The sequence below is a fragment of the Oncorhynchus keta genome, chromosome 22, assembly GCF_023373465.1.
Source record: "Oncorhynchus keta strain PuntledgeMale-10-30-2019 chromosome 22, Oket_V2, whole genome shotgun sequence".
In the NCBI taxonomy this organism is placed as follows: domain Eukaryota; kingdom Metazoa; phylum Chordata; class Actinopteri; order Salmoniformes; family Salmonidae; genus Oncorhynchus; species Oncorhynchus keta.
Window position 1 is genome coordinate 44,590,448 of NC_068442.1, and position 61,386 is coordinate 44,651,833.

Consider the following 61,386-nt stretch of genomic DNA (forward strand, 5'->3'; position numbering starts at 1 on the left):
ATGAGTTTGTGAGGGTAGGAGAGAAATGTTTTGAGAAAGTGGACCCTTGCCTTTTGGCTGATCCATATGTGGTGGGTTCAGGGTGGGTGAAAATTGAGTTGGGAGCTCTGGAATCTGTGAAGGTAACCCAAAGTGATCTTGTGATAATTGTTTGTGTTTCTATTGGTCAGAGGGAGCAGGCGCTTTGCACCACACAAATGGGGAGAAGAACTGTGACTTGTTTTGCTCTCAATAAAAGGGCGTCATTGAAAGGAGTGATTATTGGGGTAGCGGTAAATGTGAAAGTGGGCCAACTAAATGGGAAGATTTCCGGTGTTTGTGATGCTCATCGTTTGGTGCGACGCAGACAAGGTGGCATGTGTGGTGAAACAGAACTGTTCTTTTGAGTTTTGATGTTGAGTCTGCCAGAGAAATTGATGTTAGGATATTTCAGTTATCCCGTACAAGATTTTGTGCCGAATCCATTACGTTGTTACAGGTGTCAAGCTTATGGGCATGTGGCAGCAGTGTGTAGGAGGGAGGTTCCTAGGTGTGAGAAGTGTGCAGAAGGGCATGAGACAAAGGAATGTGTAATATTGGGGAAAGAAGCAATCAGAAGTGTTTCCGGAGCTGGGTCAAGGGGAAAGGATCATGTGAGGATTTGTGTGAGTAGTAGAGTGATAGGCCAACAAGTGATATATGCTTCAGTAAGATTGGCTTTTTAGTGTTCATAGCAATGGTTAGAAAATAGAGGATGTGGTAACGGCAGAGAAGTATTTGGGTGTATGAGATTTGATGTCAGAAGATTTACAGGGTGTGTTGAGTGGTGGTGTCCAGTCCTTCCTGACCGTTGACCTGAGGTAGGACTAGATATGTTTAAATAGTGGAATAGGGAAGTGGGTTATTAATGAGTGTGGGGTTAGATGGTAGGATATTTGTTTATTTTTTCCCCACTACAAAGTAAAGGGGATTTACACCCCAGTCTAGTTGATGGCGGTAATGCAACGTTTACTGTATGTCAACCGCCGTTAAACCTCATCGAAGAACAAGGGCGCAAAATACAACTTCCTGGTTTGATAAACTGTGAGTGACATCTTTCGCGATACAGGCAATTTCGTACGTTGTATTGACGACGGCCTTGTCTTGGAATGTTACATAATCGCTTTATCCATCAAGAGTGAAATACATATTCGTCTGCCACTTTCGGAAAATATCACATTTACGTGCTTTCTCTTAAACGTTATAATGGTCCATGACAAGAGTGAGTAAGCTCATGGTAAGTCGAAGTAGCCTAGCAAGCTATGGTGTCCGCCTTGACTTGGTTTCGATGTAATAGTCAGCTAGAATGCTAATGGTAGCCATATCACTTCTGTAGTTAGCTTAAATCTATCTGTACAGTAGCTAATTATTTAATATATAAAGAAAGGAACCGTAGCCAGCTATCTGGCTAACGTTATTAGCTAGCTTCTATGTCAGCGTGCTTGTTGTTGTGTGCTTTTATGGTCAGCATACCCCCTTAAAAAGAAAGTTGGCCTCTATCTTACGTTAGCTAGCTAACGTTACTCTTTAGCTCGATACTTTATGGTTGCTAGTTAGTTACTCGTAGCCATCATCAATGCGCATAATGATTGTTCATATATAACGAGTTTATCAAAAACCACTAAATTGGCTAGCTTACAGTACGGTAGGTAGCTAAGGCTTTCACGTGAGTCAGCTAGCTAGATGGCTTAAATGTTGTCGATTATTCTAACCCTTTGCTAGTTACCACGTTAGTGTTCAGTATGAGCTAGCTAACGTTAGGTAACACTTGCCAACATTGTCATGTTAGCTGTCTTGGATTTCAGGTCGTTGCTTGGTGCAGTGAGATGACTAAACAAACAACAAGAGACAGATAGATCCATGCCATGCTTCTGTTACAGCCAAATCCGCCTGTTATGTGAATTGTCCCGATAGGGTTTCTCGACCAGTTTTAGCCCGGTTAAACTATCTTTGCTGCTTTATCGTAATTTCGGTTTGTCCGTCTGGTCTTTAGGGCCGATACCTGTGTGTAACATGTTGCCTAATTGTTGTTATTGTTGCAGAGGAGCCGCTGAACAAAGCTGCCAAAAAGCCTCCTTCCTTTCGAATGTAAGCTCAATGACTGATTAGTGCTTCTATTTAAAGTACTGATTTGGAGACAGACTTTTAATGCTGTCTGTGTGGATGGGCTGATGTGACACGATAATGATTGGAGATTGATGCAAGCTTTCCATGATGACACTGACTGTGTGTGTGTGTGTAGGGGATGAGAGAAGCACAGGTGCAGCAGCAGCATTTACGGCTGTGGGGTCAGTGACTCTCTGTGAGCTCAGGATGGCGCAGGGAGGCCCTCCGCTAGACTATCACGTCCTGCAGGACCTCAAGCAGCGCTTCCCCGAGATCCCAGAGGGAGTAGTGTCCCAGTGCCTTCTGCAGGTAGGATACAGCAGCCAGACAGCTATGAGCACATACCTTACGTCCCAAATGGCACCCAATTGTGTTACTTTTGACCAGAGCCATATAGGCCCTGGTCAAAAGTAGTGTACTGCATAGGGAATTACATGCAGACCACTCTGCAAAATACATTTTATTCAATAATTTAATCTAAACTGCGTAGTCAGGCGCTAAAGTCCCGCCTCTCCCATCTCCTCATTGGTTTTTAAGAGCATTTACCCATGTGGGTGATTGAAAGATGAACTGGGGTCCACACTCCAGTCCAGTTGGTGGTGGTAATGCACCTTAAATTTGGTTGCCAACTTACAGTCAGAAGAAGAAGACTACTGATAGAGGAGAGATTGCTATTTTATTTTAAAAAAAATATTATTTAACCAGGCAAGTCAGTTAAGAACACATTTTTATTTACAATGATGGCCTAGGAGCAGTTGGTTAACTGCCTTGTTCAGGGGCAAAACAACATATTTTTACCTTGTCAGATCGGGGATTCGATCTCGCAACCTTTCGGTTACTGGTCCTCTAACCACTAGGCTAACTATGGCCCCTACTAGAAACTATTAGTTTCCCCTTCTATCTTTTTGCTGTGGATTAAATGTATGACTAGAGAACACACTATTTTGTGTGCCATGAAATGGGTAAAAATTCTACAAAGATCCAAGGAAAAATGGACGGTGTGCATTTAACAACCCAATGTTTATATCCCAGAACAAATTAGATAGCAACAGCATGTTCGTGAATGTTTCATGTGTTTTCGACCTGTCCCCAAATGAATATAAACTCAGCAAAAAATAAGCGTCCTCTCAATGTTTATTTTCAGCAAACTCAACATGTGTAAATATTTGTATGAACATAGCAAGATTCAACAACACAAACATAGACATAAACTGAACAAGTTCCACAGACATGTGACTAACAGAAATGGAATAATGTATCCTTGAAAAAAGGGGGGTCAAAATCAAAATTAACAGTCCAGTTTCTGTTGTGGCCACCAGCTGCATTAAGTACTGCAGTGCATCTGTTCCTCATGGACTGCACCAGATTTGCCAGTTCTTGCTGTGAGATGTTACCACACTCTTCCACCAAGGCACTTGCAAGTTCCTGGACATTTCTAGGGGGAATGGCCCTAGCCCTCACCCTCCGATCCAACAGGTCCCAGACGTGCTCAATGGGATTAAGATCCGGGCTCTTTACTGGCCATGGCAGAACACTGACATTCCTGTCTTGCAGTGAATCATGCACAGAACGAGCAGTATGGCTGGTGGCATTGTCATGCTGGAGGGTCATGTCAGGATGAGCCTGCAGGAAGGGTACCACATGAGGGAGGAGGATGTCTTCTCTGTAACGCACAGTGTTGAGATTGCCTGCAATGACAAGTTCAGTCCAAAGATGCTGTGACACACCGCCCCAGACCATGAGGGACCCTCTACCTCCAAATCGATCCCGCTCCAGAGTACAGGCCTTGGTGTAACGCTCATTCCTTCGATGATGAACGCGAATCCGACCATCACCCCTTGTGAGACAAAACCGCGACTCGTCAGTGAAGAGCACTTTTTGCCTGTCCTGTCTTGTTCAGCGACTGTGGGTTTGTGCCTATAGGCGGTGTTGTTGCCGGTGATGTCTGGTGAGGACCTGCCTTACAGCAGGCCTACAAGCCCTCAGTCCAGCCTCTCTCAGCCTATTGCGGACAGTCTGAGCACTGATGGAGGGATTGTGCGTTCCTGGTGTAACTCGGGCAGTTGTTGTTGCCATCCTGTACCTGTCCCGCAAGTGTGATGTTCGGATGTACCAATCCTGTGTAGGTGTTGTTACACGTGGTCTGCTACTGCGAGGATGATCAGCTGTCCGTCCGGTCTCCCTGTAGTGATGTCTTAGGTGTCTCACAGTACGGACATTGCAATTTATTGCCCTGGCCACATCTGCAGTCCTCATGCCTCCTTGCAGCATGCCTAAGGCACATTCACGCAGATGAACAGGGACCCAGGGCATCTTTCTTTTTTAGTTTTTCAGTCTGTAGAAAGGCCTCTTTTTAGTGTCCTAAGTTTTCATAACTGTGACCTTAATTGCCAACTGTCTGTAAGCTGTTAAACAGAACCCAAACTGGCTGCGCGCGTGCTCCATCATGCATACATTTATTTTGTCTCGCCACACCAAACGCGATCACGACACGACACAGGTTAAAATATCAAAACAAACTCTGAAACAATTACATTAATTCGGGGACAAGTCGAAGAGCATTAACCCTTTATGGCAATTTAGCTAGCTAAATCAAATCAAATCAAATTTATTTATATAGCCCTTCGTACATCAGCTGATATCTCAAAGTGCTGTACAGAAACCCAGCCTAAAACCCCAAACAGCAAACAATGCAGGTGTAAAAGCACGGTGGCTAGGAAAAACTCCCTAGAAAGGCCAAAACCTAGGAAGAAACCTAGAGAGGAACCGGGCTATGTGGGGTGGCCAGTCCTCTTCTGGCTGTGCCGGGTAGAGATTATAACAGAACATGACCAAGATGTTCAAATGTTCATAAATGACCAGCATGGTCGAATAATAATAAGTCAGAACAGTTTAAACTGGAGCAGCAGCACAGTCAGGTGGACTGGGGACAAGGAGCCATCATGTCAGGTAGTCCTGGGGCACGGTCCTAGGGCTCAGGTCCTCCGAGACAGAGAAAGAAAGAGAGAATTAGAGAGAGCATATGTGGGGTGGCCAGTCCTCTTCTGGCTGTGCCGGGTGGAGATTATAACAGAACGTGGCCAAGATGTTCAAATGTTCATAAATGACCAGCATGGTTGAATAATAGTAAGGCAGAACAGTTGAAACTGGAGCAGCAGCATGGCCAGGTGGACTGGGGACAGCAAGGAGTCATCATGTCAGGTAGTCCTGGGACATGGTCCTAGGGCCCAGGCCAGTTGAAACTGGAGCAGCAGCATGGCCAGGTGGACTGGGGACAGCAAGGAGTCATCATGTCAGGTAGTCCTGGGGCATGGTCCTAGGGCTCAGGTCCTCCGAAAGAGAGGAGAGAATTAGAGAACGCACACTTAGATTCACACAGGACACCGAATAGGACAGGAGAAGTACTCCAGATATAACAAACTGACCCTAGCCCCCCGACACATAAACTACTGCAGCATAAATACTGGAGGCTGAGACAGGAGGGGTCAGGAGACACTGCACTTGCTAGCTAATTTGTCCTATTTAGCTAGCTTGCTGTTGCTAGCTAATCTTTCCTGGGATATAAACATTAAGTTGTTATTTTACCTGAAATGCACAAGGTCCTCTACTATTAATCCACAAACGGTTAACCGAATCGTTTCTAGTATTCTCTCCTCCTAGGTTTTTTCTTCTCTTGAACTTATATTGCGATTGGCAACTTTCATAAATTAGGTGCATTACCGCCACCGACCTCGTTCGTCTTTCAGTCACCCACGTGGGTATAACCAATGAGGAGATGACACGTGGGTACCTACTTCTATAAACCAATGAGGCGATGGGAGAGGCAGGACTTGCAGCGCGATCTGCGTCAGAAATATAACTTCTATTTTAGCCCTTTTAGCCCTCAGCCTGTTAGTGTCTTAACGACCGTTCCACAGGTGCATGTTCATTAATTGTTTATGGTTCATTGAACAAGCATGGGAAACAGTGTTTAAACCCTTTACAATGAACATCTGTGAAGTTATTTGGATTTTTACAAATTTTCTTTGAAAGAAAGGGTCCTGAAAAGGGACATTTCTTTTTTTTTTGCTGTGTTTAGTTGGTTCAGAGTTCGTTTTGACATTTCAACCTGTGTGTCTGGATCGCGTCTGGTGTGGATGTGCAAAATCAACATTTGCGCAATGGTGCTCACGCATGCTCAGTCTACACAAAATGTTAAGGTGCCATTTTGGAAGCATAGATACACTAATTTTCTTGTTGAAGTTCCTGTATGCTGTTACACATGAAGTTGAATATTGACAGCTGTTTGTGGGGTTTGATCGATGATTTAGTCAGGGTTAGTGACCCCCTGTTTTCTACAGTTAATAGACAGAGAGCAGTGACCGCTATAGAATTCCAGTCTGGCCTCCATCACTGAGCTTGCTGTTTTCCTGTCTGCTGTTTCCTCTCTTCCAGAACAACAACAACCTGGATATATGCTGCCGCCTACTGGCTCAGGAGAGTAACAGATACCTCTATGGGGAGTTCCACAGTCCGGAGGAGGTTCGCCTGAGCCGGAACCACATGCTGCACATCCAGTTGGGCTACCCCCCCCCGGAGGCGGGCAAGTCCAACGGGGGTGGGCGCTCCCTGGTGCACAGCTCCAGCGACGGTCACATCGAGCTTCCGCGGGCTGGCTTCCAGGAACCCCTCTCGGCCCCCGCCACCATGGCACCCTCGCCGGGGTACAACCCCTTCTTCATGAAGGAGCACGGGGGGCGCTCAGCCAGCACCCCCACCCCTCCTCCCATGCAGGGCATGTCCCCTACCTACTCCCCCGTTCCCCGCTACACCATGAACCCCATCACGGTCACCCTCTCCCAGAACCTTCCCAATGCCCCCCAGGCCCTGCATATCCCCGTCGGTCACTATGGCAACAGTGGCGGCAATGCCCTCTACCTCCGTCCCTCCCCCTCCCAGAGCCCCCAGCCCTCTCCTTGGCCTTCGCCCGGGCAGCCTGTGTATCAGCCCTCGCCCTACGCCACTCCCAGCTACCAGTCCCCCTATAGCTCACCCCAGCACCAGCCCCACCAAGTGCAACCGCAACAGCAGGTACAGCACCAAGTCCAACACCAGCACCAGCACCAGCCCCACCCCCAGCACCAGCAGACCCATGTCTTCTTGCCAATCAGCCCTCCCACCCTGGCCAGCATGCCCTACCACCAGCACCACCAACAGCAGCAGCCCATCTACCGGCCCTACCTGCCCAAGAGCTCCCTGAAGAACCAGATCGAGATCACCTTGGAGGGCACACGGCCCCGCAGCAACTCCCCCGTCCACTGTCCCCCGGGCCAGACGCTCTACATGGCCACAAGCCCCTCACCCAGCTCACCCCAGCGAGGCCTTAGTGGCGGGGGCCCCGCCGCATTCCACCCTGGGGTCTACCTGCACCAGGGCCCCACGCGGCCCAGACCTGCCTCCTCGCCCCAGCCGGGCAGCCAGGCGGGCTACACCTTTAAGATCAAAGTGTCCCCAGGCCAGGCCCAGCAGAGGCCCCCCTCAGGCTCCCCTCCCGTGTCCTCCCCTCCTGAGTCTCTGCTCAACATGGTGGACCAGGGGGAGCACCATGCGCTGGCCCCGGCGCCTATCCTGCCCATCTCAGCTCTGCCTGGTAACATCGCCAGCCACATCGCCAACCGCATGCCCCGCCGGTCCAGCTCAGGCTCCGATGACTACGCTTACACCCAGGGTAGGCATGGCTTATGGATGGATAAGAGTGTGTGTGTGTGCGTGCGCATTTGTGTGTTTATCAGTGCGCTTATTTGCTGTTTATACAATGGGTGGGTCTAATCCTAAATGTTTATTGGTTAAAACCACATTCCCAGCCAGTGTCTATTCCACAAGATACCTCAGGCTAAATCTATGACGTTAAAATGCCTGTTTACTCTGTTTCATCTGACTGTGCAATCCTCTGTCTCATCAGCCCAGTCAGGCAATTTATAAACTTGATATCCTCCATAAAAAGCATCTAGACATGATCTCCCATTTCTTTTAGACTAACATTGTTTCCTTATTCAAATTCGATCTCCAGCTGTCCCATAATTATGAACGTGTTGGGAGTCGGGATGAGACAGACAGGTGGGCAGCTTTTCTCAGCAGGCTGAAATCATGAATCTGCATAATTTTTACAGATAGTTCTTTGTATATATCAATAGAAAACAGGTCAAACGAAATGAAGTGCAGCTAGTTTGCAGTCTTTCCAGCTTCAGTTTGAAGTGATTGTTGTGTTAGCTGTGTTGTTGGCTAGCTCTCAAACAACAGATTCCTGATGAGAGAGCACATGTTCTATGCCTGGTGAAATTGCATCATTAGTTCATTGTTATGGATGTATCCAAATAAATGTCACTAGAAAACAGCTTAAACAAATGCAGCTACTGTTGTTATTTTGTCTGCACGGTTTGACATGACTGTAACTTAGCCGCAGTTGGCTGGCTAGCAAGCAAGGGATAAGAACGTTGCCAGCCAGTATGGCAATGGAACATTTAGAACTGGGTCGCATCCATAGATACAGAACAAAAAGACTGAACGACTGGTCGCTTCTCTGGCAATTGAACCGATAGAACGAACTACCAGCCGGCATTGGTAGCAACCCTAGATTTGTGTCTGGAGTGGACTATAATCTTGTGGAAGGAGGAAATGGTATGAATAAATTCATCCATTTAAAAAAATATATATAATATCTCAAAGCACTCATCAAGGCAAAGGGTGGCTATTTGAAGAATCTCAAATATAAAATATATTTAGAATTATTTGACTTTTTTGGGGGGAGGTTACTAAATGATTCCATTTGTGTTATTTCATAGTTTTGATGTCTTCACTATTCGACAATGTAGAACATAGTAAAAAATAAAGCAAGCTTTTGACCGGTAGTGTATATATGGGTGTGAAATTAAAGAATTTACATACGTTCAGTGCATTCAGACCCCTTCCCTGGGGTATTCAGACCCCCCCCATTCAGACCCGCCAGCTGATAAAATACTAAATTTAAATATATATTTATTGCGGGGAACTGTGGTTATCCGAACCGATACAGGACTCTATAGTATTTACGTGATGGTGTGTTCCTGTGTGTATGTATTTGGTGTGCTTGCTCGTTTGCGTTTGTTCATCTGTGCACAGAACCATTCCTGCACATCCACCTGTGTATTCCCTCGTCCCATCTGAAGCGCTGTGTTCCACTGTTTCCCCCAGCTCTCCTGCTGCACCAGAGGGCCCGGATGGAGCGTCTACTGAAGGAGCTGCTCATGGAGAGGAAGAAAGTGGAGCAGCTGAAGGCAGATGTCAACGACATGGAGTACGACGCCCTCCAGAGACGCTTCAGACGAGTCAACAGCAGCAGCCTCATCCCCCGGGTAAGATGTGAAGGGACATAACGTGGCGTGCACACACACGAACACACAACTGTGAAGTGTAAAGGCATAGGCACACACGGTGATCACACACACGAACACACAACTGTGAAGTGTAAAGGCATAGGCACACACGGTGATCACACACACGAACACACAACTGTGAAGTGTAAAGGCATAGGCACACACGGTGATCACACACACGAACACACACACCTTTTGAAGACAGTACGTAACGTGGCATGTGTGTGTGCTCACACATACCTTTGAATGCAATGGCGCACACACACTCACTAGCTACAGACATATAGTGCCTTCGGAAAGTATTCCGACCCCTTTACTTTCCCCATATTTTGTTAGGTTATAGCCTAATAGTAATGTTTTTTAAATATTTTTTTTATTCCCTCGTCAATCTACACACAATGCCCCATAATGACAAAACAAAAACAGGTTTTTAAGACATTTTGGCTAATTTATAAACAACAAAAACTGATATCCATCCTGCCCTGCCTATCTAAGGTCTTCGAAAGCCAAGTCAACAAACAGGTCACTGACCATCTCGAATCCCACCGTGCCTTCTCCGCTGTGCAATCTGGTTTCCGAGCCGGTCACGGGTGCACCTCAGCCACGCTCAAGGTACTAAACGATATCATAACCGGTACTAAACGATATCATAACCGCCATCGATAAAAGACAGTACTGTGCAGCCGTCTTCACCGACCTTGCCAAGGCTTTCGACTCTGTCAATCACCATATTCTTATCGGCAGACTCAGTAGCCTCGGTTTTTTGGATGACTGCCTTGCCTGGTTCACCAATTACTTTGCAGACAGAGTTCAGTGTGTCAAATCGGAGGGCATGCTGTCCGGTCCTCTGGCAGTCTCTATGGGGGTGCCACAGGGTTCAATTCTCGGGCCGACTCTTTTCTCTGTGTATATCAATGATGTTGCTCTTGCTGCGGGCGATTCCCTGATCCACCTCTACGCAGACGACATCATTCTATATACTTCCGGCCCGTCCTTGGACACTGTGCTATCTAACTTCAATGCCATACAGCACTCCTTCCGTGTCCTCCAACTGCTCTTAAACGCTAGTAAAACCAAATGCATGCTTTTCAACCATTCGCTGCCTGCACCCGCACGCCTGACTAGCATCACCACCCTGGATGGTTCCGACCTTGAATATGTGGACATCTATAAGTACCTAGGTGTCTGGCTAGAATGTAAACTCTCCTTCCAGACTCATATCAAACATCTCCAATCGAAAATCAAATCAAGAGTCGGCTTTCTATTGCGCAACAAAGCCTCCTTCACTCACGCCGCCAAACTTACCCTAGTAAAACTGACTATCCAACCGATCCTCGACTTCGGCGGTGTCATCTACAAAATTGCTTCCAACACTCTACTCAGCAAACTGGATGCAGTTTATCACAGTGCCATCCGTTTTGTCACTAAAGCACCTTATACCACCCACCACTGCGACTTGTATGCTCTAATTGGCTGGCCCTCGCTACATATTCGTCGCCAGACCCACTGGCTCCAGGTCATCTACAAGTCCATGCTAGGTAAAGCTCCGCCTTATCTCAGTTCACTGGTCACGATGGCAACACCCATCCGTAGCACGCGCTCCAGCAGGTGCATCTCACTGATCATCCCTAAAGCCAACACCTCATTTGGCCGCCTTTCGTTCCAGTTCTCTGGTGCCTGTGACTGGAACGAATTGCAAAAATCGCTGAAGTTGGAGACTTATCTCCCTCACCAACTTCAAACATCTGCTATCTGAGCAGCTAACCGATCGCTGCAGCTGTACATAGTCTATCGGTAAATAGCCCACCCATTTTTACCTACCTCATTCTCCATACTGTTTTTATTTATTTACTTTTCTGCTCTTTTGCACACCAATGTCTCTACCTGTACATGACCATCTGATCATTTATCACTCCAGTGTTAATCTGCAAAATTGTAATTATTCGCCTACCTCCTCATGCCTTTTGCACACAATGTATATAGACTCCCCTTTTTTTTCTGTGTTATTGACTTGTTTATTGTTTACTCCATGTGCTAACTCTGTGTTGTCTGTTCACACTGCTATGCTTTATCTTGGCCAGGTCGCAGTTGCAAATGAGAACTTGTTCTCAACTAGCCTACCTGGTTAAATAAAGGTGAAATAAATAAATAAAAAATCAGAATGGTGTGAAAACGGAAAGTATACTATTTTTTTTTAAATATCTCAGCAGCCTTAGATGTTGTTGCGGACAGAAATTATTTAAAGGAACGAAAATGGTATAACTTGAGAAGTCAAGAAAGAGATTTACAGCGCATTCGGAAAGTATATTTAAAACATTTAGAAAATAATACATTTTACATAAGTATTCAGACCCTTTATTCAGTACTTTGTTGAAGCACCTTTGGCAGCGATTACAGCCTTGAGTCTTCTTGGGTATGAAGCTACAAGCTTGGCACACCTGTATTTGGTTAGTTTCTCCCATTCTTCTCTGCAGATGCTCTCAAGTTCTGTCAGGTTGGATGGGGAGCCTTGCTGCACAGCTACAGTACCAGTCAAAACACCTACTCATTCAAGGGTTTTTCTTTATCTTTACTATTTTCTACATTGTAGAATAATATTGAAGACATCAAAACTATGAAATAACACATGGAATTATGTAGTAACCAAAAAAGTGTTATCCGAATCCAAATATATTTGAGATTCTTCAAAGTAGCCACCCTTTGTCTTGATGGCAGCTTTGCACACTCTTGGCATTCTCTCAACCAGCTTCGAGGTAGTCACCTGGAATGCATTTCAATTAACAGGTGTGCCTTGTTAATTTGTGGAATTTCTTTCCTTCTTATTGCGTTGTGTTGTGACAAGGTAGGCGTGGTATACAGAAGAAGCCCTATTTGGTAAAAAACCAAGTCCATATTATGGCAAGAACAGGTCAAATAAGCAAATAGAAATTACAGTCCATCATTACTTTAAGACATGAAGGTCTTAAAATGAACCTGGATTTCATGAGAACCGCCACAGGAAAGGAAGACCCAGAGTTACCTCTGCTCCAGAAGATAAAGTTAATTAGCCTCAGAAATTTCAGCCCAAATAAATTATTTGGACATCAAGTAACAGATACATCTCAACATCAACTGTTCAGAGGAGACTGTGTGAATCAGGCCTTCATGGTCGAATTGCTGCAAAGAAACCACTACTAAAGGACACCAATAAGAAGAAGAGACTTGCTTGGGCCAAGAAACCTGAGCAATGGAAATTAGACCGGTGGAAATCTGTCCTTTGATGTGATGAGTCCAAATTGGAGATTTTTGGTTCAAACCGCTGTGTCTTTATGAGACACAGAGTAGGTGAATGGATGATCTCTGCATAAGTGGTTTCCACTGTGAAGCATGGAGGAGGAGGTGTGATGGTGCTTTGCTCGTGACACTGTCAGTGATTTATTTAGAATTCCAGGCACACTTAACCAGCATGGCTACCACAGCATTCTGCAGCGATACGCCATCCCATCTGATTTGCGCTTAGTGGGACTATCATTTGTTTTTCAACAGGACCCAACACACCTCCAGGCTGTAGAAGGGCTATTTGATCAAGAAGAGTGATTGAGTGCTGCGTCAGATGACCCGGCCTTCACAATCACTAGACCTTCCATGTGTTATTTCATAGTTCTGATGTCTTCACTATTATTCTACAATGTAGAAAATAGTTTAAAAAAATAAAGAAACCCTTAAATAAGAGAAAATCCCTGGTCATCCCTACTACCTCTGATCTGGCGGACTCACTAATCACATGTTTTGCTTGTAAATTATGTCTTAATGTTGTGTGCCCCTGGCTATCCTTACATTTTTAAAACATGAAAATGAGGCCATTTGATTTGCTTAATATAAGGAATGATTTTTTTTATACTTTTGATACTTAATTAAGTATATTTAAAACCAAATACTTTTTAGGCTTTTACTCAAGTAGTATTTTACAGGGTGAGTTTCACTTTTACTTGAGTCATTTTCTATTAAATGATCCTTACTGTTACTCAAGTATGACAATTGGGTACTTTTTCCACCACTGGGCAGGCATAAGCTACAGACAATGAACACAATTAGCATTTTATTGATGGCAACTTGAATGCACAGAGATACCTTGACGAGATCCTGAGGCCCATTGACGTGCCATTCATCCACCGTCATCACCTCATGTTTCAGCGTGATAATGCATAGCCCCATGTTGCAAGGATCTGTACACAATTCCTGGAAGCTGAAAATGACCCAGTTCTTCCATGGCCTGCATACTCACTGACATGTCACCCGTAGAGCATGTTTGGGATGCTCTGGATCAATGTGTATGTCAGCATTTTCCAGTTCCCGCCAATATCCAGCAAGTTTGCACATCCATTGAAGAGGAGTGGGACAACATTCCACAGGCCACAATCAACAGCCTGATCAATTCTATATGACGGGGATGTGTTGCGCTGCATGAGACAAATAATGTTCACACCAGATACTGACTGGTGTTCTGATCCACAGCTTATTTTAAAGGTATCTGTGACCAATAGATGCATATCTGTATTCCCAGTCATGAGATACACATAGATTAGGGCCTAATTTATTTATTTATTTCAATTGACTGATTTCCTTAAATAAACTGGAACTCAGTAAAATCTTTGAAATTTTTGCATGTTGTGTTTTTATATTTTTGTTCAGTGTAAATAACCATATACTGTAAAAGTACAGGTAATAGCCAAGATAATGGAAACACTTGAGTAAATGAGTGATGTGAAGTATATTTAAAGCAGGTGCTTCCACACAGGTGTGGTTCTAGAGTTAATTAAGCAATGAATGTCCCATCGTGCTTAAGGTCATGTATAAACAATTCTGGGATGGCCATTTATTTTGGCTACCATGACTATGCCCTCAGGATGACAATGGCCCCATCCACAGGGCACGAGTGGTCCCTGAATGGTTTGATGAGCATGAAAACAATGTAAACCCTATGCCATGGCCGTCTTAGACACCAGATCCCAACCCAATTGAACACTTAATGGAAATTCTGGACAGCGTTTTCCACCACCATCAACAAAACACCAAGTGATGGAAGAATGGTGTCATCTCCACCAATAGAGTTCCAGACACTTGTAGAATTTGAGCCAAGGTGCATTGCAGCTGTTCTGGCTCAACGCCCTATTAAGACACTTGATGGTGTTTCCTTTATTTTGGCGGTTACCCTTATATGTGCATGCAAAACAGCTTTGATCTGATTCTTATCACATAGATAGGTATTTGTAAGTCTTTGCAGAGTATTAGATTTGGTGGGAAACCTTCTGTTATCTCTATTTTTGTATCTCATCTCTCACCCAATTCACTGGTGTTTGCCTGTTCCAGCCTGAAGAGATGACCCGATTACGCAGTCTGAACAGACAGCTTCAGATTGATATCGACTGCACCCTGAAGGAGACGGATCTGCTGCAGTCTAGAGGTGTATATACACACACACACACACACACACACAAACAGGCTTTTGAAGATGCAGTGTACAGGAGCACCCATTCAGGAGTCAAACTACCAATGCTGTACTAATTGTATCATTTCCACAGGGAAGTTTGATCCGAAAGCCGAGAACAACTTTTATAAGAACATACAGACCGGTCCGGTGGTACCACCCAAGCCAGGAAGGAAAGGTGAGAACCATGTTGTCCACCTATCGTACCATTGTTAACATTGGTAACACTTTACTTAAAGGGGCAATCTGCAATTGATACATCCATTTTATTTTTATCCTTTTCAATTAATGATATATACCAAATTAAATTATTGAAGAATAGAACCTATATAAATGCTTCATGAGCTTAGTTCAGCTGTCGTACCCTGTCAGAACCCAACATGTAAGCTCCTTCTTTTACATAATTGTAGACAAACCCTGCATAACCTCAAAACATGGTTCAAACTAATGTTGGTATCATGGATGGTCAGTCCTTGCATCCATAGCCCTTTCTATGAATTTGAGTGTTTTACATTTTCTTCAGCCCTATCCTTCAGCGTTTTACCAAAACAGTGGAGTGTCCACTTCTTTATTGTTTATACAATTTGTTTTACTAAGACTATATATGCTGTGTTTATCTGTGACGCTAAGACTGTTTTATATGCTGTGTTTGTCTGTGTGATGCTAAGACTCTTGTCTTTCTCCCAGAGGTGGAGCGGAAAGCCAAGCCTGTAGCTGCCGGGCCCCCTCAGAGGGACGAGGACTTTGAGGGAGCCCAGTGGAGCTGTGAAGAATGCACCTTCCTCAACCACCCTGCACTCAACCGCTGTGAACAGTGTGAGATGCCGCGCTACACCTGAACCTTGCCCAGCCCACTCCAGCCCTATCCCGGATAGTAGTCACCCCCCCCACCCTTACTTCCTCCATCCCTGTAAACTCCTCCTCCAATTGGTCCCTGCCCATGGCTTTGTGTGATAACCCTCCCCCCTGCACTTTGACCCTTGCTTCCATTGGAGGAAAGCATTTTTACAGGAGAGGATAGCAGGAGACTGTTCTCATGGCAACCTAAAAAGGAGGGACTAGCTGTCAGTGGGTGTGGCTACAACTACTGGAGCGTTGTTTTTAAAATACGCAGGAAGAGGAGGCGTGGTTTACAGAGTGAACATTCCGTTGCAGAATGAATGACTGCCCTGTTTACACGACTGAGCCCATTCCCAAACCCCGTGGACGAACGCAGGCGCTTCTTACAGTGGGACATTCCTCTACAAATGGCCAGGGCTGCACTCTGACAGTGGGACAATGCAATGGCTAAAAGAAAGGGTCTGGTGAACTCATCCTAAAGTAGATTATACACTGTATCAGCTCTGTACCAAGAGCTCCTCCTTTCATCAAATGAAGAACACTAAAGAGACTTGCATATGAATATAGTCCTGGTACTTGTATGCATATTATGCCCAACACTGTATTCCGTGTTAAAAAGATGTCCATTTTCCTGTGCAAATGCCTCAAGTTGCTGTACTTAATAAAGGAGCTGATTCTATGTGACTGTTGCTTTACACCTGGAATATTTCCTGTAGTCTTGTTTTTTCTTCTATTTCCTGTTTGTGGCATTTTAGTTTAATGGTCCAATATAGCTGTTTTTAGCTTAATATCAAATCATTTCTGGGTAACAATTGAAGTACCTTATTGTGATTTTGTTTTTACATTTAAATGGTCAAAAGAAACCGCAATTTTGCAAGTGCTATCTAGGATTGGTCTGAGTAGAGGGGAAAGCTGAACTCGTTTTAATTGGCAGAAAGGTTTGAGGGCATTATCATTTTCACAAGTTCAGAGTATTATTCCAACCTTGTGTGGAAATGTATGTAAAACACAGAATCTAGATTTAGACTGCACTGGGCCTTGAATGCGCTACTGCTCGCTTTGACTGGGTTGTCCCCTAATGCAAATTAAACACGTCTTTTTCATGACCAGTTTTATTGTATTAGTAAACAAAGCAGTAGGCATCAGACACACATCGGCAATCAAATGGATTTATAAAGCAGCTGATGTCACAAAGTGCTGTACAGAAACCCAGCCTGAAACCCCAAACAGCAGGCAATGCAGATGTAGAGTCACTCAGCACACACACCTCGTTACTCCTTTACACTCCCACATTTCTACCTCAAGCGTTCCTCCTCTCTTCATTGACATGTATTTTTAATGTAAAGACTTTCATTTTAAGTTATGGATGAGAGTATATTCAAAACATTTTCTATAATAGTGCAGTATTAAGAGGACTTTGTATGTAAACTCTGTCCCAAATGGCACCCTATTCCTCACACAGTGCACTACTTTTGACCAGGGCCCCTTGTCAGTAGTGAACTATATAGGGAATAGGGTGCCATTTGGGAGACATCTAGTGTGGCCCAAGAGGCATCACTTGGGAAGTGAGTGCAAACGTGGTTGGTGGCACCTTAATTGGGGAGGACGGGGTAACGGCAGGAGTGGAGTGATATCAGATATGTCAAAAACACGGTTTGACGCCGTTCCAGCCATGAGCCGTCCTTCCCTGGCTGTTTGATATCACTTCAGGCCCCACACACTACAACACTGGTCAATTGCCTTCTTCATACACCTTATCTACTACACTATATTAAAGCATTTAACACAAAACCAACTCAAACTACTGTACATAGTTACATATCAACTGCTGTTATCTGAACCTGGCACAGCTGGGGTTAAGCCGCACAGTCTTAGATGATGCCTTACAGCTACTTAAGTCGCTCTGGATAAGAGCGTCTGCTAAATGACTTAAATGTAAATGTAAATGTACTTAATGGTTGTGTGTAGCCTGAGCTAATGTTTAACCAGTAATACTTTGCCTGGAATGTGTCGTGGCCTCTGGCCTAACCAATTATACCATCTCTTGTTTGTGGCATTGGGGCGTGTACCAATAGTCTATAGTGGCTTCCTTTCCTTGTCACCTTCCCTTCATGTGAAAGAAAACCACTAGTTAAACTCCTATGTTGCCTGCCTGAACCCATCCAGTCCTCTTTTAGATTACCACAGATTAAATAAAGACAAAGATAATCACAAATACACTGAACAAAAATATAAACGCGACATGTTAAGTGTTGGTCCCATGTTTCATGAGCTGAAATAAAAGATCTCAGTAATTTTTCATGCACATTTGTGCACAAATGTGTTTACATCCCTGTTAGTGAGCATTTCTCCTTTGCCAAGATACACCTGACAGGTGTGGCATATCAAGAAGCTGATTAAACGGCATGATCATTACACAGGTGCACCTTGTGCTGGGGACTTTAAAAAGGCCACTCTAAAATGTGCAGTTTTGTCGCACAATACACACAGATCTCTCAAGTTGAGGGAGCGTGTAATTGGCTTGCGGACTGCAGGAATTTCTACTAGAGCGGTTGCCAGATAATTTTATGTTAATTCCTCTACCATAAGCAACCTACAATTTAATTTTAGAGAATTTGGCAGTACGCCCAAATCGCAGACCATATGTAACCACGCCAGCCCAGGACCTCCACATTCGGCTTCTTCACCTGCAAGATCATCTGAGACCAGCCACCTGGACAGCTGATGAAACTGAGGAGTATTTCCATCTGTAATAAAGCCCTTTTGTGGAGAAAAACTCATTCAGATTGGCTGGGCCTGGCTCCACAGTGGGTGGGCCTATGCCCTCCCAGCCCACGCATGGCTGCTCCCCTGCCACCAGATGAAATCCATATATTAGGGCCTAATTCATTCATTAAAGTTTACATATTTCCTTATACGAACTGTAACTCAGTAAAATCCTTGAAACTGTTGAGTTTGTATTTTTGTTCAGTATGTTAGTGGGGGTGAAGGTATGCATCCTTGATTCCTTTCCTTAGGTGAGTCTCGTATTCTACTTCTTTCCTCCTCAAGATCAATCTGTCCACCTGGACTATCCTTCTGCTCTCTGATTGGTCTATGTCCATCACTCTCACCGGTCCCTTCTTTGATTGGTCATTAATAACAAAGCATTGTGCCTGCCAACTCCTGCTGAAGTTCCTATCATAAAGGGGACCTGACATTGTTTCACTGATGTATCTTATTGGACATTAGGATTCCATTGAACTGTCTGATTGGCTCTTCAGCCTTACCACTTAGCCTATAGCAGACATCAGTCACAACAGAGGCAGAGATTCCCTTGGAGAACACAACATCATAATGTGAGCAAGAGTGTCCCTTTAAGCCTGTGAGCCAACCATCTGGTACAGTACATTTGTATGATGGTCTGAATGGAGCCTATAGACACTACTGTAGTTAATTCTCCAACATTTTTTCTGTGAATATTTATTTTCTCTACCAGTTACATAAAACAGACTAAGTTCAGAGCATAGCCCGGGGGGCGGGGGCATGAAGTTGTGTAGAGGGCTCTCTTCTCCTCTTGCAGGGTTTAGTAGTAGTCTTCATAGTTCTTGGGGTTGAGGCAATAGAGAATGGCCCCTCCGAAGGAGAAGATGGTGGCCCCCCAGGCCAGGCCATAGCCCCAGTTAAACTCGTGGTTTATCCTCAAGCTGACCGTCTCAATGAACTTAATGGTGTAGAGGACCAGACTGCAGACCTGAAGCACCACTGTTACAGAGTAAGGGAGTGAAACAGAGAGAAGAAACAGAGCACATGAAATGACAAGATCAGAGAAAAATGAAGATTCTCTAGTTATAACAAACTGTGTGTGTGCTGTGTACAGTATGCATGTACTGCGTCTGTCTGTCTGAAGATGTGTGTGCATGTATTCATGCCATACTGTACCTGCAGTGGACAGCAAGACAGCGACAGGCCTGTAGCAGCGGCTCCTGGAGCCGACACACACTGACACCAGGGCAACCAGGAAGGAGAACAGGATGAGGGCAGCACCACCCAGCAACAGGGCCAACGTGGCAATCTGCCAGTCTGAGAGGGAGAGAGACAGGAGGGGGGGAGAGAGGGGGGCAGAGAGATCTAATATAATAATAATAATAATAATAATAATAATAATAAAGAGCGCTTTTAGAAAACCCTGCTCAGTTATGTATTATGGATCTGTACTGAACACACTGTAGCACCTCTATTTGAAAGAGAGAAATTGGTAAAAATGAGTCTGAACGCACTCAAAGCACCTCCCTATTTTATTGGCTAGAGTGAGAGCAAGAGAGTGAGAGAGAGGGTCTGTAACATTGCAATGCGAAATCTCACAGACATGCCCAAGTACACAGCCACAGTGAAAAATGACACAGACATCAACATGAAAGTCTGACATTCCACAAACACCATCTGGTAACCGAAGGCTTCTTATTCCTCATGGGAAGAGTATTCTGAGGATCTGACAGAGGTTTGCCAGGAAAATCTTTTCATGGGGGTTATTAGCCTAGTGATCCATGTCAACAGTGTGGCATATGGTCCAAAAATGTTAAACCTGCACTAAAATCACATTTGTACCCAACACAGCAAAAAATGGATGAAAACTAAACACAAACTGTCTCTCTCCCTCTCTCTCACTGCTAGGCCTCTTAATGAATCCCAGTGCAGAAATAGACTGTTATTCTCTGGGTGACTGGATAATGTGTGTCCCTCTCTCTCTGTCCCAGTGCAGAAGTAGACAGTTATTCTCTGGGTGACTGGATAATGTGTGTGTCCCTCTCTCTCTGTCCCAGTGCAGAAGTAGACTGTTATTCTCTGGGTGACTGGATAATGTGTGTCCCTCTCTCTGTCCCAGTGCAGAAGTAGACTGTTATTCTCTGGGTGACTGGATAATGTGTGTCCCTCTCTCTGTCCCAGTGCAGAAGTAGACTGTTATTCTCTGGGTGACTGGATAATGGGTGTCGCTCCTGCCTGCTCGATGCGAAGTCAGCAGCAGTTTCAAGAAGTACTCCAAATCACTCATCTAAAGTAGAGACTAGAATAGCACTCTGTCCTTGCTGGAATGCTAACAAGGATAGGAGAGGGGGGCTAGAGACACACAGGGGGCTGGGAGACAGAGGGGAGAAACTACTGGATTTCTATATCCAACCACCTTCTGTATGGGAATGAGCTTCAAGTTCCTTAACATCCACATGACCAACAAACTAACATGGTCCAAACACACCAAGATTACATTTACATTACAATATGTGAAGATTGGCACAGCGAAACCTATTCCCCCTCAGGAGACTGAAAAGATTTGGCATGGGTCCCCAGATTCTCAAAATGTTCTACAGCTGCACCATCAAGAGGATCCTGGTTGCATCACCATCTCGTATGGCAACTGCTCGGCCTCCGACCACAAGGCACTACAGAGGGTAGAGCGTACGGCCCAGTACATCACTGGGGCCAAGCTTCCTGCCATCCAGGACCTCTATACCAGGCGGTGTCAGAGGAAGACCCTAAACATTGTCAAAGACTCCAGCCACCCTAGTCATAGATTGTTCTCTGCTGCCGCAGGGCAAGCGGTACTGGAGTCAAGTCTAGGTCCAAGAGGCTTCTAAACAGCTTCTACCACCAAGCCATAAGACTCCTGAACATCTAATCAAATGGCTAACCAGACCCTTCCCCAATCTTGACCTTAACCATTAGTGGGGCAACTTCACCCTCCACCATAGAATGTTTACAAGCTTAGTCTTAAAGTCTTAAAGGTAGCAGGCAGCCTAGTGGATAAGAGTATTGGGTCAGTAACTGAAACGTTGCAGGTTCAAGTCCCTGAGCTGACTAGGTAAAAAAAAAAAATCTGTTGATGTGCCCTTGAGCAAGGCACTTTATTCTAATTGCTGCTGTAAGTCTCTCTGGTTAAGAGCTTCTGCTAATTGACTACATGTAAATGTGGTCCATTATAGCTAGCTGCTAGACACTCTTAATTAACTGGGAGGTGTACTGGCTTCCATTCATGTCCACTGAGGGATATAGATGTTTTATTGTTAGGAGCAACAGTCTAGACTTGTTCATCAACAATCTGTGGGCTGGGTGGGGGTATGGTATATGTAAACACACAAGGGATGTTATGAGGTTGATTAACTTAAAAAGGCTTAATGGCAGAGTAAATACCATCAGAGCAAATAGTTTGTTTTTCAATTAGAAGAAGTGCGTGTGCATGTGGGTGTGCACGTGGATGCATGTGTGTTAGAAATAGCTTGAATAGTTGGACATATCAATTAAAAAGGCCAATAGAAGATGTATAATATTCATTACAATCACAGCTAAGTGGCTTAATCGTAATGGCAAACCCTTTTCCTCTATGGCAAGGCAGACGGGAATGATCAAAGTGACAGAGTGTAAGCTACTTAAACTACAGTTCCCACTCTTGTCGGGGGGAAACATCATTCCACAGGTCGAGCTGCTCGAACATAAACAAACATTCCCTTCATGGACCAGATATAGCTTCTACAAAAAAATGGTCCGGTCATCACAGGAAGCCTCTCATTTCCAGCGACCTCATTGGCTGCCTCTCCGACCGTGGGAGCCCAACTCCGGTTTGTCACTAGACTGAACAACAATATAAAAACGCAATATGGAATAATTTCAAAGATCGAGTTACATTTCATATGAAGAAATGAGCCAATTGAAATAAAATCCATTAGGCCCTAATCTAAGGATTTCACATGACTGGGAATACAGATATGCATCTGTTAGTCACAGATACCTTTTAAAAAATGGTAGGGGTGTGGATCAGAAAACCAGTCCGTATCTGGTGGGACCACCATTTGGTTCACACAGCGTGACACATCTCCTTCAGAGTTGATCAGGCTGTTGATTGTGGCCAGTGGAATGTTGTCCCACTCCTCTTCAATGGCTGTGCGAAGTTGCTGGATATTGTCAGGAACTGGAAAACGCTGCTGTACATGTCGATCCAGAGCATCCCAAACATGCTCAATGGGTGTCATGTCTGGTGAGTATACAGGCCATGGAAGAACTGGGACATTTTCAGCTTCCAGGAATTGTGTACAGATCCTTGCGCAATGGGGCTGTGCATTATCATGCTGAAACATAGGGGATGGTGCCGGATGAATGTCACGTCAATGGGCCTCAGGATCTCGTCACGATATCTCTGTGCATTCAAATTGCCATCAATAAAATTAAATTGTGTTCATTTTCCATAGCTTTTGCCTGCCCACACCAAACCCCACCATGGGGCACTCTGTTCACAACGTTGACATCAGCAAACCGTTCGCCCAAGCGACACCATACAAGCCATCTACACGGTACAGTTGAAACTGGAATTCATCCATGAAGAGCACACTTCTCCAACGTGTGAGTGGCCATTGAAGGTGAGCATTTGCCCACTGAAGTCAGTTACAACGACGAACTGCAGCCAGATCAAGACACTGGTGAGGACGACGAGCACACAGATGAGCTTCCCTGAGATGGTTTCTGACAGTCTGTGCAGAAGTTTCATCAGCTGTCCGGTTGGCTGGTCTCACAAGATCCCGCAGGGGAAGAAGCCGGATGTGGTGGTCCTGGGCTGGAGTGGTTACACGTGGTCTGCGGTTGTGAAGCCGGGTTGGATGTACTGCCAAATTCTCTAAAAATGGCATTGGAAGCGACTTATGGTAGAGAAATTAACATTCAATTATCTGGCAACAGCTCTGGTAGACATTCCTTTAGTCGGCATGCCAATTGCACGCTCCCTCAAAACTTGACACATCTCTGGCATTGGGTTGTGTGACAAGACAGCACATTTTAGAGTGGTCTTTTATTGTCCCCAGCACAAGGTGCATCTGTGTATTGATCATGCTGTTTAATCAGATTCTTGATGTGCCACACCTGTCAGGTAGATGGATTATCTTGGCAAAGGAGAAATGCTCATTAACAGGGATGTCAACAAATTTGAGAGAAATAAGCTTTTTGTACATATGAAAGGCTGGGATCTTTTATTTTAGCTCATGAAACATGGGACAAGCACTTTACATGTTGTGTTCACTATAATTAGAAATATTGTCAATCCAGTAATCTTGGTCATTTTCTGCCTATCAGACAGATATTTTTGACTCCCTAGTCAAAAATATCCTATAGGATTAGTGATTTTTCCCCCAATACAATCCTTGGTCTTGCACTGAGATGCAGTGTGTTAGACCACTGCGCCACTCGGGAGCAATTGGACCCTTTAGGATTCTCGCAATCCTATATGATTGTGCGTCACTTTTATCAGAATCCTATTTGACTATTTTTTTTCTTATTGTAAATCAAAAGTAATCAGATTGGGTCCTTTTTGCTAAATCTTGTAGGATTTTGTAACCCCCAAACAAAATCCTATTAGAATGTTTTTTTCTATTTATTTAACACAATAAATTATATTTTGATGTCATAAGTAAATATTTTGGGTAGAACTATATATGGACATATTATACAGTATGAAAAGGATTCATTATTGAATATATATAGATATATATATAATCATATTTGTATATGTTTTATTACACTTGGATTGTGTACTAGAACATACGGGTTGAAAAGTGTTATTTTTCTCAGATATAAATAAACAAGTCCAGGTGAAAGCCAAAAGGTCATATCTTTCTAGGGGGGGACACTACTACATTAATACAATATTGCCCTCTTGCTAGATTGATGACTAAAACCACAGTGAAACAGTGAAAAACGGTTGTCAGCTCAATTCTAGCTATGTTGAAGCCATTTCTATGTTATTTTCGAGTCACTGTATTTTTATAACCTCGTTTTCATGATTTCTGGTAGATCTAAATCAATCACATCACGTTGTTGGACTCATTCAGCAGTTGTTACCTAATTAAATACTATAGGAAATTAATGTTGAAAGTTCCATTTAAATTCCTAAAATACAAGTTGAAAATAATGCTGTTGCCACTTCCCGTTACAATAACTTTTGATAAATAGCCTAATGTCAAAACACCGTTGTCGTGTCCAAAATCATCAATAAACAGTTTTGAAAACCTAAACATAAATTGTAGTCTACTACCTACACATACAAGTGCCACAATAGTAATCATATTACTTGTATTATTACTATTTTGGAGCACCCTATGAACTGCATATGCACAATGTTGTTTTGACAAGTGCCAATTAAATCACTCATTGATTAGAGGAGAAATCGAATTGCATGCGGCTGCTGAAACTAACAAATCAAAAACACATGGAACCTGGAAACACCTGTTGGAGACAAGCAGCTACATTTTGGAGTGATGCATTTTGATTTGGGTATGTGGCCTAAACGGAAAGAGAACGCAACCGCAACACTTATTTGACAAGCACTCATTTTTGATATCACATTGAAATGAACAGAACGGTTGCACGCCCTGTTCAAACTAACCTTACTAAAAATAAAAATAAAACATACGGAATCTGGAAATATTTACTGTATATCACTGGTTACAGGACACCTTTTATAAGACAGCTAGCTACATTGTGGATTGTTGTATTGTTTCAAGTATGTCGCCAACGCCTAAAGCTAAATGCAACACTATTTTGTTAACTCATCATATCGAAATCAAGAGTGAGGGCAGACTGTTGGTGTGTTTACATGGTTTAAACTAAGACTATTCAAAGGACACACTGAATGCGATAATTTCTATATCACTGGTTAGAAGAGATTCCCACTCCAGGAATCCCCCCCAACGTTACAGGAATCCCCGAACACCTTATTACTGTCGCAGGTGAAGTTACACATGAAGAAAACAATGGAGGGAGGAGGGACAAAGAAAGGAGAAATCTAGAACGAAGAAAGGATAAAAGTACAGAAGAGGACATAGAGACAAAGGACGGCTTAAAAGAGGAAGAACTTCCTTGAGTGATTCCTGTACCCGCAAGTCAAAACCAAGTTTAGTCACAAAATATAATTGATTATCGAAATGATTATTTGGGGTTTGTAAGTGAAGTACTCTGAACCGGGCTTGGATTTTGTTTCCACTTTCTTGAACCGGACAAGTGCCATTCTGTAAACAAACCTCTTCAACACACCACTGCAATATGGGAGTGATTCAATCATATCAAATTTTGGAACCAGTCCTATTGGGCTCCATTGGGATTCTATTTTATAGGATCCGATAAGGTTTTTCTATTGGATTCTCATATTGGAATCCTATCAGATTTTGGAACCTGTCCTATAGGATAAAAATCATATAGGATTGGTTCCAAAATGTATCATATTAGGAATGGTTCTCAAATCTGATAGTCAAAAACTTCTATTGGATTCCAATAGAAAAATCCTAAGGCTGAAATTGCAGGAAGCACTGCAGTGGTTATCAGTCTCAATCAGTTATGTAACAGCAGGATACAGAAACTCATTGTAGAAGCTCAGAGATTTAGAACAGACACAGACACTGCGTGAGAAAAATACAGCCAGGAGTCTCGGTGCTAGAAGGACAGGAAGCGCTAACTTTTAATATAGGACTGCGTCCCAAATTACACCCTATTCCTTATGTAGTGGGCTACTTCTGAGCTCTGGTCAAAAACAGTGCAATATGTAGGGAATAGGGTGCTATTTGGGATGCAGATTAGGTTCTGTATGATGATTGATGGAAATGGAGATAAGTGAGATCCAATCTGATCATTAAATACATCTCCCTATGAGTATTTCAGGAGCTGTCATCTCTATTTTTTTTTTACATCTGGATTTTTTTTTAATGCATCCCTTCAGGGCCACTCTCGGCCTGAGACAATAAGGGGGATTAACTGTGTCAGATCAGAACCTGGAGACTATGGAGAGTTTCTTCACCTCTGACTGGACTGAGATCAGCGCTAATAGTGATGAGTAGTGTCTGCTAAGTGCACTTACACACTCACTCCACATTAGTTTCTCATCTCTCACTGGTTTGGCATCAGCGCAAAATGTCTCACACTCCTCAGACTGTCTACACCTGTGTGTGTGTGTGTGTGTGTGTGTGTGTGTGTGTGTGAGAGAGAGAGAGAATATGTGTGATTGAGTGTAATATCCAAATGTTACCCATTTACATGTCTCCTGCATTAAAAAGGGATACCCCAGAGGTTTTGTATATTCTCAGACAGTAGTTTTGAAAGTGGTGCTCACGAGCCAAAATGGCTCCACTGAAAATTGTGCACAATTGTGTACTACGTCATCCATTTTATATGATATGTTGCAAATTCCAATTCATACAATATGTTAGGAATTTGTAAGTGCTTAAGTTCCTGGACTGCATCTTTAATGGTATGCACATCTACCTGCAGAACTCTTTACTGAGTGTACCAACCTGCTTGTAGGATATGAATACACATCTATACACAACAACACAGCAGAATGTGTTATTAAGTGCACCAACCGGGTAAATACAATACAAACACAATTTGTTTAATAGCCTGGGCATGACACTGAGGAAACTTAGATATTGGGGAGAGACTGACTGATTACTGTGAGTCAAATTGATCCCTAAGTCTAGTGCAAGGCCAAAGTGAGGAAATGGGCAGTTTGCTGTGTGCAGTTACTGTGGTATGCTGGCTGCTAGTGACACAGAGACTCCATGTCTTTATAAGGAATCAAGCTGCACTTTGTCTCAGAGTGACAGGAGAGAAGAGCGGTGCCAAAATGACCCCTCAGTTAGGATACTCATCACATAAACAAAAACAGTGTATTCAGACAAACAAAAACACTTATTCATTGACTGCACAGCACACCATCTGCAGCCAACAAACTAGATAAAAAGACACATTGAACACCTGGTGGAGTAATCGAAATTACAGCTCGTTTCTACAAAAACTTCCATGCTGGGTGAAAAATAAGTCCCCTTTTCAATGGGGAAAACAGCATTTCTAGAATGTGCCACTTGTTTCCCTGGTTACTAATCTCTCAGCATTTGGATCTCTGGGGAGTTCGCTTCTCAAAGTTTCCCTTGCTCCTTGGCCAGCAGAGGAACCCCAACAAAGGCTCATTTTGTCGGCAACAAAAGCCCAATAAACCCCAGCTGGACAAAATTCCCACATCATTTAGTGGTGGGTTGGGCGAATAGAAAAGAGGGCAAGTAAAGAATATTTTATATGCCCATAATTAATTATAACAAGTCCTTTAAATTTGAAATAAACTACTTAAAACTTTGAAACGCCAACTTTAGAGCATCCATCATACATTTGATAGCAGAGACTGGATGGGAAAAATTATGCTCTTGCCTTTACCTTTCAGCTGCAACAAATTATTACTGAGCAGAGAAAAAAATTAAGTGATTGTACTGATGCACCAGTAGACTCAGCCGCAGGCGTCCCTTTCATCTCTGAATTCATATGTTCCTCAATGGATGCGTAGCATATCATCATGGGCATTGAAACAAACAAAAAAAGAATCCCTCAAAATGTCCCCAAAATAGAATCCTATCAATTTGTACCTCAACATAAACACAGTATAGATGCATATGTGCATTCTGAACAGTAAAAATAGTAATAGGTCTATTGACATTAGTGAACACGAGGCAGGTCTCTCTCACCAGTCTCGAGCGTTGTGTTGCACTGCCATGTGTCCGAGTTGACAGGCTTCCAGCAGGACTCCCACAGAGACAGGTAGTACTGGTTATACGCCGTTACCCACGCGGGGCTCAACACCGCCCCGACATCCAGGCAGAGCGCAAGGAAGACGCACACCAAGCCCACCAACTTCAGCGGTGTCAACGCCGACACGCGCACCTCCTCCGTTCCACTCACGGATGAAGCCATGGGATGGTAAACAAAAGTAGCTTTCTCCGAGGACCGTGGGCTGGCGGTTGGGTCTCAAACCAAGAATTTCGTAATTCTCCCCTGCTGAGAGTGGAGGGTGGGCAGCGCGTCAGGGACGCTGCTGCAGCTACCGTATCACCACTGCTGAAGCGAGTCGTCCGAGCGCACTGAACATTGCTGAAATATCACAGAGAGGCACCTGCAGGGTCCTAGTGCCTAGGTCTCTCTCTGGATTTCCGACAGTCTCTTTCCAGAGGTTGGCCAATTACTCTCTCTCTCTCTCTCTCTCTCTCTCTCTCTCTCTCTCTCTCTCTCTCTCTCAATTCAATTCAATTCAAGGGCTTTATTGGCATGGGAAACATGTGTTAACATTGCCAAAGCAAGTGAGGTAGACAACATACAAAGTGAATATATAAAGTGAAAAACAACAAAAATTAACAGTAAACATTACACATACAACAGTTTCAAAACAGTAAAGACATTACAAATGTCATATTATATATATATATATATATATATATATATATATATATATATATATATATATATATATATATATATACATACACAATGTACAAATAATTAAAGGACACAAGATAAAATAAATAAGCATAAATATGGGTTGTATTTACAATGGTGTTTGTTCTTCACTGGTTGCCCTTTTCTCGTGGCAACAGGTCACAAATCTTGCTGCTGTGATGGCACACTGTGGAATTTCACCCAGTAGGTATGGGAGTTTTTCAAAATTGGATATGTTTTCGAATTCTTTGTGGATCTGTGTGATCTGGGGGAAATATGTCTCTCTAATATGGTCTCTCTCTCTCTCTCTCTCTCTCTCTCTCTCTCTCTCTCTCAGAGGGAAACAGGGGATATGAAATCGCATTTTTATAATTGAACCTAACCGATTCTTATTTCCACAAGGAAGTATCCAGTAATTAGCTATTATTGATTTTTAGGGGGGAAAGGCTGCCCCACTCCCACACACATTTGATTATTACTTTGAAAGGCAATTTATTCCAAAGTTGCACATTTGATTTCACGCACAATTATTCAATCAACATAGGGGTTTTCTGACAAGTGCAATTATTTCATATGATTCATCGTTCATTTCACTCCCATCATGTTTCGACCCATAGGTGATGTGTTGAGTGTCAATTTCAAATTACAGTCAAATGTGATCATGGACTGGAGTTTGATTAGACACTGTGAATTTAATATGTTGTGACAAGTAAATAAACTAAAAATGAATAGGCTTTTCCTAAGCTTATAAACTGAATTACTCATCACACTGGGCACAAGCCGCGTAGCCCCCTCAATTAAAACGTTAACCCCTTCCGTCTTAGTGTTATGCCTCTATATAAAAATAGCGTGACAGTTTGGCGCAAAAACAAATCCGTATCTCCACGGTGCTGTGTCAGCACAACAGACCAACATTTCCATAAAAAGCGGGGAAACAATGTATGTATGTTTTTCAAGCAGAAATTTGCTTCCTGCAACACTAACTCAAAAAAGTTCTGGGACACTATAAAGTCAATGGAGAATAAGAACACCTCCTCCCAGCTGCCCACTGCACTGAAGATAGGAAACTCGGTCACCACTGATAAATCCATTATAATTGAGAATTTCAATAAGCATTTTTCTACGGCTGGCCATGCTTTCCACCTGGCTACCCCTACCCTGGTCAACAGCACTCCACCCCCCACAGCAACTCGCCCAAGCCTTCCCCATTTCTCCTTCTCCCAAATCCAGTTAGCTGATGTTCTGAAAGAGCTGCAAAATCTGGACCCCTACAAATCAGCCGGGCTAGACAATCTGGACCCTTTCTTTCTAAAATTATCTGCCGAAATTGTTGCCACCCCTATTACTAGCCTGTTCAACCTCTCTCTCGTGTCGTCTGAGATTCCCAAAGATTGGAAAGCAGCTGCGGTCATCCCCCTTTTCACTCTTGACCCAAACTGCTACAGACCTATATCTATCCTACCCTGCCTTTCTAAGGTCTTCGGAAGCCAAGTCAACAAACAGATTAGCGACCATTTAGAATCTCACCATACCCTCTCTGCTATGCAATCTGGTTTCAGAGCTGGTCATGGGTGCACCTCAGCCACGCTCAAGGTCCTAAACGATATCTTAACCGCCATCGATAAGAAACATTACTGTGCAGCCATATTCATTGATCTGGCCAAGGCTTTTCGACTCTGTCAATCACCACATCCTCATCGGCAGACTCGACAGCCTTGGTTTCTCAAATGATTGCCTCGCCTGGTTCACCAACTAATTATCTGATAGAGTTCAGTGTGTCAAATCGGAGGGTCTGCTGTCCGGACCTCTGGCAGTCTCTATGGGGGTGCCACAGGGTTCAATTCTTGGACCGACTCTCTTCTCTGTATACATCAATGATGTCGCTCTTGCTGCTGGTGAGTCTCTGATCCACCTCTACGCAGACGGCACCATTCTGTATACTTCTGGCCATTCTTTGGACACTGTGTTAACAACCCTCCAGGCAAGCTTCAATGCCATACAACTCTCCTTCCGTGGCCTCCAATTGCTCTTAAATACAAGTAAAACTAAATGCATGCTCTTCAACCGATCGCTGCCTGCACCTGCCCGCCTGTCCAACATCACTACTCTGGACGGCTCTGACTTAGAATACGTGGACAACTACAAATACCTAGGTGTCTGATTAGACTGTAAACTCTCCTTCCAGACCCACATCAAACATCTCCAATTCAAAGTTAAATCTAGAATTGGCTTCCTATTTTGCAACAAAGCATCCTTCACACATGCTGCCAAACATACCCTTGTAAAACTGACCATCCTACCAATCCTCGACTTTGGCGATGTCATTTACAAAATAGCCTCCAATACCCTACTCAACATATTGGATGCAGTCTATCACAGAGCCATCCGTTTTGTCACCAAAGCCCCATATACTACCCACCATTGCGACCTGTACGCTCTCGTTGGCTGGCCCTCGCTTCATACTCGTCGCCAAACCCACTGGCTCCATGTCATCTACAAGACCCTGCTAGGTAAAGTCCCCCTTATCTCAGCTTGCTGGTCACCATGCGCTCCAGCAGGTATATCTCTCTGGTCACCCCCAAAACCAATTCTGTCTTTGGCCGCCTCTCCTTCAAGTTCTCTGCTGCCAATGACTGGAACGAATTACAAAAATCTCTGAAACTGGAAACACATCTACCCCACTAGCTTTAAGTACCAGCTGTCAGAGTAGCTCACAGATTACTGAACCTGTACATAGCCCACCTATAATTTAGCCCAAACAACTACCTCTTTCCCTACTGTATTTATTTTATTTATTTATTTAATTTATTTTGCTCCTTTGCAACCCATTATTTTTATTTCTACTTTGCACATTCTTCCACTGCACATCTACCATTCCAGTGTTTTACTTGCTATATTGTATTTACTTCGCCACCATGGCCTTTTTTTGCCTTTACCTCCTTTATCTCACCTCATTTGCTCACATCGTATATAGACTTGTTTCGACTGTATATTTGTTTTTACTCCATGTGAAACTCTGTGTTGTTGTATGTGTCGAACTGCTTTGCTTTATTTTGGCCAGGTCGCAATTGTAAATGAGAACTTGTTCTCAACTTGCCTACCTGGTTAAATAAAAGTGAAATAAAAAATATAAAAAATAAAAAATGTTCCTGCAACACAGAAGTAAGACTGGAGATTACATGGCTGCAGAAGGCGGTGACGGACCCTGGCTTTAAGTTTACGGCCACCATGGTGCACAGCCCTAGGAATATGCCTCAGGACTACCTGGCATGATGACTTCTGGCTGTGCCCAGTCCACCTGGTCGTGCTGCTGCTCCAGTTTCAACTTGCCCCTGAACTGCTGTTTTTGATTGATTGATTCAGCATGTTGGATGCTGGGCTCCCTGCCTGTGCCATTAAACCCCTACAACTCATCCAGAACGCCGCAGCCCGTCTGGTGTTCAACCTTCCCAAGTTCTCTCACGTCACCCCGCTCCTCCGCTCTCTCCACTGGCTTCCAGTTGAAGCTCGCATCCGCTACAAGACCATGGTGCTTGCCTACGGAGCTGTGAGGGGAACGGCACCTCAGTACCTCCAGGCTCTGATCAGGCCCTACACCCAAACAAGGGCACTGCGTTCATCCACCTCTGGCTTGCTCGCCTCCCTACCACTGAGGAAGTACAGTTCCCGCTCAGCCCAGTCAAAACTGTTCGCTGCTCTGGCTCCCCAATGGTGGAACACACTCCCTCACGACGCCAGGACAGCGGAGTCAATCACCACCTTCCGGAGACACCTGAAACCCCACCTCTTTAAGGAATACCTAGGTGAAATGTCAGAACGATTCATCGAATTCAACGGCCAGCTGGTGGAGGCCTTTTGTGCCCTTGACCTAGAGAGCCATGACTTTCTAGATGTGAAAAAGGTGAAACCACTGCTGAATCTAAGCAAAACAGATTCGGTGGAAGCTGAGTTTTTGCAGACTGAATTCACCCACTCTGTCTTCAATGAGGACAAATGGACCCCACTTGATATCCTGCAACGATTCTCTGGGCCTCTCTCCGCTATGCCGACCGTGCTTACTGCACTGAAACATGGACTGACATGGGGTGTCCACAGCTACATGCGTGTTCAGTCAACACAGAAGAAGCATGCTACACCCGAGAAAAGCTCAACTGGCATTTGAGGGGGATATTACAAGAAGATTTCGGGGGAGAGGAATGATCGATTATTCAGAAAGTTCCACAGAGCATCAAGGAAGCTGCAACTCTTTTGAAAATGTACGATTGAAACAATCTAGCTGGTTGGTTTCTGTCAAAATCTTGCTTTATTATGTAGGGCGCCGTCTATGGGGCTGATAGAGCGCAGCGAGATTTCGTGCCATTGAACCTGTCAATTCTTGTTCAAAACCTTTATGTTTATTGTGGTATAGCGTGATATAAACAGAATTCAATATAATTCCAATGCAAGAGCCCAAATGACACCCCTGGGAATAGCTACATATAAGTTTCATCATAGAGATAGATAGGCTACGGTCTATTATGGTTGTCTTGGTAACCTATTGTTTTATGAGTCTCTAAATATTGGATAAGTGTTTAGGCTAGGCTGGCATTGCTTAATTGATTACGTGGGTCTAATTTGATTCACAGAAGTATACTGTATCACAACGGCGTAGCTGAACTCATGAGCGAGCGACATGATTAATCATGTTTGAAGCTGCCATGTATAGGCCTATTTATTTAGATAGACGGCTGCATCTCACTGTAGTAGGCTGTAGGCTGCATCTCACTGTAGTAGGTTGTAGGCTGCATCTCACTGTAGTCCAAATCAGTCAGGTTTCAAGACTAGTCATTCAACTGAGACTGCTCTTCTCTGTATCACGGAGGCGCTCCGCACTGCTAAAGCTAACTCTCTCTCCTCTGCTCTCATCCTTCTAGACCTATCGGCTGCCTTCGATACTGTGAACCATCAGATCCTCCTCTCCACCCTCTCCGAGTTGGGCATCTCCGGCGCGGCCCACGCTTGGATTGCGTCCTACCTGACAGGTCGCTCCTACCAGGTGGCGTGGCGAGAATCTGTCTCCTCACCACGCGCTCTCACCACTGGTGTCCCCCAGGGCTCTGTTCTAGGCCCTCTCCTATTCTCGCTATACACCAAGTCACTTGGCTCTGTCATAACCTCACATGGTCTCTCCTATCATTGCTATGCAGACGACACACAATTAATCTTCTCCTTTCCCCCTTCTGATGACCAGGTGGCGAATCGCATCTCTGCATGTCTGGCAGACATATCAGTGTGGATGACGGATCACCACCTCAAGCTGAACCTCTGCAAGACGGAGCTGCTCTTCCTCCCGGGAAGGACTGCCCGTTCCATGATCTCGCCATCACGGTTGACAACTCCATTGTGTCCTCCTCCCAGAGCGCTAAGAACCTTGGCGTGATCCTGGACAACACCCTGTCGTTCTCAACTAACATCAAGGCGGTGGCCCGTTCCTGTAGGTTCATGCTCTACAACATCCGCAGAGTACGACCCTGCCTCACACAGGAAGCGGCGCAGGTCCTAATCCAGGCACTTGTCATCTCCCGTCTGGATTACTGCAACTCGCTGTTGGCTGGGCTCCCTGCCTGTGCCATTAAACCCCTACAACTCATCCAGAACGCCGCAGCCCGTCTGGTGTTCAACCTTCCCAAGTTCTCTCACGTCACCCCGCTCCTCCGCTCTCTCCACTGGCTTCCAGTTGAAGCTCGCATCCGCTACAAGACCATGGTGCTTGCCTACGGAGCTGTGAGGGGAACGGCACCTCAGTACCTCCAGGCTCTGATCAGGCCCTACACCCAAACAAGGGCACTGCGTTCATCCACCTCTGGCTTGCTCGCCTCCCTACCACTGAGGAAGTACAGTTCCCGCTCAGCCCAGTCAAAACTGTTCGCTGCTCTGGCTCCCCAATGGTGGAACACACTCCCTCACGACGCCAGGACAGCGGAGTCAATCACCACCTTCCGGAGACACCTGAAACCCCACCTCTTTAAGGAATACCTAGGATAGGATAAAGTAATCCTTCTCACCCCCCCCCCCTTAAAAGATTTAGATGCACTATTGTAAAGTGGCTGTTCCACTGGATGTAATAAGGTGAATGCACCAATTTGTAAGTCGCTCTGGATAAGAGCGTCTGCTAAATGACTTAAATGTAAATGTAATGTAGTAGACTGTAGGCTGTAGGCTGCATCTCACTGTAGTAGGCTGTAGGCTGTAGGCTGCATCTCACTGTAGTAGGCTGTAGGCTGCATCTCACTGTCGTAGGCTGTAGGCTGTAGGCTGTAGGCTGCATCTCACTGTAGTAGGCTGTAGGCTGCATCTCACTGTCGTAGGCTGTAGGCTGTAGGCTGCATCTCACTGTAGTAGGCTGTAGGTTGTAGGCTGCATCTCACTGTAGTAGGCTGTAGGCTGCATCTCACTGTAGTAGGCTGTAGGCTGCATCTCACTGTAGTAGGCTGTAGGCTGCATCTCACTGTAGTAGGCTGTAGGCTGCATCTCACTGTAGTAGGCTGTAGGCTGCATCTCACTGTAGTAGGCTGTAGGCTGCATCTCACTGTAGTAGGCTGTAGGCTGCATCTCACTGTAGTAGGCTGTAGGCTGCATCTCACTGTAGTAGGCTGTAGGCTGAATCTCACTGTAGTAGGCTGTAGGCTGTCGGCTGCATCTCACTGTAGTAGGCTGTAGGTTGCATCTCACTGTAGTAGGCTGTAGGCTGCATCTCACTGTAGTAGGCTGTAGGCTGTCGGCTGCATCTCACTGTAGTAGGCTGTAGGCTGTCGGCTGCATCTCACTGTCGTAGGCTGTAGGCTGCATCTCACTGTCGTAGGCTGTAGGCTGCATCTCACTGTAGTAGGCTGTAGGCTGCATCTCACTGTAGTAGACTGTAGGCTGTAGGCTGCATCTCACTGTAGTAGGCTGTAGGCTGTAGGCTGCATCTCACTGTAGTAGGCTGTAGGCTGCATCTCACTGTAGTAGGCTGTAGGCTGCATCTCACTGTAGTAGGCTGTAGGCTGTAGGCTGCATCTCACTGTAGTAGGCTGTAGGCTGCATCTCACTGTAGTAGGCTGTAGGCTGCATCTCACTGTAGTAGGCTGTAGGCTGCATCTCACTGTAGTAGGATGTAGGCTGCATCTCACTGTAGTAGGCTGTAGGCTGTAGGCTGCATCTCACTGTAGTAGGCTGTAGGCTGCATCTCACTGTAGTAGGCTGTAGGCTGCATCTCACTGTAGTAGGATGTAGGCTGCATCTCACTGTAGTAGGCTGTAGGCTGTAGGCTGCATCTCACTGTAGTAGGCTGTAGGCTGCATCTCACTGTAGTAGGCTGTAGGCTGCATCTCACTGTAGTAGGCTGTAGGCTGCATCTCACTGTAGTAGGATGTAGGCTGCATCTCACTGTAGTAGGATGTAGGCTGCATCTCACTGTAGTAGGTTGTAGGCGGCATCTCACTGTAGTAGACTGTAGGCTGTAGGCTGCATCTCACTGTAGTAGGCTGTAGGCTGTAGGCTGCATCTCACTGTAGTAGGCTGTAGGCTGCATCTCACTGTAGTAGGCTGTAGGCTGCATCTCACTGTAGTAGACTGTAGGCTGAATCTCACTGTAGTAGGCTGTAGGCTGCATCTCACTGTAGTAGGCTGTAGGCTGCATCTCACTGTAGTAGGCTGTAGGCTGCATCTCACTGTAGTAGGCTGTAGGCTGCATCTCACTGTAGTAGGCTGTAGGCTGTAGGCTGCATCTCACTGTAGTAGACTGTAGGTTGTAGGCTGCATCTCACTGTAGTAGGCTGTAGGCTGCATCTCACTGTAGTAGGCTGTAGGCTGCATCTCACTGTAGTAGGCTGTAGGCTGCATCTCACTGTAGTAGGCTGTAGGCTGCATCTCACTGTAGTAGGCTGTAGGCTGCATCTCACTGTAGTAGGCTGTAGGCTGCATCTCACTGTAGTAGGCTGTAGGCTGCTGTAGTAGGATGTAGGCTGCATCTCACTGTAGTAGGCTGTAGGCTGCATCTCACTGTATAGGCTGTAGGCTGCATCTCACTGTAGGCTGTAGGCTGCATCTCACTGTAGGCTGTAGGCTGTAGGCTGCATCTCACTGTAGTAGGCTGTAGGCTGCATCTCACTGTAGTAGGCTGTAGGCTGCATCTCACTGTAGTAGGCTGTAGGCTGCATCTCACTGTAGTAGGCTGTAGGCTGCATCTCACTGTAGTAGGCTGCATCTCACTGTAGTAGGCTGTAGGCTGCATCTCACTGTAGTAGGATGTAGGCTGCATCTCACTGTAGTAGGCTGTAGGCTGCATCTCACTGTAGTAGGCTGTAGGCTGCATCTCACTGTAGTAGGCTGTAGGCTGCATCTCACTGTAGTAGGCTGTAGGCTGTAGGCTGCATCTCACTGTAGTAGGCTGTAGGCTGCATCTCACTGTAGTAGGCTGTAGGCTGCATCTCACAGGCTGTAGTAGGCTGCATCTCAGGCTGTAGGCTGCATCTCACTGTAGTAGGCTGTAGGCTGCATCTCACTGTAGTAGGCTGTAGGCTGCATCTCACTGTAGTAGGCTGTAGGCTGCATCTCACTGTAGTAGGCTGTAGGCTGTAGGCTGCATCTCACTGTAGTAGGCTGTAGGCTGCATCTCACTGTAGTAGGCTGTAGGCTGCATCTCACTGTAGTAGGCTGTAGGCTGTAGGCTGCATCTCACTGTAGTAGGCTGTAGGCTGCATCTCACTGTAGTAGGCTGTAGGCTGCATCTCACTGTAGTAGGCTGTAGGCTGCATCTCACTGTAGTAGGCTGTAGGCTGCATCTCACTGTAGTAGGCTGTAGGCTGTAGGCTGCATCTCACTGTAGTAGGCTGTAGGCTGCATCTCACTGTAGTAGGCTGTAGGCTGCATCTCACTGTAGTAGGCTGTAGGCTGTAGGCTGCATCTCACTGTAGTAGGCTGTAGGCTGCATCTCACTGTAGTAGGCTGTAGGCTGCATCTCACTGTAGTAGGCTGTAGGCTGTAGGCTGCATCTCACTGTAGTAGACTGTAGGTTGTAGACTTTGTTGAGGTTATTTGGATCTCCATTTGCCTTTTGTTTACTGTGTTGGTTTACTGTAACTGTAACTAACCTAAATATAGATTGTGTCATGTCTTTATCAACCGGATATTTTGTTTACTTCTTGGTACCGCTGGTTTGTTCTGTTCTCATTCATTCGCAGTTGTGCCATGATATTCTAAGCCAAACTGCTATTCAGTATTTTTGTTTGCGTGCATGAATAACTAGGCTACTACTTTCAGCATTTAGTATGTATTATTTTGCATGATTTTGTGAAGACAGCTGTGTGTACAGCTACATTCACATAGGCTGTTTGTAATAGGTGAATTGCCTTATCTATCTTGCAGCCTATATGACCACAACGGCCCAGCTGTCGTGTGCTGTCCATTGTGCTGCTACAGCGCATAAGAGATAGGCTACAGATTTCAAAAGCACTCAATGATCTCGGAGTCTCTGCATTTGAAATGTATGTTTATTGTGGTATAGCCTGATATTAGGAAAACTCAATAAAATTCAGATGCAAGAACCCCCCCATTCACATATGGTTGAGTTGTCAACTAACACATATTCAACATAAAAATTCACCATGACATTGGATCTATGAAACAAAAAAATTGAAATTTCTTTAAACAATCACATCAAAACACTCAAATTTACACATTTCTGCTTCATCTATGATAGTGTGGTTAAAAACCTATTATCTGGCAATGACCAAAATATAGAGAGACATAAGATCCTCTTTGTCGTCGGGTCGACCTTCCACCTCTGTTGTTTTGGTTGGAACCTTTTGTTTACCTTAAAACAATACCCCAAGGCATTAGAATTGCACCAGAGGTGCAGACGGGAGATGCTCCACATGGTTAGATATGGTATGTATCATGCATCCCACTGGGGAAAATATGGTTGAATCACTGTCATTTCAACAACAATCAATCATGTGTTTGTTCTTGCTTGAATTAATGCCTGTGTGTGTGTGTGTTTGGTTTTGGTTACAGAAGTCCTCACAAGGATAGTAAAACAAGGAAAAGTGGGGACTGGTCCCCACAAGGAAAAATGCTTTTCTAGGATTAAGGCGTTCATGTGTGATGATCCACTTATTACCTTGCTATTCCTCTGTGAGAATCCTGATTACAATGTTTTATTTTACTAGGCAAGTTAGTTAAGAATTTTTATTTTATTTTCAATGACGGCCTAAGAACAGTGGGTTAACTGCCTTGTTCAGATATTTACCTTGTCCGCTTGGGAATTCGATCTGGCAACCTTTAGGTTACTGGCCCAACGCTCTTAACCACAATGCTACCTGCCTTGATAGTCTGATGCTACTGAGACCAACAATTAGCACTGTACGGTATAGTTTATCTTTTTATAATGTTATTCAAGAGATCATTTAGTTGATTTGTCATTTCAGTGCACAGTGCAGCACACATTTTGTTTCTAAAATGCTTAGTGCCTAGACTATGGTAGGCTAGTGCAGACTGCAGTAATTACATTGGAACCTAAAGACCAAACTCCCATGCACTGACTGCTATTGACTCGGGAGTCAATGCCTGCAAGACCATGGGAACCCCGTAAATCAAGTTTGACATGCAACATTTCCTGGTGCATAGCACAAGGTGGTCTACAAAGCTCCAGTAGGCCTATTTGTGCACCGAGAGTAGTTTACTAGTAGTTTACGAATTATTTCATTCTTGCTGCACACTCACTCCCAGTTTTATAGTAATTCATAATGTAAAACTAATAATGATTGTGTAGAAGTAGCACATAGAAGGGATTTGATGTCAGTCGCTTGGTATGATGCGAGTTCTTGGTGGCTAAAATTCCTGTTGACTGTCCCTTTAAACTGGAGAAAGAAAAAAGCTTCTGAACAGACTTTTGCGCGTGCGTAGCAATATAATGGTCCTCGAGGCAATACTGGAGTATAGAGCGCATTCCTAAAGGAAAATAGGTAAATAAAGTTACATTCTTTAACATTTTCATTTGACAAATAAATGCCTTGAATATTTCGTGTGTTCTTGAAGCGGCTCGTGGAAATATTTCCTGATTGGAATGATAGGAGTCGCTTGTAGAAAATCAGTCAGGAAATTATTTGATACAAATCATCCGCTTGTCAGCAAGCTAACCGTTAGCAAGACAAGCGTCAATCTCAGATGTCCATGACACACATAGGCAGCTATAATAATAATAATAATATCGCCAAAGATTACATCATGTATTTGATATCGCAATCAATATAACTTGTTTTAATTGTTCTAAAATAAAGGTTGAATAATTTTACATCCGGTGCCCCTTTCCAGGAGACCGTCAGAGTTGGCGCGTACGGCGCTGTGTTTATTACATTTGTGTTGGTCTTTTAGGCTCTTTCCGTCATGGCAGTAACATTCCTGTCACCCTGGTTAGCTTCGGGTCATTCGGTTTTTAGCCACGGATGTCTGAAATTCACAGCACACTGCTTGTGACGGCCATTTCCGTTGGGCGGTTATCAGGGCAGGACTTAAATGGGAATAATAGTGGACATTGACGCTCTATGGGAAAAGTGGCCTAAACACCCAGTGGAAATGATGGCCTACTTTCTAGTTTGGATATGTAGAGTTGTGTAAATATCTGAACCAACTGTTGTATGACTCCGCTGTTGACCCGTTTCTGCTCATTAAAGTTGGTAACTGTTTTTGGTGAATGTTTTTCTATCAACAGACACTGTCACCCATCCCAAACAGACCAGAAGGAGTCATGGGGAGTGGTAAGTGGGGAAGGGCCTTGTTTAAACTCCATAACATGGTTTACCCAGGAAATACAAATGTTAGCCGACTCTCCCTTAAGTGAGTCTAATCAGGCATTCCTGGGGCGTATAAACACAATATGGTTCCTGTCCACAGCCTCTGGTCTGATCCCAGATCAGCTTAACAGAGGGCTGCTCTGTCCGCCTGTCTTGATTCCAAGAGCTAGTTTCCCTTATGCTGGCCATGGTTGGCCTTTCTAATCAAAGAAGCTTTTGTTTTATACAGAAATGTAGTTAGTAGGCATTTCCTTCTTTTTCTACTTTCTTTGTATCAACCTCTGCCTCTTTTTCTCTTTGCCTCTCTATCCCGAGTGGCAAGGTGTTCTAAGACACTATGTCAGTACTCGAGACGTCACTACAGACACCCTGGTTCGAATCCAGACTGTATCACAACGGGCCGTCTCTCTTCCTGTCCCTCTCTCGCTCTCTCTTCCTGTCCCCCTCTCTTGCTCTCTCTTCCTGTCCCCCTCTCTCACTCTCTCTTCCTGTCCCCCTCTCTCTCTCGCTCTCTCTTCCTGTCCCCCTCTCTCTCTCGCTCTCTTCCTGTCCCCCTCTCTCTCTCTCTCGCTCTCTCTTCCTGTCCCCCTCTCTCTCGCTCTCTCTTCCTGTCCCCCTCTCTCTCTCGCTCTCTCTTCCTGTCCCCCCTCTCTCTCTCGCTCTCTCTTCCTGTCCCCCTCTCTCTCTCGCTCTCTCTTCCTGTCCCCCTCTCTCTCGCTCTCTCTTCCTGTCCCCCTCTCTCTCTCGCTCTCTCTTCCTGTCCCCCTCTCTCGCTCGCTCTCTCTTCCTGTCCCCCTCTCTCGCTCGCTCTCTCTTCCTGTCCCCCTCTCTGCCTCTCTGGTCTCCCTTCATCTCTCTCTGACAGTGTTCTTGCCGTCGGACCTCGCCAACACAGTGCTGAGGCGTTTGCGCAGGGACAATGGCTACCTGTTAGAGGAGATCCGTCAGGGCAACATCCAGAGAGAGTGCAGAGAGGAGATCTGCACCTACGAGGAAGCCAGGGAGGCCTTTGAGAACGATGACAAAACTGTGAGTGAGACGCACGCAACCAAGGTTGGGGTCAATTTCAATTCAGGAAGTAAATGATAAGCATTAAGGACTATTTGAATGTTTGACTGCCTTGTTGACTTTCTAAATTGAAATGGAATTGACCCCAACCCGTATGCAACACACACAGTGCTCTTTGTTGTTGCCTTTGCTCCCGTATTGAGAGAGACACACATTCTCACTCTAACAAAAACACTTGTAGTCCTACTCCAGTGTGCTGGCCAGTGGAATGTTCCTGTTTTTCAGGAAGGGATGATGGTCAGCAAGAAGAGCAGCTGACTCCCTAAGAAAGAGAGCGAGCTGCTCAGTAGGGAGAGGATCATTACAAAAACTATTGTCAGGGGTGGGAAGGCACAGTCAGTCACGCAGAGGGATGTAGTACATACGGACAGCTGTGTGTGTGTGTTTTCTGGAGCTTGACATTCAGAACATTGCAGATGGAAATGGCATTTCTTTAACATTCCATATTATAGTGAAATCTTGATTATCTGTTACGTTCATTTCTTTGTTATATTCTTCAACATATAACTCAATGCCCCCTGTGTTTATTCTAAGCGGATAATTCTGACGGTGTATCTCTCTGATTGGCTACAGCAACGGTTCTGGGAGGAGTATGTGCGGGAGAGCAGTGGCGGGCAGCAGTTGGAGGGCAGAGTCCACTCCCTCTACCTGATCCTCCCCTTGCTCCTGGTGCTCCTGATCTCCGGCGTGGCCATCACTGTGTGGCGCTGCCACTCCCGCAAGCGCTCGGAACGCAACCCCGCGCTGGGCCACTCCCACCGGGACCCCACCCTATCATTAGTCTCCATGGACCGGTGGGGGCGGGACCTCCACGACCACTCGGAGCTCAGCGTCAACAGTAGCCCCGCCGACCCGGGCTCGGAGGTCACGCCGGCGAGGGGAGGCAGAGGAGACCCGCCCCCGTCTTACGATGAGGCGGTCGGCCACACAGATGTGCACATAGAGACAGAGCCTCCTCCTCAGTATGAGGACATCATTGACCATGGGAAGTGAAGTGACACCCCCCCCATGCCCTGTCTCAACCGGCCTCCATCCAGCTAGATCAGGGGTGTCAAACTCATTCCATGGAGGGCCTTCTGTCTGCTGGTGTTTTTTTTCTTTTCTTCTCAATTCAGACCAGTTGAGGGGAGGTACTAACTAATCAATGACCTTAATTTGTCAGTCAGGTCCAAGGGAGGAGGGAAAACCTCAGTGGGAGGGAGGAGGGAAAACCTCAGTGGAATAAGTTTGACACATGAGCTTCCTGCCCGGTCTCACCCTCCTGCTCACCTCCCTCTAACTGTTATGTTACTACACTAACAGAGATGTTGGATGCAATAACGTTGATGCTTGCACTGACCATCGGATAGGGGTGGAGTGATGGTGAAGATGATACCAAATGTTTGATTTTGCTATACCCAAATGTACAGTTATTTAACCATACTGCCATACATCAGTGATGTTATGAGTACGCTGGAGGTTTGGGGCTTGATGAATGGTAAAAAAAGAAAACTGTTCTGATTTCCATACTTCTAAAAATAAGAGCTATCAAATCTGATAACTAAAAAGTTATTTTCAAAACATGAACATTTTAAAAAGTATTATTTCAAGCTGTGTACTTTCTGATCTGTGTGTGTGTGTGTGTGTGTTGTTTTGAATGTTCTGGGAGTGAATTGTAAAAAAAAGAAAAAAAGTTGTAATTTTTGCCATACATTTTGGTTAGCCAGTAGTAGCTTTGTACACAGACTTGGATGGATCTATCCCAGCGTCATATGAATTAGTCAGGGACAGTCAATATTCTCAGAACATATTCCCTAAGTGTGCATCCCAAATGTTACCCTATTCCCTATGTAGTGTACTAATTTTGACTCGTCCATATGGGTATTAGTGCACTAAATAGGGCATAGCGTCTCCGTGTGACACTATGGGAGCTGTGCTGGCGTGACCTGCGAGGGAACATGGGACAGGAAGCTACACACAATTACTCATTTTCTCTCTTTGGGCTACATACAATATTAAATATTACACACGCACAGTGTGTGTGTGTGTGAGCGCATTTTTATTTTACTGCGGATAACAGCACCGACTACATTGATGATAATAATGGTGTGAATAACATGAGGTGTTTGACTGAAGGCACTTTGTGTTGTGGCAGTTGGTTTGGTTCTATTCAGCACTACCAATAACACTCACCAATAATGTTGTCAGCTTTTGGGCGACTGTATATTTTACATGCCAATTATGCAGCTGGGGGACTAAATGTAGACATCCTAAACACTAAATATCTGTGTAATATTCATACATGTAATATGACGATGGCCCTGTAAACACTTATTTCTTGAGACAATGTAGTTTGACCGGGATTCAATCTTATCCGCGTCAAAGTGCGTTGACATTTTAACAGTAATTCCTGATTGTGCCGACATTGCAACGTGTACTGTTAATGCGATCTCAGCAAACGTTGGGAACATTGCCTTTAGAAGGCGTAATGTCGACAGCACTCTACGTATTGAAGTACGGCCTTTGTCTGCACAATAATGTTTACACAGTAATTGTGCCGTGTCACTACAAAAATAATCACACAGCGTTGTTGAGATTTTTTTTGCGTTGCATCACAACCATTGTGCCAAATGCGTTATACATCAGTTGTAGAACTTGAGTGTGCACGGGGCCTGTGTAATCTGTACACTGCAGATGTATGAGAGGACTGATGTATTTTGTTGACCTGTGGAACTGCAGCACTTATCTCTATGCTATATGACCTGTGATTGGGATGTGCTGGTTGATGTAGACATTTTGGTTGGGTTTATGGCCCTGTCCAGAAATGGCCCCTACCCTTTTAATCAAGGCTCTCCAATCCTGTTCCTGGAGAGCTACCCTCTTGTACAGTTTCACTCCAATCCCTGTTGTAACTAACCTGGTTCAGCTCATCAGCCAGCTAATTATTAGAATAAGGTGTGCTAGATTAGGGTTGGAGAGAGAACCTACTGGATGGTAGCTCTTCAGGAACAGGGTTGGAGTGAGAACCTACAGGAGTGTCGCTCTCCAGAAACAGGGTTGGAGTGAACACCTACAGGAGGGTAGCTCTCCAGGAACAGGGTTGGAGTGAACACCTACAGGAGGGTAGCTCTCCAGGAACAGGGTTGGAGTGAAAACCTACAGGAGGGTAGCTCTCCAGGTTGACAGCAGATACGTTTACCTCATTTCATGCAATTCTACTCATTTTGCCATGGGGTAGTTTAACAGCAAATGTTCTGCAATTTGGCACATTTTGCATTAGGGTGGAGAGATTATTTTTTTTGGTTGCAGTTTTTAATATCTGATTGAGATTAACAAAATCAATAGGGGCCCCCGGTTTATAATTTTACCATAAAAGCTTTAGATAGCTGGCCACTAAAACAAGCAATCTAAAAATGTTTAGCTGACATGAGCTAATTGAATGACTATCAGTGACTTGACATAAGAGAAACAGCTGATGCACATCCACATTTGGAAATTGCACTTTGTGTATTCTATTCTAACTCTCAACAGTCGTAAGTTGATACCCTGACTGTTCCTATTATTATTATATTATTGATTTGATGGCCTTCGAAAGGCTGGCCGTCAGTTGCCAAGCCCTGTGTTAAAGCAATATGGTGATAGTTCCACCTTTCCCTCTGATAGGCTAAGTGGAATAGTTGCTATTTTGCTTACATCTGTCCAATCATTTCAGATCTTTTAAGTGTACACATAGGTGGTAGAAGATGAGTTTCTGGACATGACCTATTATTGTACTGTTACCTTTTGAAATTCTGTTTTTACAATGCCTTAAGCAAATACATTAATGTAAATATATGGTAAACCTTTGGATATGTACTGACCTTGAATTAATTTGTAATAAAATACATTCAAATGTGTGGAGCCATGTTCTGTAAGTGCCTCCAAATTTATCCAACACTTTCCTTGTAGTTTTAAAATAGAAAAGCATGATGTGAGTACCATCTTTATCCATTCTGTGGACATTCATCTCTGCTATTTAAAAAAGCTGTTTAAACAATCTTAACTATATATGTAGTGATTCCTTAACCATGTCTAAATAGACCTGACCACTGTTTGCTTCGTGTGAATTCACCCCTGGTTCTAACATGGCTGCGTTTACACAGGCAGCCCAATTATTATATTTTTTTCACTAATGGGTCTTTGGACCAATCACGTCAGATCTTGTCTTTTTCAGAGCTGGACTTGTCAGACATTTACATTACATTTAAGTCATTTATCAGACGCTCTTATCCAGAGCGACTTACAAATTGTCAGGAATCATTTCGCTATAAGGTCTAAACCTGTTGTATTCAGCATTTCACTGTATTTGGCATGTGACAATTTTTCTTATTGGTCAAAAGACTAATTTGTGTCGTTTACATTTTTTTTGTTAAACAGGCTGCCCAACTAGCTTCTTTAAGTATGTAACCAAACAATCCTGGTGCCCTCCCCTTTTCTGGCTCACCAGACTAGATCCTGAGTTAGAGAACAGAAGATCACAGGCTCCAATCTTGACGATGCACTTTCTCATAGAACTTGTATTAATACATTCTGTTGGTGGATGACATGACAGATAGGATATTAAAACATCTTTAATTATGTTTACATCAATGGCGTAGCCCACAAACCCAGAGGGGTTCAGATCCACTTTCTCTTCTTGTACACATTCAGCACGAACAGACGGAAGAAAACAGTTTGAAACTGAAAATGAGAATAAGGGTGTGTGTCCCCCCCCATCTGTTTGGTGCCTAGACTGCCTGGTGAACACAACCAGAGGGCACTGAGAGACAAACATCCTGGGTTAGGGCTAACACTAACAACCAGAGGGCACTGAGAGACAAAACAGTTGAAGCAATCGATCCAAAAAGGAAAAGACATCCATGATATAGCAATTCAGGCAGTGGTAAACAAGGCTTATCTGACAGACATTATTAAAACAAAGTATAAGAGCGAGTGTGCTTTTTCCAGTGAACACTATAGCTAATAGTATCTGTGACAAGTTTGCAGTTGAGTTGACCAATGAGAAAAAGCAATGATCTGCAGTTGAAAGGGGACGGACACCTGTTCCAGTCATCAACAGGCCGGGTCAGGATGTTATTGCCATGTTAATGTCCGTGTCAGACCCACTCCTTGGGGTTTTGTAACACCTCCAGCATATCGGCCTCCAGGGTGCCTTTAGGAGGCTCATGCATGTACTCCCACCTGGGGAGAGAGAATACTGTCAGCATGAATGAGAGACCTGGGACTACTTCAAGGGACTGCAGATAGAAATGCCATGCGCCAAGCTGGATGAGTTGAATCCACAGGTCTGTCTGGTTGATACAATAGGACCCACCACACAGACATACTGAGCACCATTTCCTTGATTCAACAGGAAGCCAGCTCTTATTTCCTTTCAAATGAATCTGTTTTAGGGATGTTTTAACATTGTTTCTCACCCTGGCAGAGGTGCACTATGTTTCCTAATTGGAACAATAAAGAAATTGATTATATGATTGGTAGATTGACACCAGCATTTCCCTCTCTGAACCGGTGACGATTAATCAGGGAGGGATGATCACAAAGCTGATGTGATCCCTATTCTCATGTCTGTTCAACAACACACATACCTTCCTGTAGACAGTAGTACACCCACATAGTCTTCACCAGCCCAGTACCCAATCACCAGTGCTATCAGCAGCACGGCCGTGTGATGTCACAGAACTCACTTGGCTGTGAGAGGCAAGGACATGAGGATGCTCTCGATCCTGGAGCCTGGCGTGGCCAGTCCAAACTTCACCCCTCTGTCATACACCAGGTTAAACTCCACATACCTGAAAACACTCACAAGTTACAGACAGAAGACAGGCATGATGGTGAGAATTCACACAAGATGTGTGTGTATTTATTAAATGGCACACACAGACAGCCCTCTCATCTGTACCCACCTTCCTCTTCGCACCTGCTGCCAGTCCTTCTCCTCTGGGCTGAAGGGGTCATTAAGGTGTTTCTGGACAATGGGCAGGTAACAGGGCACCACGGTGTGGGCACAGCTCTTAACGAAGCTGAACGCCTCCTCCTGGCTGGGAGAGTCCAGGTCGTCAAAGAAGATGCCACCGATTCCCCGCGTCTCGCCACGATGGGGGATGTAGAAGTACCGGTCACACCTACAGAGCAGCATACCAGGAGGAGTGTTTTAGATGAACTAAGCTTGAGGAAACATGTTCTGTTGCATGTTATGGTCGCACTACTTGTACCTGCCTGCAGGTATATTGTTTTGGAACTTATATTCAGCAGAGGCTTTAAATAAAGTGTTTCCCATGTTCTTCATATTTACAGTCCCTGCAAAACTGCATAACAACTGGTACAGTGCATTCCTTTTACAGATATTTAACCCATCAGAGTCTAAGCCGGGGAGTGGTGGGGGGGTTCTTCTAAACTATATGGAATAGTTTTAAGAAGATCATACCAAGGGTCAATTGGCTATTTGATTTTGAATTTTAAGACCCCTTGAAGGATCCCAAAAATACTGCTACACTGCTATTAGCCCATACAAACGCATTGAATAACATATTCATTACATGGAACAACCGAGTCCCCCAAAAATATCAAAATGAAGTATGTTCTGATGTGTCTCTCCTATATTTGAGAGATAAGAAAGATTAGGAAAAGTTTCTTTAAGAAAAAAAGTTTTTTTTTTTTTTTTACATGCATTTAACCCCATATTTTTGGCACTAAACTGTCTCCATATATACTTCCATACATGTTTTCAACTGGTACCGGGGGACCTTCAGATGAGTCTTGTGAGGCCTGTGTGTGTCCTAGAGGAAAACAACCGACATGTACTGTTAGCTTCATTAAATAGTACCTGCAAAACACCAGTCTCAATGTCAACAGTGAAGAGGCAACTGCAGGATGCTGGCCTTCTAGGCAGAGTTCCTCTGTCCAGTGTCTGTGTTCTTTAGCCTATATTTTCTTTTTAATTGGCCAGTCAGAGATGTGGCTTTTTCTTTGCAACTCTGCCTAGAAGGCCAGCATCCCAGAGTCGCCTCTACACTGTTGACGTTGAGACTGGTGTTTTGTGGGTACTATTTAATGAAGCTGCCAGTTGAGGACATGTGAGGCGTCCGTTTCTCAATCTAGACACTACTTGTACTTGTCCTCTTACTCAGTTGTGCACCGCGGCCTCCCACTCCTCTTTCTATTCTGGTTAGAGCCAGTTTGCACTGTTCTGTGAAGGGAGTAGTACACAGCGTTGTATGAGATCTTCAGATTCTTGGCAATTTCTCGCATGGAATAGCCTTCATTTCTCAGAACAAGAATAGACTGACGAGTTTAAGAAAAAAGTCCTTTGTTTCCACACAGGAGTGATGGTTGCTGATAATGCGCCTCTGACACCTATGTATATATTCCATATTCCAGCTACAATAGTCATTTACAACATTAACAAATGTCTACACTGTATTTATGATCAATTTGATGTTATTTTAATGGACAAAAAAAAATGGCTTTTCTTTCAAAAACATGGACATTTCTAAGTGATCCCAAACTTTTCAACGGTAGTGTACATGTCCTTGAGACTCTAACCTTTGTACAGAGGGGTGTAGCCCAAACGGTTCATATTAGTGTGTAGCCCAAACGGTACAGACAGAAGTCGGCAGATCGGCTGTACCGACTTTAGACAAGTCTCCTGACACTTGTGGAGGTCGTAGAGCAAAGGTCGTGAAAGTCTCGTCTTTCCATAGAGACGTCGTAATGGTTTGTAGGCCAAACCGTTCGGATGTTACAGACGATTTTGTGAGATGACTGATTTTCGGGATGTCTAATGGTCTGACAAACACCAGTCTAGCTCTGTCACAGTGTTACATAGGCGGAGGATAGAGACGCATCCAATGCAAAAAACAAACATCGCTAGCTAAAACTGACAGATTTTTATGGGGATTTTTGTATTATGCTAATTCGATTTCCTTGCGGGCATCAACCTCGGGGTGAAAACATGGTAGAAATGTGGAGCTACTAGTTTCAATTAGAGGTCAACCAATTAGGATTTTTCAACACTGATACCGATACCGATTATTGGAGAACCAAAAAAAAGCAGATACCGATTAATCGGACGATTTTTTTACATTTATTTGTAATAATGTCAATTACAACAATACTGAATGAACACTTAATTTAACTTAATATAGTACATCAGTAAAAATCTATTAGGCCTCAAATAAATAACTAAACATGTTAAATTTGGTTTAAATAATGCAAAAACAAAGTGTTGGAGAAGAAAGTAAAAGTGCAATATGTGCCATGTAAAAAAGCTAACGTTTAAGTTCTTTGCTCAGAACATGAGAACATATGAAAGCTGGTGGTTCCTTTTAACATGAGACTTCAATATTCCAAGGTAAGCGGTTTTAGGTTGTAGTTAATATAGTATTTCTCTATACCATTTGTATTTCATATACCTTTGACTATTGGATGTTCTTATAGGCACTATAGTATTGCCAGTGTAACAGTATAGCTTCCGTCCCTCTCCTCGCCCCTACCTGGGCTCGAACCAGGAACACATCGACAACAGCCACCCTCGAAGCATCGTTACCCATCGCTCCACAAAAGCCGCGGCCCTTGCAGAACAAGGGGAACAACTTCTCCAAGTCTCAGAGCGAGTGACGTTTGAAATGCTAATCAGTGTCCAAAAATACCGATTTCCGATTGTTATAAAAACTTGAAATCGTCCCTAATTAATCGGCCATTCCGATGAATCGGTCGACCTCTAGTTTCAATGACTCTAGACAGAGGTAGTTATAATAATGTTATTACACTAAATGAAAATGCAACCAAAAGTTATTTAAAAATACAACTACTGAAAAAAAATGACATAACTGAATGTTTAAAATGCAAAGCCTATAGGAAGCCACACAACACTGACACACAAAGATGAACAGTACCCACGCTCACTCACAATGTCATTTTATATCTAGATACCACTGAACAAACAGTCTTCTTATCACTGCTGAACAGCAGAGACCCACCCAGTGTAGTCATTCACACACACACACACACACACACACACACACACACACACACACACACACACACACACACACACACACACACACACACACACACACACACACACACATTGTGTCACAGATACGTGTCGTACCACTTCTTGAAGTCGGGGTAGTACTGAGGGTGATGTTTGTCACAGGCCTCCTTCAGACTGTTGTGAAAGTGAGCACCATCCTCCTTATTGACATAGGTAGGAGTCAGGTCTGTACCCCCACCAAACCACCACTGTTTAGTACCTGGGGGGTAGAAAAGAAAGAGACAATAGTGATCATTCATTATGTCAGCTCTGACTATCGAATGGTATAAGGTCATAGGTCACAGCCTCACCGTCTCCTTCTTCTATCTCAAAGTATCTGTAGTTGAAGTGCACTGTGGGAATGTGGGGGTTCGTGGGGTGGATGACGGAGCTCACCCCCATGGCACAGAAAGGCAGCTTGCCTGGGAGAGGACAAAACAATACAATGAAATTAAATAGAATTCAATTCATCTTAACCATAGTCCGACTCAAGGATCCAATCCTGATTCCTTTAACACATTCTGTTATCAGAATGGCCCTCCATGGTCTCGGGTGAACCACGTAGCATGAGGTGACACAGTATACTGCAAGACAACACACAGTTCTGCTGTAGTTTATGAGGTTGATATGAACGGTGAGGGTTATACTCACCATCTTTTCCTTTGAGGACCTTCCCTCTGCTGCGCATCTGCTTGGCGGCCTCCTCGGTCAGGTTCCCAAACACCACTGACACGTTGACCCCCGCCTTCTCAAACACCCTCCCATCCTGCAGCACACAGCTGATGCCCCCACCACCTGAAAGACAGACAGATCAACCAAGGAACAGAGACAGACGTTATGTTATTAAACTAAAGAAAGGCCCAAAACCCCAAGCACTTTGCTATATTGTCATACTAATACTGGCATGGGTTCACAGTGTGGCTGTGGCTGGTTACTAAACCTATCTGGACTAAGGACAGGGTGGACAACCTTCGGATTAGTTTTTGTACATTCATTGAACACTTCTATGTTTTGCTTGTGTCATTGTGAATGTGTCAGGGTTGATAGTTGCCAGATAGGCCTAAGTAAGATTATACACTGGATTTAGGTAGAGGTTGACTGACTAGTCTATCCATGGGCGCGCATCGGCACGTGCCAAAGGGGAGATACTTGCCTTCTTTCCGTTCCCATCGGTCCACTTTGAACTTGCCGCCGTCCACCTCCTCGAGCGCTCTGCAGAACTCCGCCTGCGTCTCCATGATCAGCATCTCCATCCTCGTGCACATCTCTTCTTTCCTCTGCTGCAGAACTTTGACATCGGTACACGGCGGAGACATGAATGTCTTGCATTTCTCCGCTATCTCCGTGTCCTCCTCCTCGGTTTTGGGGATCACCGATGCCATTTCAGCTCGCTGAAAGTGAGTAGCGCTGGCCACAAACCCCGCCACTGTCGCTGCTGCTCCAGCTACAAGCACTGCGCCTCTCCTGGTTCGCCCGGGTGCAGTTCTGCCTGCTGTCCCGAGGGACATGAACCGCACTCCAGTAGCGTTGGGAACCCATCTCACTCTCGGAAGCGAAGTTAACCTGCGGACTGAAGTTTTAAGGAAGACAGAAAGGTGCGAGTCGACTCTGGAAGCTCCCTTTGAATAAGGAATCAAACATTGTCTCACGGTGGTTTGCGCCGTTCTGTTTATGGAATAAAGAACGATGGTAGACATGAGTATGTAAATTATCTAGCTATCGTCTCCGTGTAAAAGGTACAAATTGGTAGACATCTAGCAAAAACTGAAAAATACTATCACAAGTTGACAGACGTGCAGGCAGACAGGTCCGGGGGGTGGGGTGTACTTGCTTTGAACCGAGCGATGAAGCATGGGGAATGGTGTTTCCCGATGAGACTTTGCAGGCTTGTTTAACTGATAGTGAATTGTAGCAAACAGCAAGACCCACAAGCCAGTGCTTTTCTGTAGGCGTGTCTTTATTAACCAGAACGTGACAAGCGACCCGTTGCTCCCTGTCAAGATAAGAGTGATTGGCCCCAAATGTAAATTTACAAACAGAAAACCACATTTTCGTATCCTACAAAAAGAAATGTAACTGTATTTTATGACGGTTAAATGCTCTACTAACAAAAAAGCTGTTAGAATTGTAAGTATATGCATGTCCCTTAAGGTCCTTGTGTAATTGTAATGTGATATTGTACCCCCTAGCTCGATTGTCCATTGTTTGTAATATATGTATGCTTGTGTTCCCTCATGTGCTTTATGTATTGATTTGTTGTTAATAAAAAAAAAAATAAAAAAAAAAGAGTGATTGGCCCATAATGACTGATGGATTTCTTTTCTTATTCCTGTAAAGCATGAAGAAAATTCTGCCATATGCATTTTTTTTCTCACACAAATCGTAGATTACAATGATCAGAAAAAGGATTGCTATGTGCCCCAACTTATTTTTAATAGGGGTTAGGTTTATGGTTAGGGTTGGAATACGGATAAGAGGTGGGTTAGGGTTACAGGCTTGGGAAAATAGGATTTCAAATGGAAATTCATTTTAGATGCGTATAAGAATAGAATAACAAAACGTATTTGTGTGTGTGCCTGTTTTCTGGTTTAAGCATGTGCATGTTGTCCTAATTATCTATGACAACAGCAATATTAAACTCTAATTAGTTACACCAGGGAGAGGAAGAAGCAGAGGAGATGATCTGGACAGGTGTTCTGGCTGAATCACGAACATGTAGGCCGGTAAAACAAAGGCAGACAGAGTCCATAGAAGAGGATATAATACATACGTGTTTTATTTTTATTCGCGGTGAGTTTATTTTGATGGGATTGTATTTGCACATTCTCTATTGCATACATAGCTCTTCGTTGGTCGTTATTAGGCTGTTTACTCGTGGACCATAGAAACCAGACTGCGTCTGACTGCTTGTCACATCATGTTATCCTTTTGTATCCGCAGGATTTTACAAGATGCAATACATCTAACAGTAACTCAGATCCCAGTTAAGACAGTAATGTCGTCCCATAATGTAATGCAAACTGCAGCTGTAGCAGGTTGAAGTGTTTCTCCTGCGCTATGCATCATTCGGCCAGTGGAGGGCCACCGTGAGGCGTAGTGTTTCTCCTGCGCTATGCATCATTCGGCCAGTGGAGGGCCACCGTGAGGCGTAGTGTTTCTCCTGCGCTATGCATCATTCGGCCAGTGGAGGGCCACCGTGAGGCGTAGTGTTTCTCCTGCGCTATGCATCATTCGGCCAGTGGAGGGCCACCGTGAGGCGTAGTGTTTCTCCTGCGCTATGCATCATTCGGCCAGTGGAGGGCCACGGTGAGGCGTAGTGTTTCTCCTGCGCTATGCATCATTCGGCCAGTGGAGGGCCACCGTGAGGCGTAGTGTTTCTCCTGCGCTATGCATCATTCGGCCAGTGGAGGGCCATCATGTGTCATAGAATGAATACAGGTCCACTATACTATATGACTGATGATCTGTGAGTTGAACACTTGTGATGCGTGCTTACAGAGTTTGGAATTGTATTATCTTTTTGTGTTACGAGGGATTGTCAGTGCACAAACTGCCCTGATCTGGTGTGAATTGAAAGAGAATTGACTGGCCCAAAGGAAAATATGGATACTCTTTGAAAGTACAATGCTGGCGCAATCTTCACCAGTGGAGGCTGCTTAGTTGAGGAAGGCTCATAATAACGTCTGGAACGGTGCTAATGGAATGGTATCAAACAGATATAATCAATTTGTTTGATACCATTCCAGTGTATTCCGCTGTGGCTGATCACAGTCCTGACCTCCCCAATTAAGGTACCACCAACCTCCTGTGGTCTTCAGCAGTGGGCCTGCTCTGGTTGATCCTGTCTGGATGTTCTGCTTCATTTGAAAAAGATACGTCAGGTGGTGACCAGGACCCAATAGGAGAATGAGGACGACATTTTGAAGGACCTGGATTGGCTGATCAGGGAGGAGGAGGGGTGACTGCCAGGTAAATCCGTGGGGATTGGTTGATCAGGGAAGAGGGGAGGAGCGACGGCCAGGCAGGTCAGTGGGGATTGGTTGATCAGCAAGAAGGGGAGGAGCGACAGCCAGGTAGGTCAGTGGGGATTGGCTGATCAGTAAGGAGGGGAGGAGCGACGGCCAGGTACGTCAGTGGGGATTGGCTGATCAGTGAGGAGGGTAAGAGCGACGGCCAGGTAGGTCAGTGGTTGATCAGTAAGGAGGGGAGGAGCGACGGCCAGGTAGGTCAGTGGGGATTGGCTGATCAGTAAGGAGGGGAGGAGCGACTGCCAGGTAGGTCAGTGGGGATTGGCTGATCAGTGAGGAGGGTAAGAGCGACGGCCAGGTAGGTTAGTGGGGATTGGCTGATCAGTGAGGAGGGTAAGAGCGACAGCCAGGTAGGTTAGTGGGGATTGGCTGATCAGTGAGGAGGGTAAGAGCGACGGCCAGGTAGGTCAGTGGTTGATCAGTAAGGAGGGGAGGAGCACCAGGTAGGTCAGTGGGGATTGGCTGATCAGTAAGGAGGAGGAGCGACTGCCAGGTAGGTCAGTGGGGATTGGCTGATCAGTGAGGAGGGTAAGAGCGACGGCCAGGTAGCAGCACACAGTGATAGGTTAGTGGGGATTGGCTGATCAGTGAGGAGGGTAAGAGCGACGGCCAGGTAGGTCAGTGGTCGATCAGGGAAGAGGGGAGGAGCGACAGCCAGGTAGGTTAGTGGGGATTGGCTGATCAGTGAGGAGGGTAAGAGCGACGGCCAGGTAGGTCAGTGGTTGATCAGGGAACAGGGGAGGAGCGACAGCCAGGTAGGTTAGTGGGGATTGGCTGATCAGTGAGGAGGGTAAGAGCGACGGCCAGGTAGGTCAGTGGTTGATCAGGGAACAGGGGAGGAGCGACAGCCAGGTAGGTTAGTGGGGATTGGCTGATCAGTGAGGAGGGTAAGAACGACGGCCAGGTAGGTCAGTGGTTGATCAGTGAGGAGGGTAAGAACGACAGCCAGGTAGGTTAGTGGGGATTGGCTGATCAGTGAGGAGGGTAAGAGCGACGGCCAGGTAGGTTAGTGGGGATTGGCTGATCAGTGAGGAGGGTAAGAGCGACGGCCAGGTAGGTCAGTGGTTGATCAGGGAACAGGGGAGGAGCGACAGCCAGGAAGGTTAGTGGGGATTGGCTGATCAGTGAGGAGGGTAAGAGCGACGGCCAGGTAGGTTAGTGGGGATTGGCTGATCAGTGAGGAGGGTAAGAGCGACGGCCAGGTAGGTCAGTGGTCGATCAGGGAAGAGGGGAGGAGCGACAGCCAGGTAGGTCAGTGGGGATTGGCTGATCAGTGAGGAGGGGAGGAGTGACTGGGAGTAGGTCAGTGGGCTGGTGGGTCACCTGTCTCTTCTTCTTTCTGTCACAGTGTGTGGCGTTGATAGCCATTATTATTATTATTATTGATAGCAGCACACGGAACATGTATTATTGATAGCAGCACACGGTGATATATTATTGATAGCAGCACACAGTGATATATTATTGATAGCAGCACACAGTGATATATTATTGATAGCAGCACACGGTGATATATTATTGATAGCAGCACACAGTGATATATTATTGATAGCAGCACACAGTGATATATTATTGATAGCAGCACACGGAACATGTATTATTGATAGCAGCACACGGTGATATATTATTGATAGCAGCACACGGTGATATATTATTGATAGCAGCACACTGTGATATATTATTGATAGCAGCACACGGTGATATATTATTGATAGCAGCACACGGTGATATATTATTGATAGCAGCACACGGTGATATATTATTGACAGCAGCACACGGTGATATATTATTGATAGCAGCACACGGTGATATATTATTGATAGCAGCACACGGTGATATATTATTGATAGCAGCACACGGTGATATATTATTGATAGCAGCACACGGTGATATATTATTGATAGCAGCACACGGTGATATATTATTGATAGCAGCACACGGTGATATATTATTGATAGCAGCACACGGTGATATATTATTGATAGCAGCACACAGTGATATATTATTGATAGCAGCACACGGTGATATATTATTGATAGCAGCACACGGTGATATATTATTGATAGCAGCACACGGTGATATATTATTGATAGCAGCACACGGTGATATATTATTGATAGCAGCACACGGTGATATATTATTGATAGCAGCACACGGTGATATATTATTGATAGCAGCACACGGTGATATATTATTGATAGCAGCACACGGTGATATATTATTGATAGCAGCACACTGTGATATATTATTGATAGCAGCACACGGTGATATATTATTGATAGCAGCACACGGTGATATATTATTGATAGCAGCACACGGTGATATATTATTGATAGCAGCACACGGTGATATATTATTGATAGCAGCACACGGTGATATATTATTGATAGCAGCACACAGTGATATATTATTGATAGCAGCACACGGTAAATGTATTATTGATAGCAGCACACAGTGATATATTATTGACAGCAGCACACGGTGATATATTATTGATAGCAGCACACGGTGATATATTATTGATAGCAGCACACGGTGATATATTATTGATAGCAGTACACGGTGATATATTATTGATAGCAGCACACGGTGATATATTATTGATAGCAGCACACGGTGATATATTATTGATAGCAGCACACGGTGATATATTATTGATAGCAGCACACGGTGATATATTATTGATAGCAGCACACAGTGATATATTATTGATAGCAGCACACAGTGATATATTATTGATAGCAGCACACAGTGATATATTATTGATAGCAGCACACGGTGATATATTATTGATAGCAGCACACGGTGATATATTATTGATAGCAGCACACGGTGATATATTATTGATAGCAGCACACGGTGATATATTATTGATAGCAGCACACGGTGATATATTATTGATAGCAGCACACGGTGATATATTATTGATAGCAGCACACGGTGATATATTATTGATAGCAGCACACGGTGATATATTATTGATAGCAGCACACGGTGATATATTATTGATAGCAGCACACGGTGATATATTATTGATAGCAGCACACGGTGATATATTATTGATAGCAGCACACGGTGATATATTATTGATAGCAGCACACGGTGATATATTATTGATAGCAGCACACGGTGATATATTATTGATAGCAGCACACGGTGATATATTATTGATAGCAGCACACGGTGATATATTATTGATAGCAGCACACGGTGATATATTATTGATAGCAGCACACGGTGATATATTATTGATAGCAGCACACGGTGATATATTATTGATAGCAGCACACATGATATATTATTGATAGCAGCACACGGTGATATATTATTGATAGCAGCACACGGTGATATATTATTGATAGCAGCACACGGTGATATATTATTGATAGCAGCACACGGTGATATATTATTGATAGCAGCACACGGTGATATATTATTGATAGCAGCACACGTGATATATTATTGATAGCAGATATATTATTGATAGCAGCACACGGTGATATATTATTGATAGCAGCACACGGTGATATATTATTGATAGCAGCACACGGTGATATATTATTGATAGCAGCACACGGTGATATATTATTGATAGCAGCACACGGTGATATATTATTGATAGCAGCACACGGTGATATATTATTGATAGCAGCACACGGTGATATATTATTGATAGCAGCACAGCAGGTGATATATTATTGATAGCAGCACACGGTGATATATTATTGATAGCAGCACACGGTGATATATTATTGATAGCAGCACACGGTGATATATTATTGATAGCAGCACACGGTGATATATTATTGATAGCAGCACACGGTGATATATTATTGATAGCAGCACACGGTGATATATTATTGATAGCAGCACACGGTGATATATTATTGATAGCAGCACACGGTGATATATTATTGATAGCAGCACACGGTGATATATTATTGATAGCAGCACACGGTGATATATTATTGATAGCAGCACACGGTGATATATTATTGATAGCAGCACACGGTGATATATTATTGATAGCAGCACACGGTGATATATTATTGATAGCAGCACACGGTGATATATTATTGATAGCAGCACACGGTGATATATTATTGATAGCAGCACACGGTGATATATTATTGATAGCAGCACACGGTGATATATTATTGATAGCAGCACACGGTGATATATTATTGATAGCAGCACACGGTGATATATTATTGATAGCAGCACACGGATATATTATTGATAGCAGCACACGGTGATATATTATTGATAGCAGCACACGGTGATATATTATTGATAGCAGCACACGGTGATATATTATTGATAGCAGCACACGGTGATATATTATTGATAGTGATATATTATTGATAGCAGCACACGGTGATATATTATTGATAGCAGCACACGGTGATATATTATTGATAGCAGCACACAGTGATATATTATTGATAGCAGCACACAGTGATATATTATTGATAGCAGCACACGGTGATATATTATTGATAGCAGCACACAGTGATATATTATTGATAGCAGCACACGGTGATATATTATTGATAGCAGCACACGGTGATATATTATTGATAGCAGCACACGGTGATATATTATTGACAGCAGCACACGGTGATATATTATTGATAGCAGCACACGGTGATATATTATTAGCAGCAGCAGCAGCACGGTGATATATTATTGATAGCAGCACACGGTGATATATTATTGATAGCATATTATTGATAGCAGCACACGGTGATATATTATTGATAGCAGCACACGGTGATATATTATTGATAGCAGCACACGGTGATATATTATTGATAGCAGCACACGGTGATATATTATTGATAGCAGCACACGGTGATATATTATTGATAGCAGCACACGGTGATATATTATTGATAGCAGCACACGGTGATATATTATTGATAGCAGCACACGGTGATATATTATTGATAGCAGCACACGGTGATATATTATTGATAGCAGCACACGGTGATATATTATTGATAGCAGCACACGGTGATATATTATTGATAGCAGCACACGGTGATATATTATTGATAGCAGCACACGGTGATATATTATTGATAGCAGCACACGGTGATATATTATTGATAGCAGCACACGGTGATATATTATTGATAGCAGCACACGGTGATATATTATTGATAGCAGCACACAGTGATATATTATTGATAGCAGCACACGGTGATATATTATTGATAGCAGCACACGGTGATATATTATTGATAGCAGCACACGGTGATATATTATTGATAGCAGCACACGGTGATATATTATTGATAGCAGCACACGGTGATATATTATTGATAGCAGTACACAGTGATATATTATTGATAGCAGCACACGGTGATATATTATAGACAGCAGCACACGGTGATATATTATTGATAGCAGCACACGGTGATATATTATTGATAGCAGCACACGGTGATATATTATTGATAGCAGCACACGGTGATATATTATTGATAGCAGCACACGGTGATATATTATTGATAGCAGCACACGGTGATATATTATTGATAGCAGCACACGGTGATATATTATTGATAGCAGCACACGGTGATATATTATTGATAGCAGCACACGGTGATATATTATTGATAGCAGCACACGGTGATATATTATTGATAGCAGCACACGGTGATATATTATTGATAGCAGCACACGGTGATATATTATTGATAGCAGCACACGGTGATATATTATTGATAGCAGCACACGGTGATATATTATTGATAGCAGCACACGGTGATATATTATTGATAGCAGCACACGGTGATATATTATTGACAGCAGCACACGGTAAATGTATTATTGATAGCAGCACACGGTGATATATTATTGATAGCAGCACACGGTGATATATTATTGATAGCAGCACACGGTGATATATTATTGATAGCAGCACACGGTGATATATTATTGACAGCAGCACACGGTGATATATTATTGATAGCAGCACACAGTGATATATTATTGACAGCAGCACACGGTAAATGTATTATTGATAGCAGCACACGGTGATATATTATAGATAGCAGCACACAGTGATATATTATTGACAGCAGCACACGGTAAATGTATTATTGATAGCAGCACACGGTGATATATTATTGATAGCAGCACACGGTGATATATTATTGACAGCAGCACACGGTGATATATTATTGATAGCAGCACACGGTGATATATTATAGATAGCAGCACACAGTGATATATTATTGACAGCAGCACACGGTAAATGTATTATTGATAGCAGCACACGGTGATATATTATTGATAGCAGCACACAGTGATATATTATTGACAGCAG

The 61,386-nt window shown here is 44.1% G+C and overlaps 4 protein-coding genes across 12 annotated transcripts; 2 read left to right on the forward strand and 2 right to left on the reverse strand.

The window, feature by feature from the left end:
* Nucleotides 1-278: 278 nt before the first annotated feature.
* tab3 (TGF-beta activated kinase 1 (MAP3K7) binding protein 3) lies at nt 279-16,506 on the forward strand. Of its 7 annotated transcripts, none has more exons than XM_052475317.1 (8): nt 279-351; nt 2,061-2,106; nt 2,261-2,433; nt 6,559-7,831; nt 9,334-9,494; nt 14,865-14,958; nt 15,077-15,160; nt 15,670-16,506. In XM_052475317.1, exons 3-8 carry the CDS (start codon nt 2,332-2,334, stop codon nt 15,819-15,821), a joined length of 1,866 nt encoding a protein of 621 aa, XP_052331277.1. In that variant the 5' UTR covers nt 279-351; nt 2,061-2,106; nt 2,261-2,331; the 3' UTR covers nt 15,822-16,506. The 7 variants fall into 7 exon arrangements, with proteins under 7 accessions (XP_052331277.1, XP_052331276.1, XP_052331278.1 ...); XM_052475316.1 differs by lacking the exon at nt 279-351 and adding an exon at nt 383-644; XM_052475318.1 differs by lacking the exon at nt 279-351 and adding an exon at nt 666-839.
* Nucleotides 16,507-16,916: 410 nt separating this feature from the next.
* On the reverse strand, nt 16,917-28,809 carry LOC118401547 (transmembrane protein 47). Its single transcript, XM_035799153.2, has 3 exons — nt 28,341-28,809; nt 19,744-19,884; nt 16,917-19,566 (listed from the first exon to the last, which is right to left on the reverse strand). Exons 1-3 carry the CDS (start codon nt 28,564-28,566, stop codon nt 19,388-19,390), a joined length of 546 nt encoding a protein of 181 aa, XP_035655046.1. The 5' UTR covers nt 28,567-28,809; the 3' UTR covers nt 16,917-19,387.
* Nucleotides 28,810-39,955: 11,146 nt separating this feature from the next.
* LOC118401548 (transmembrane gamma-carboxyglutamic acid protein 1-like) lies at nt 39,956-45,845 on the forward strand. 2 transcript variants are annotated; one of them, XM_035799155.2, is made up of 4 exons: nt 39,956-40,070; nt 40,817-40,862; nt 41,764-41,927; nt 42,540-45,845. In XM_035799155.2, the coding sequence occupies exons 2-4, from the start codon at nt 40,853-40,855 to the stop codon at nt 42,957-42,959; spliced, it is 594 nt and encodes a 197-aa protein (XP_035655048.1). In that variant the 5' UTR covers nt 39,956-40,070; nt 40,817-40,852; the 3' UTR covers nt 42,960-45,845. The 2 variants fall into 2 exon arrangements, with proteins under 2 accessions (XP_035655048.1, XP_035655049.1); XM_035799156.2 differs by lacking the exon at nt 39,956-40,070 and adding an exon at nt 40,499-40,718.
* A 692-nt stretch (nt 45,846-46,537) lies between these two features.
* On the reverse strand, nt 46,538-52,933 carry LOC118401549 (oxygen-dependent coproporphyrinogen-III oxidase, mitochondrial-like). 2 transcript variants are annotated; one of them, XM_035799157.2, is made up of 7 exons: nt 52,175-52,931; nt 51,673-51,816; nt 51,333-51,443; nt 51,100-51,241; nt 47,891-48,109; nt 47,672-47,776; nt 46,538-47,165 (listed from the first exon to the last, which is right to left on the reverse strand). In XM_035799157.2, the coding sequence occupies exons 1-7, from the start codon at nt 52,716-52,718 to the stop codon at nt 47,081-47,083; spliced, it is 1,350 nt and encodes a 449-aa protein (XP_035655050.1). In that variant the 5' UTR covers nt 52,719-52,931; the 3' UTR covers nt 46,538-47,080. The 2 variants fall into 2 exon arrangements, 1 of the variants encoding a protein (XP_035655050.1); XR_004829275.2 differs by having other exon boundaries at nt 47,027-47,165; nt 47,573-47,776; nt 52,175-52,933.
* Nucleotides 52,934-61,386: the final 8,453 nt, after the last annotated feature.

Excerpts from the sequence above, each read along its gene's own strand:
- tab3 (XM_052475317.1), top strand. The coding sequence starts at position 2,332 with ATGGCGCAGGGAGGCCCTCCGCTAGACTATCACGTCCTGCAGGACCTC. Across the intron at positions 7,832-9,333 it reads TGACTACGCTTACACCCAGG|CTCTCCTGCTGCACCAGAGG; the intron begins GTAGGCATGGCT and ends TGTTTCCCCCAG. Across the intron at positions 15,161-15,669 it reads ACCCAAGCCAGGAAGGAAAG|AGGTGGAGCGGAAAGCCAAG; the intron begins GTGAGAACCATG and ends TCTTTCTCCCAG.
- LOC118401547 (XM_035799153.2), bottom strand. The coding sequence starts at position 28,566 with ATGGCTTCATCCGTGAGTGGAACGGAGGAGGTGCGCGTGTCGGCGTTG. Across the intron at positions 19,885-28,340 it reads CAACACAACGCTCGAGACTG|ACTGGCAGATTGCCACGTTG; the intron begins GTGAGAGAGACC and ends TCTCCCTCTCAG. Across the intron at positions 19,567-19,743 it reads TGTCTTGCTGTCCACTGCAG|TGGTGCTTCAGGTCTGCAGT; the intron begins GTACAGTATGGC and ends ACTCTGTAACAG.
- LOC118401548 (XM_035799155.2), top strand. Across the intron at positions 41,928-42,539 it reads TTGAGAACGATGACAAAACT|CAACGGTTCTGGGAGGAGTA; the intron begins GTGAGTGAGACG and ends GATTGGCTACAG.
- LOC118401549 (XM_035799157.2), bottom strand. The coding sequence starts at position 52,718 with ATGTCTACCATCGTTCTTTATTCCATAAACAGAACGGCGCAAACCACC. Across the intron at positions 47,777-47,890 it reads CAGCAGGTGCGAAGAGGAAG|GTATGTGGAGTTTAACCTGG; the intron begins GTGGGTACAGAT and ends GAGTGTTTTCAG. Across the intron at positions 47,166-47,671 it reads TCCTTGCCTCTCACAGCCAA|GTGGGAGTACATGCATGAGC; the intron begins GTGAGTTCTGTG and ends CTCTCTCCCCAG.